Source organism: Calypte anna, chromosome 2, assembly GCF_003957555.1.
Source record: "Calypte anna isolate BGI_N300 chromosome 2, bCalAnn1_v1.p, whole genome shotgun sequence".
In the NCBI taxonomy this organism is placed as follows: domain Eukaryota; kingdom Metazoa; phylum Chordata; class Aves; order Apodiformes; family Trochilidae; genus Calypte; species Calypte anna.
In genome coordinates this window covers 6,162,116-6,234,204 of record NC_044245.1, presented here as the reverse complement: position 1 = coordinate 6,234,204, position 72,089 = coordinate 6,162,116, and the positions used below count along the sequence as shown (strand labels likewise).

The window sequence follows — 72,089 nt, the reverse complement described above, 5'->3', positions numbered from 1 at the left end:
AATCTATCTGCAACTAATGGGTCTTGAAAGAATTTGTCCATGGGCAAGTTTTTCCACAACTTCTTATTACATACATTTTTCCATTTTTTCCGAAGCCTGTAGAAATAGCAAAAACCATCCCATAACTCAGCCCTTCCAAGACCCCTCCAAAACTACTGAAGCTGGATGAAATCACTCTGCAAATGTCATGAATATTGAGAGAAACTCCTTGCTTCTAACATAGATACCTTACTCAGTTACCTAACCTGTATACACTTAAACATGAACCTGACATCAGCAAGACTACTTAAATATTCCATACTAATACTGGAGTTGGATTAAAAATAATGAAGTGCATCTTGCAGGTATCTTTTAAACAATAGCTTGGATGCAGAGAATTTTTAGTACCTTAGGAACCTGGCAAGTTTTAAAAAGAATCTATAACCTGTTGGTAGGGGTCTCAGCATTGCAGTAGAGAGCCTCTTTGGCAGAAGTTTAGTGAAACAGGAAAGTTCAATTCAAGCTGAAAGCTGAAATAAATAACATGGTAAAGAATAGACTGATTTTTTCCAAGACACAAAAGAAAATCTTATCATTTAAAAAGTCAATTAAAAAAAAAAAGGGGGGGGGAAAGGGAAAACTCCAGGCTTAGCAGAATTTTTAATTTTTCTCCATGTTTTGGCATAGAGTTACTATTTGATGTGTGCTATCTCTGTATTCAAAAAGTTCTTGAAATACTATGATAAAAATAAAACCTAAGCCACACTTGCCATGCAGAATCGTGATTAAAATGGGCTTTGTTCATGACAAAGAATAGGGAGGCATGGTTTTTTACCATGAAAGATAAGGCATCTTTTGACATCAATGAAAATTTTTCACATGAAAGATTTGCAAGGTGACCTCCTCACAGGAGGCCAAGCTGCACCTCCTCCAAGGTGGGTGTATTTGAAGAGAAGGAATTTTTGTGGTTCATTTGCCATCTTTCCTGGGATGAACCAGGACCGATAAGAAGCCTAAAAAAGGAGAGTTAAAAATGGCAATCATGATAGCTGGGTTCTGCAGGCATTATGACACAAAATCAGTGTGTCTACTCTGCCCCCAGCCTGCTGAGGGACTACAATGGTGGGATAACTTGGCAAATGTTTCCTTGTTCTTCTCCCAGGATAAAATCTGGGATCTCACTGCAAATGGGTAACCCAGAGCTGATCCACTAATGCCACCCCAGAAAGAAGGGGAAATAAATAAGGAAATAAGGAAATGTTATTAATCTAAGGAAAAGAAGGTACATTTGTAAGGGTGACCATGTCACCTGCAACTAAACTTCAGTCAGACACTGTCTGTAGAGAAAGGAGCAAAGGGATCCTCAGCAAAAAAACTTTCTGAACTACCTGGATCTCTTCAGTGACACAAAAACCACAAGAAGGAGAGAGGGGTTAGGGACATTCCAGTTCTGAAAAAGTTTTCTTTTACTCATTATTAGTAACTCTAATTACTTTGAAAGAAGAGCAATGAGATAAATCCTGCAGAGCCAGAAGTGTGACCTGATTTCCTTCCTGATTTAGAAACTGTCACTTTGCAATAAAAACCCAAAGAGACAGAGACAGGTCAAAGTGGGCCCATTAATTTCATTTGCAGAGTAAATAATAAACCAAGATCAACAGAAATATAACTGGGGTTTTCTTTTGATTTGATTTAAAGGATGAATAGACACATGTATATTTGAAGTATTTGCAGTCATATGTGTCACCATGGAAGACATATTCACTATAAGCAAACAGTAGTATACCCAACTAACTTTATGCCTCCTCCAGGTTAGATGGTAAAAGTGAGAAGCAATGACAAAATTTCAAATACGAATTGCTTTATACTATGATTAAGGCTCTACCTCAAGAGAGCATACAAACACAAAGCAGAAAAGTCAAGCGCATACTTAAAAGCGATGCTGCTTCTGTGATACCTGAGTGTTATTTAACAGAACAGAGAAATTACTTGTTGTCACCTTTTAACTATCAGAGCTATAATTTTCCAAAGTAATTCTTGAAGATGACTGAAGACACCTCACAAAGTAGTAATTTTCAGAAAGAACTGAGCACCCTCTGAAAACAACAGGTCTCTTCTATGGTTTTCAAAATGAGCTTCCAAAAACTAGAAGCATCTAAGGCAATAACTGATAATAACCTGTTCCCTCTGAAGAGTCTGACCAGGATTTCCAAATGATCACCAATACTCTGTAATATTCTACTCAAAATGTTCTTTACTCACATACATAGTCTGAGTACTCCTTCAAGATACCAAAAAAGTAAGAGAAGAGAGCAGAGAGGAGAAGAGAGCAGAGATCAATCCCTGTCTAATATCACAAGTAGGATCTTTTAAAGAAATTAGAACTAGCTACATTTCATAAACCTCTCATGCCCATCAAGATGTAATTTCCTATCAGTACATTTCAAAGTATAATCTTAACAACACTTTTAAACCAAGAACACAGCAACTACTCAACGTTTTTGTAGTCTGTGAAAGTCCTGGGAGATGTTAGCTGGTGCCACAGGTACTAGTCCACCACAGCCAGAACAGAGACCAGTTTCTGATTCAAGCCAGGGATATAATGCTTTCAACCCTGTTGAAGCTTTAAAATCTGTACCCATAAGCTGTCATTCAGAGTCAGGAAGCTGCATACATGCATGCACCCTTCACAGTCAAGGCATTCAGGCTACGTACCCAGTGATGCAACTGAATACTTTCACGAGCTCTGACAAATGGTTGAGGACACAGAACAGTATCAGCTCTCTACCCTATTGTACAGTTTTTGCATGCTTTAAATCTGCAGGACTCCTCAAAGCCTAAACTACTTCTCCATGCAACCACAGGCATCAGAATGTGACTCTTCTGTATGACCCTCTGACTGTCTCAGACAGAAGTACAAAGCTGTACTATGAATGGATTCAGAATGAGTGTCAGGAACTGAGAAAACACACGTTGCAACATCAAACTCCAATCACGTACAAGTGAAGTAACATACTCATCTATGGTTATTTCTGGCAATACTGTGATCTGCTTCATACCAAAGGTTACATAAACTCCACTACTGAAGGCTGAGACCTTTTGACACATTAATCTAAAAATATCACAACTTGTGGGACAGGTTTCCATCACTGAAACGCTGAGACACATGCCCCCCCAAAAGACAAGTTTTTTTTTATTAAGGACCCTCTATTTCTGAAGCTCTCGGTCAACTGTATCTACTATTTGAAAAGGTTATAAAATAAAACAAAACAAACAAAAACAACAAATAAAATAATAAAAAAACCCAACAAATTACCAAAATCAGAGGGCATCACTCCAGCCTCCAATCCCACCTACATCATTCCCATCCCATCCTCTCAACTCCTCTCAACTTTTTTTCAGAACAAGATAGCTCATTAGAAGCAATGCACTCAAACCAACAGCAATGACACTCTGAAAAACGCCACTTTCTTGGTCCATTAGAATAGAAGAGTTTCAGTCCTCAGTGTCTCAAAGCTCTGACCTTTCCAATTCTCTGCCACCAAAAGCTTATAGGATCCGCTGGATCCATCTGCAGCTCCACCTGGCCTGCTTTCCCACGCCAAAAGGACGGATCAAATACACGTGTCTGAAAACACATCCCTGCTTTCTCTTTGTATCACCCAGGAGGAAGCCCTCCACTGGTTTTGAAAGAGAGGAAGCCTCCAAGACCACTTCTTCCAAGCCCTGAAATCACGGGAAATCACAGCAAAATGAACTTCAGCACCTTGGACAGGACACGGGGATGGAAAATGGCCGAAATCACCTCATCCGCCCCGAAAACATTGTGCCTGGACATGACCCTCTAGGACACATCTGCGGGCCTGTTTATTTTTAGTATTGACAAATCCTCTTTGAATCGCCGCGTTTATTCCACCAGCCGCCCTGTTTTTCGGGAAGAGCTGCTCGCCAACCTGGCAGTGGGAGAAATCGGGGCCACCAGCTCCAGATCCGAGTCTGATGGATCAGTGACTGCCCCAGTTGCGACTGGAAAGGCTGGGCTCAAGCCCTCAGAAAGCAGAGTTTATCCTTTCCAGGCAAAACAAGACCTGTTGCCCTAAGATGTGCGTGGCTCCCACGTCTCTCTGCTTTCTAGAAGCACATCCCCACCTCCTCACCCAAATCTCCAGGAAAAATAAAAAAAAAAGATCTGATTTATTCCCGTTGCAGCCACACTTTGATTGCCTAAGTTTGGCTTTAATTCATCTTTCATTTTCTCTTACAGTGCTCCCAGGATGTCACTGCTCCCCTCGGGGCTGCCTCAAGAAAATCATGATCACCTTGTTAGAGTGCAGAACAGCTCTCCCCACTTTTCTTTCATTTGCAGAAGTCGAGGTTTTCATTTGTGCCAGTAAAAACTCCAAATGTTTTTAAGCAGAGGTATTCTACAAATAGCTTTGAGGTGAGTGGTGCCATTAAGAAAGATACTTACAATATGTCAATTCTCACAACAAGTAATAACAGTAATATCCTCACAATAAAGGAGAAGGATACATTTTCCCTTCCACAACAGAAATATCCCTTCTAGTTCATTTTTTTCCCCTCCAAAACATGCCACTGAATTTCCACTCCAACACATCTGACGCCACATAACATTAACAGAATAATTTGCAGAGTATTTTCTGTGTTATTTCTTTCCAGCACTTCTGGGTGTGGAAGCAAGATGGAAACAAAACCAATTCCCTGACAGAGTTACCCTTCAACAACAAAACATCTATTTATCTACATCCCCTGCTTTCACACCCCATCTCAAGCTTTGCTGAGCCAACTTCTCTCTCCTCCAGCCCCGGGTACCCTCTCCGCCACCCTGCCCGGACGGGACAGCCGCCTCGCCGGTCCCTCCGCTGCCCCTGCCTGGAGGGGAAACTTTGGAGAAGGAAAAATCCCAGCGCTACCGATTCCTTCTCCACGATCCGCTTGGAACCGGAGGTCTGGGGTTTTTTCTTTCTTTTCTTTTTTCTTTTGCTTTTTAAAAAATTTTTCTTTTTCCTTTTATTATTTTATTAACAAGCAAACAAAACCAAAATAAATTAAAAAATAAAAAAAAAAAAAAAAAAAGGAGAAAACTTACATTGGTTTATTTAATTTTTCTTGCTAAACCAAGAGTCCCAGAGCCACTTCATTGTATCCACAGAGTTTTAGTCCCCGAGCGGTTGGGTCCCGCGGGAAGGGCCCGGCTGCCGGCCGCGGAGGGCTCATGGCTCGGAGCCGCCGCGCCGGCTCTGCCGCTGCCGCGGGAGCGAAGCCCCGCACGGGCGGGGAGGAGGGGGACAGGAGGAGGGTGGGAGGGTGGGGGGGTGGGAGGGGTGATGGGGGAAGGCACCGCCCGCCCCGCCCCGCCGGGCCCGCAGTGCCCTCTGCCGGCTGCGGGGAGGGGGCTGGGAGGGAAGGGAAGGATGGGGAGAGAAAAAGGATAAGGAAGAGGAAGGGATGGGGAGGAAGAAAAGGGGTTAAGGAAGAGGGAGGGCTGGGGAGAGAGAGAGGAGAGAGAAGGAGAGATGGGGGAAAAAAATCGAGAAGAGAGAGGGTGGGAGGGGGAAGAGAGAGGGGAGTCAGAGAGGTGGGAAAGAAAGGGGGCTAGTGGGGGGGATAAGGTGGAATGGCGTGAGAGAATAGATATAGAGAGAAGAGGGAGGGAGGGAGGGAGGGAGTGATGGAGACATAGGAAAGGAGGGATGGGGATGAAAGAAAGGAGGGATGGGGACAGGTACAGAATAGAGACAGAAAGGATGAATTTGAAGGCAGGATGGGGGAATGATAGGCAAGCTTGGGGAAGAAATTATGGGGAAAGAATGGAGTGGGGAGGAAGGGGGGATGAGGAGAGCTGGGAAGAAGAGAGGAATAGGGAAGGGAAGGATAGAAAAGAGGGCAGGAGAAGGGACGAGTGAGGGCTAGGGAGGAACATTGGGAAAAGATGGCAGAAAGGTGGGAGAGGGAATAAGTAAGGATGGAGCTGCAGTGGAAGGTGGGGCTGGCTTGGAAAGAAGGTTTGACAGGGATAAGGGGGCATGGAGGAGAGGTGAAGTGCTGGACAGTGGGGCAAGGCAAGGTTCTCCCAGCACACAGGGGAAGGGGGCAGATGGAGACAGTGCCAAAGATGGACCCTCTGTTCACCCCATGGGCAACCAAACCCAACAGCTCCTGCAGCCAGCTGCCTGAACCCCTCAGGCCTTAAGGAACAGATAGATACCTGGGTCACACTCACAGGTAGCATCTCCAGTGAGCAAAAGCAGCACATTTTACCTAAAATAAGGTGCCCAGCAAAACTGAGAGGGTCACAGATGGATGCTCATAGGGGGCGGGAGAGGGGTGGTAAGATTTTGCTGGCAATATTGAAGTATTTTGGGTTGTAAAACTGGAAGAAACTTCTGAAGAAAAGTAAAAAGACCTCAAAACACTGTGCAGGGTGAAATAGGGCAGATGGGAATTGCATTATGTGCTTAGCAATGGGCTCTGAAGTGGCTGTTACCACTCCAGAAAAAGTCAGGAGCTTTAATAAACACTCCTGTGAAAGCAGCTCAATGTTTGGTAGTGATCAAAGACAGCAAGTGTTGGAAAAGGAGAAGACCATGTAGGAAAAAAATTGAGGGGGTTATAAACCAGCTCAAGAACCAGCAGCACTTCTCCAGGAAGGTGGAAGGAGAGAAGATCTTAATTCAAGAGCAAGTTCACACAAAGAAATTAATAAGTGGGGGATTCAGAGTATAGAAAGACTCAGAACTGGAAAAGCAGTGAATGAAGAAGTGTCATAGGGCAGGGTCTGCTCTGAGGAGGAGGAGAGTGGGAGCTGAAAAGAAGGGATAGAGATCAGAGACTGGAAATGAAAGCCTACAAATGAAGGGTGATGGAGGGAAATGAACACTAGGAAAGGCAGAAGAGGCTGGACATGAGCTCCCTGGTGAGAAAACAGCCTCTGAATTCCCAGAGCACTGCAGAGGCAGAGAATGAAGTGCAAGGTAGGAGACAAAAATCAGAGTCATAGAACTGTTTGGGTTGTAAGGGACCTTAAAGATCACCTCGTTCCAACCCCCCTGTATAGGCAGGGAGACCTCCCACTAAACCAGGCTCCTCCAAGCCCCAACCAGCCTGGCCTTGAACATTTCCACGGATGGGGCAGCCACAACTTCCCTGTGCAACTTGTGCCATCCTCACAGTAGAGAAAGACAAATTCTCAGGTATTTAATCACTCAACATAAAGCTGAACGGTGCCTGTGCAAAGCAAGGGGGGTTGTTCTCATGAGGACCAAAACTGGGAGAAGACAGGGATGTCTTCAGCATCAGAAAGGGAAACTGAGTCCTTCCCAGCTTAACTCTTGCTGAACCCTGCCTGCTGTGCCAGCACATCTGTACTTTACAAGAGCAACAGTCATGTCTCTACATCACTTCTGAAAATGGTCTTCCTTCCCCCACATCATACAAACAGCTAAAAAAATACTATCATAAGGGGGATGGTGTTGTGCAGAGAGAGAACAGGTGAACATCCTGCTTATTCCTAAGGAGGAGGAGTTAATTAGTAGACTGCCTTGGCTGCTGCATAGTGCTCTCTGTGCTGATGACAGGAGATGATGTATGTTTTGGGGCTGATTGACATGTGGATGCATTCAAGGGAATTTCTGGGTTGCTAAAGCCTCACCTGTGCTTTCATAGACCAGAGGCTGCCTCTGCAGGTTGATGCTACTGAGACATTGCTAGAGGTTTAACACAAATTTTGGGAATTTCATGTGGAAGGGGCTTCTAGAGCTAAAAGTAAATACTGCTTTCCATCCAGTTCTTCCTCCACTCACAGTCTGTGAACAAAGATCCTCATCTCTGCCCTCCCTCCTTCCTTCCTTAGTAATCTCAGCAGCAATAGTCTCAGGGTTGATTATAGAAATGAAACAGGAGCGAACAGGGGAGAAAGCAGGTCCCAGTGTCACAGATTTAGTGTCTGAGCTATTGGAAAAGCCAGAAGTTTTTCACTTATGTCACATCCCTTGTCTCTCTTTTCCAGTCTGTAACACGTAAGACCACTCTAAATTTTCAGCTCTATTGTTTGCTTACAAAGGGAGGAAATGCTAAAAATTGAGAATTTATTGGTAATGGCAGCAAATCCTGATTCCTGTGACAATGAAATCAGCTCAGTCTGAACCCACCTTTCAGAAAACACAAAACAATCTTTACAAAGGAAACAGGTAGGAAAAAGTACAGGAGAGGAAGCTACCTGTCAAATTTATTCATGCCAGGAGCAGGACAGATTGTTCCTTCCTTTCCTACCCCATAGTTCAACAAGCAGCCCAGGAAACTGTCCCTTCCTCCAGTTTTCAGCTGAAATATCTACATATTATCTGGGTTCCTGCTGCTAAATTTCCTCCCTTTGAGCATCACTTCAGAAGATTCAGAAATGTAACCCAGGAGCCTGTGCTGAAGGCAATGCTTCAGAGGTTGGGTTTGGGTTCTGTGCAGCACCAAACTCACACAGCAAGTGGGGAGCATCCTCAGAAGAGGAGCAACTCGTTGTGTAAGTCCTAATCAAAAAGCCTTGCCAGTATCTTCCTCTCTGTAAGAGACATGCAGGTAATACTGGCTTCTGAATGTCTGAAAAAGTTCAGGTGAGTCAGCTGAAAGCAAATAAAAGTGCATGTCAGATGGAAGTAAGTACCAGCAGCATAGATCTCCTCCTATGCAGGAGATCAGTTGTTGTCATCTTTCCATCCATTTCTTCCCCACACCCCAAGAAAAACAAAACAAAACCTTTTCTACACAAAGCAATCACTGCTTTCTTTAAAGGATTATAGACAGCAGTGCTGGTTGCAAAGAGCCATTTATTCTTCAAAAATGTTTATAAAGCCTTTCTTTCATCCCATATCCCTATGTATTTCTTGCTCTTTTTTTTAAGGAACCAAAGAAGTAGAAAAGAGCACAGTTGTTGAAACTGTGAGAGTTTGGAGAAGTTTAAACTAAAACAGGGTCTTTGCTTTTATTTGGTTTTGTTTTGCTTTGATTTGTTTTCCTTGAGTAAATCCCTTGCTGCTTTAGAAATAAATTTCTTGCAAAGCTTTATACAATACTTTTCTTTAATATTTGAAGGGTTTTTCCTTGCCCTCTCACTCTGCAGAGTACTTTTGATTTCCACAGCCCCCAGCTTTCTGCAAAACCTTTTACTACCTGGGCTGAGTGTTGTGAGAAGCTCCTTTAGCTTGAGGTGTCATAAAGTTGTCACATGCAGAACTCAGTTTAGCCAATACTTCCCTCTACCGGAGGAAATAAAATACTGCCATTTGTTATAATTCCCTCTGCAATAAAGGGAGACAGCAGAACAAGAAGGGTTTTCCTGTCTAAAGATGATGGGAGATTCCAGGTGCGTGGGATGCAGAACAGGCTTCACATTCAGCACATCAACACATTGCTGGTTAACTGACCAAAAGGGATTTGGCCATCCTAGATTGATCCAACTTCAATGAGGATCCCCCAGAAGCTCCTGTCCTGGTTTCCTCCCAACCCCCCCGCCAGCAAATGGAGGAAATCTGCAGGGCTGGGTCCCCACCACATCCCCACCCCTGTGCTATGGAAAGCATAAGGTCAGGCCACTGTTTGCACCAGAACTGAACCAACCACTGGGTCACATCAGGGATGGAGATGAACTTTTTAGCAGGGTCTGTAGAGATAGGACAAGGGGTGATGGTTATAAACTAGAAGAGAGGAGATTCAGACTACACCAAAGGGAGGAATTTTTTATGGTGAGGATGGCAAAGCACTGGCACAGGCTGCCCAGAGAGGTGAATAATACCCCATCCCTGGAATCATTCAAGGTCAGGCTAGAAGGAGCTCTGAGCAACCTAATCTAGCTAAAGATGACCCTGCTCACTGCAGGGGGAGTGGACTAGATGTCCTTTAAAGATCTCTTCCAAACCAAAACCATTCTGTGACTCTGTGGTGCTAAAGCTTCATTGTAAAACATTGTCTGAGATCTGGGCTTGTTCCTTCAGCAAATCAGAACCCTGATTTCTTCTCACCCCCCACTGCATTTTTGAATAAGCAAAGAGACCCTGACATGAACCCAGCTGCTCTGTCAGGATACATCTGTATCGGTCCTCAGCTTCCATTTTTTAATTAAGTGTATCATCCTCATGAAGCATCTCTCATCAAGCATCCATGGGGAAATTCTGTAACGCCTGGCTAAATTGCTACATTTGTTCAAACCGACTCACAGATATAATCCTAAAGTGAACTAATCTAATTTAATGGGGGAAAGAAAAAATTTTACAGACAGGCAGTCAACAAATGTGTTCAAGTGTGAAGAAAGTGTTCAGTGCTCTTATAGACACATAACAGCTCACATCATTAAAATAAAATTCATTATAGCTCCCTGAAATGGCTCCTCACCCCCACAGCCCCCCCAAAAAATGAGTCCACTTATGTCACACCAGAATATAGCTGTGCTTTCATTTAGAAGGGAACAAAGGTTGTGCTGTGCAGGGCTAAATAATGTCCCATTACCTTGCTGTCTGTGGACAGCATGAATATTTGGTGATTAGAGTGCAAAGGGATGCAACTTTGCTAAGTGAGGAGAGGGTTTAGATGGGTGCAGTGATTTGCAGCGCCAGAAAAGCAGAGCCTGATCTTCCAGCAAAGCTCTCTCCTCCTCTTGTGTTCCCTGCATTGCAACAAACCTCAGGAGAGACTGATTTCTAACACCCAGAAGGCTGAAAATTTTCTTTCACCTGAAATTTCTTTTGCTAACTCACCCCCCAAAATTACCTAAACTCTCCTTTCATTGAAGGAGCCGTCACACACCGAGTCTTTGCAAAACAATGGAGAAATATAAATACTTTCTCCCCCTCTTTTTTGTGTCAAAAGCACCAACTCATGACACCAAAGGCTGCAGCCTCTCTGGAAGTAAACATTGCCAGTGACTTTGAGGAGCAGCAAAGCTTAATCCATGCGGGGAACCAAGAGTGCTCCTAGAAGTGACTGGACTCTGGATTCCCTGGGGAGATATTTTAAGAGTGTGGTATCTAAACTTTGCCAGGCTACATGGGAATTTTGGGTGTCATCTCCATAAGGAAAGGGCTTCAAAGCAGACCAAAGAGAAGTTAACCATTTCTGGAAAAATTTCCATGTAGAATCTAAAGAATTTAGAAATACCATGTGCCTTATAAATGCTGCAAGATCGACCACACATTATGGAAAATTCACATTTTATTTGTGACAGTGCTTCCCTTTCCTTGCACAGGTACTCAGAGCAAATCCTTGCCTTACTTCTGCCTCCAGACCCAGCCTTGTGCATTGTACAGAGGCTCTTCAAGATATCTCACTGCTGTTTTCAAGCTAAAATTGATACTGACTTGTTCTTTGCATTTCATTGTTTTGAAGACACACAAAAAAATCAAATAATACAACTCTCTAAGAGAGTCAGAGAAGTTGATTGCTTGGTTCTGGTCAAACACTACCTGCAAGCCTGCAGTTAGAATTGTGCTTTTGGTTGCACCATGGAGGCACAGCTAGCAAGAACACCAGAACTACAGAGAAACAAAGTGTTAAAGCAGTTTTCTGCATTTAGTATAACAATCCTTCTTTTCTTCATTAGAGTCCACCATGACCTCCCTCCCCCCATTTTAATACTCATTAAAATCAAACCTTTTTCCAGTGCATTTACTTAATTTTACATTAATCATGAACCATTTCCCCCTTTTTTTTTTTTTAAACATAATTTGAATTTTCTAATTATTTTAATGCCTATTAATGCTTGGGGTAGAAAGACCCAGTACAGCTAAGCAACAAAGACCATGATGTTTTCCAGCATGGAAATAACCCTGTGGACTTCCTTAGGGCTGCTTGGGCCTATTGATGCTCACATAAGCCAGATCTTTGGCAAATTGTTGTTACACGTGGTTAAGCAACTCAGAATTTGTGATAAAAATTTCACAAATCTGAGGGAAATTAAACTGACCCATCCTTCTTTTCTTGTAGGGTTTCCTGTGAGGTTTCTATATCATCTGTATCCTTCAGTGCCCTTTCTCTGGTGTTCCTCACTTATGTTTTCATCCTCATCCTCACCCAAACCAAAAGGCTGCAGAGTTTTGACTTCCCATGTTAATTTGCTTGCAAAAGTCTCCAGTCCACCAGATGACTTGCCCCTGTACTCAGCACTGGTGAGGCCACACCTCAAGTACTGTGTCCAGTTCTGGGCCCCCCAGTTCAGGAAGGAGATTGAGGTCCTGGAGCGGGTCCAAAGGAGGGCAACCAGGCTGGTGAAGGGCTCGAGCACAGACCCTATGAGGAGAGGCTGAGAGAGCTGGGGCTGTTCAGCCTGGAGAAGAGGAGGCTCAGGGGAGACCTCATCGCTGTCTACAACTCCCTGAAAGGAGGTTGTAACCGGGTGGACGTTGGTCTCTTTTGCCAGACGACTTTCAACAAGACAAGAGGGCAGGGTCTTAAGTTGTGCCAGGGGAAATTTAGGTTAGATATTAGAAAGAATTTCTTTACGGAGAGAATGATCCGGCATTGGAATGGGCTGCCCAGGGAAGTAGTGGATTCTCCGTCCCTGGAGCTATTTAAAAAGAGACTGGATGTGGCACTCAGTGCCATAGTCTAGCAACCGCAACGGTGGTAAAAGGGTTGGACTTGATGATCTCTGAGGTCCCTTCCAACCCAGCCAATTCTATGATTCTATGACTTCTTCCTGCTCCCTTTTTCCTAGCATACCTCCTCTCCATCCATCTCCAATTCAACCCCACTGCTATAGCAGAGATGTGACAATGGAATCTTTCCCTCTGACAAGAAGGTAGGACTCCATTCAGAAGCTGTCATTAGTATTTTTTAAGCATCCTTAAGGTGAGAATTTGAAGGAGCTCCAGGTGGACACGGGGCTTGCCTTCAAACTGTTTCAATCTAAAATTCTTATTCTGATACTGCATGTACATGGGCTACTTGCCCAAGCCCTGTTGCCTTCAGGGATTGCTCACATGAGTGCAGGTATTACCTTCCTAGTGGGATGAAGGTACAAGGAGGATAGATAATCAGGAAAAGCCTGAGTGGAAGGCTAGAAGTCAAAAAGAATTCAGTGACAAACAGGCTCTCACGAACTGGTGGTTCTCTTGGGCTGGCCCATGCCCTGCTTGAGGAATACAAAAGGTACCAACAAGACCAAAGGCCAGGACACACTTTCATCTGAAAATTTCCACTCTGCACCTTTGAGAAAACACTGCACAACCAGAAATAACTACCAGATATACCCACCAGCTGCCTTTTCCTTGAGTGAACATCCAAGCTCTAGCCCTCACACATCTCTCTGGGCTTTCTCCTCCTTTCCTTTGCCTGTTTATTTGCAAGCACAGTCTACAAGCATCTCACCCCTCCCCTGCTTACACTTCCAACTTGAAACTTCCATCAGGTCCCACCACAGATTTCCCCCTAATCTTTCTTTCCCTAGCAAACCATTCCTAGGCCAAACCAGATGTGAGACAGAGTTAAAGCCTCTACATTAGACCCCTCCAGAATAAATCACCTGTAACCCTAATGCAATAAACCAGCATCCCACTCACAGCAAGGAGAAAGGGCAGGAGGACAGCATTCAACCAGGATCTGGCTGCTACTGCAACAGGTCCAGTTACCTGCTGGGATAAACTACAATAAAGTCTTTGTCCCCTCCAAGCATTTGAAAATTTTCCCTGTTAAAAATTAAAAAAAAAAATAAATTAAAAATCAAGGAATATTTTGAATCCTTCTGGTTTGCCTCTTTGGAGATGATTTTAAGCAAAGCTGTAATTGCTCACAGCTCTCAGCTTTTCATAGTTCCTCCTTAATGCAATATCCTACCTCTGACAAATGGATCCTCTAAGAACCATCCTGCCCTTGGCTGAAAATCCAGCATTAAAGCACGTCAACCTGCACACCACACCAAGCAACTGCATTTTGCTTTCCAAACTCTCCCTTTCTGACTGCAGGGTCAGCCCCTTGCTAGATATTGCATGCTTGTCTCAGCATCAAGCAAAGCTCAATTTTTTTGTCTCCACAGAACTTAAGTGCTCCATCAAAGAGGGTTGGTTTCGTGTTGGTTTTTTGTTTTGCTTTGGTTTTTTTTGTTTTTTTAAATTTATACTTTCATCCATTTTCAAGCATTGGTTTGGGGGTGAATTTAAATGGGACACGACTGGGGCTTCTGCCAGGTATTTTGAAGGGAATTGCTATCCTCAAAATAAACACAACCACCCACAAAAAATAACACAAAATCCTAACAATTGCCTTTGATCTCCAGAAGACTTGTATGGGTTCAAGAGTGGCCTCTCTTTGTGGGCATCTGACAGAAAGGATGGATGCTCAGAAGCACTCCCCACCACCTGAGTCCTTTCATATTTGCTTTTTTCTAATGGATTTTCACTTCTTGGGTTGTTTTTTTTTTTCTGTATTCATGTTTGCATCAAAATAGAAGGGGGAAAAAAAAAGCCACACAAAAGCTGATTTAAACAGGTGGCTTGAAGCAAAGGACAAGGTGAAGCTTAAACATACATATAAGGTAAGTACCCACGTCTCATCTGAGTGCCAGTTTGCTCCATTTTTCTTGCAAGGAGGGGTCACCAGGTCACCATTTTGGTATTTTTGTACAACACACTGACACAAGTAACTTCATCATGCCAGCCCCTCCCCAGGAACATCCTACCCACTCCACAGTCTTAATTCCCATCCCAAGTTTAGTACCTCACACACAAGCAAGTGAAGCAATGAAACCCAGCCTGAATAAGAGCATCATTTACTTCCAAAAAAAAAAAAAAAAACAAACCCCAAACAAATGGAACTCTCCATTTCCCCATGCTACAAGTGTCTGGGCTCCACTCATACCCCAGCAGGACTTCTGAGAAATATAGCACAGATATCCTGAACAGCAAGGAAAGGGTATTTGCTCTATCTCACCCAGCCCACCAGCATCTGTGGAGCACCATACATTTTAGGTTTCCATCAGGTGTCCTGTTCCCTGCCTAGAGAATCTGAAAAACTCACTTACAGAAGATTTGCCTGTGTAGAAACCCAGAAGTCTGACACTGTATGGTCAAAAGTGATGGGAGGTGCAGCGTGAAGCAAAGAGAAACATCCTCACCACCTCACCACCAGTGGTACCAGCCATGCATGGAGCTGCATTTTGCAACAGGGCTCAAATAGCTCTTTCTGTGGCCTGCTGTAGTTTCAGTCATCTTGACAGTTTCAGTCTTGCACAGGGCTTTTGCATGAGACTTGGTTTTGCCTGTGTGGACATCTTTACCTCTGGAGTGAGCCAATTATTCATTTCAGAATAAATCTGAAGTCACACAGGGAGGAGAAACTTTAAAATATTCACCTTGAATCCCGTGTTCTATTTTGGGACCCTAACTACAAGAAAGACATTGAATTGCTGAAGTTGTCCAAAGGGCAACAGAGTGGAAAATGGGCTCGACTTGCACTAGGGAAAGTTTAGATTGGATATTTGCAAAAAAAATGTTACTCAAAGAATTGTCAAGATTTGGAACAGGCCTCTGAGGGAAGTGGTGGAGTCACCATCTACAGATATGTAGATGTGGAACTTCAGAACATGCTTTAGTGAGTATGGTAGTGTTTGGTTGATGGTTGGACTTGATGATCTTAAATGGTCTTTTCCAGCCTTAATGAGTCTCTGATTTTATTCCTTGAACCTTATTGAGGTAGAAGACCTGCCAAGAATATGAGCCCAGGTAAGAACTACATCACACACATTACCGAGAGATGAAATCTGGACCTCACTACCCCAGGGACTCCTTAAACCAGCAGCAGTTCATGTCACTAAGTGCCAAACCAGAACAAGGGTTTGGATCCACTTGAGATCTTCCCCAATTTCTGAAAGGTAGGGGGAGAAATTGTGTGAGAATGTATTTGAAGATGACCAAACAGGATGATCTAAAATTTAACTAAACGAATTCACCTGATGCCAGGAAAGAGGTTTCCTTTGAAAATTCAGGGTTGATTTAAAGGGACAAAATAAAAATCACACCAAACATTTTTATGTTACTAATCTTATCCTGGCCCTGGTTGAGTTTCACTTTATATATATGTGGAAACACACATAATTTGTATTCCTCCCTTTAGTTTAAATTAAAACAGGCTAAAGCTGACCAAGAGCAGTAAGCCAAGCCCAGCTGCTTTTCCTGACTATGCTGCCTGAATCCTGTTTTCCAGGCTGGCTCTGCCTGGCCCTTCTCATGGCCCAGGGTCCCTTCCTCTCACCAGGGAGTCTGACAGCAGAATAAAACATCAAAACATCTCATGGGTCACCTCCTTGAGATCCCCTAACCCAGAGAAACTCACACCTTACCCAAACTCATCCAAATCTTCCTCCAGCTCAAACCTCTTATTCCACTTGTCCCAAAACAGCAGCAGTTCTTCCACCCCTTACCTTTACAGAGCTGAGACACTACTTCCAGGACCCCACCTCTATCCCAAGCAATCAATTCCTCCCTTATTTTCTCTCCCTAATCTTTTATACCTTGCAGCTGGCTCCTGTTGGCTGAATGGGTTAACCCTTTTCCTGCCACATCCAATAAAGTTTCTTCCTGCACTGCCAGCTGCCCAGGAGAGGGAACATTGGTTGGGTACTTTTATGGATATAATGATCAAGGTAGGCAGCAGCTCTGGCATTGGTTGGTCAGATATAGGAAAAGACTGAAAAGAGCCAAAAGATTATTTGGTTGATGAGAAAAGTGCCTCTGGGAGACATCTTAAGAGGTCATTCCACTCAACATTAAAATGATAAATAGAGAGGTGATAGTGAATGAATGCCTTCACTGAATGAAAGTAACAGGTACTAAGGAAGTTTTTAATGTAGCATTAAAGGTATATCAAGAACCAGTATTTTGGACCTGAAGTCAAGCCCATTTAAATTAAAAGGCAGGCTTGTGATTTTAAGTGTAAGGCTAATTAACTGTGAAACAAGTTACCAAGGGGAAACATTCCCTGTAATGTCTTTAGATCAGGGGCTGTAGCCCTGGCTGGACAACTGATTTCAGACAAATACAGTCCAACATTCACCTGCAAGGTATATGGCAGTGTTAATTCTGTGTTTCCAGTTCCTCCTGGGGCAACATGACATTGTTATAGCATTGCAGTGTTCTGCTGATTCCATCACCTGGTAGCAAATGTCCCCATTTGGCCCCAGCAGAGGACTAAAAGCTCTGCCTGGTTGCATCTTGTTCTTACTCCAGTGCCTGTGGTCACTCAGAAGGATTTCCTGCTCGCCCCACATGCTTCTGACTCCTCCTGACTTTAACTCACTGAATTATTCAAGGTGATGCCATTTTTGTGCACATATTAAGGATAAAAATATTGCCAAATCCAACTGATTGGTGCTGGAGCTCTCTCACCAGAAGGTCTCTCCCAGCATGAACAGAACCACTTTCGCCTCTGCAAATACCACAGCTCTTTGTTGTCTCCAATCCAACCACAGGTACTCATCTGACAGAGCTCTCTCAGAATACCATCAGATAAGAGCTGTCATATTCTTCTTTCTTAGTAAATAGATTTCAAACCTATTTTATGTTCCACTTTCCTTCAATTCTTTCATTATTTCCCCTTCAGAATGTGTTCCACAGCCCTGCAACCTGCTCAGCTCAGATGAGTAAGTCTCTGATTTATTGAATTGCTTGTTACTTCATTTTGAAATACAATTATTACATTTGAGTTGGGTTTTGTGTGATTTTTTTTTCCCTCCAACTACTTTTCCTGGTCTGACAGATTCTCACAAAATTCTTTCTGACATATCTGAGGTTTCATGTGCCAGTTCTCAACAATGTTTTTTGAAGTGGGGTTATTATCATAGAACAGACCTTAAAGATCATTCAGTTCCAGCCCCCCTGCATGGACAGGGACACCATTCACTAGACCAGGTTGCTCAAGGCCCCATCCAACCTAGTCTTGAACATTTCCAGCACCTTGAGCAACCTGTTCCAGTGTCTCATCACCCTCAAATTAACAAATTCTTTCCTAATGTCTAACCTAAATCTCTGCTCTTCCAGTTTTAAACCATTTTTCCTTTTCCTCTCACTAAACACCCATGTAAAAATCACAACCCCAGTATTATTGTAGGCCCCTGAATCCATTGCTTTAATTTCCCTCTGTGTGGCTGTACTGATATTTCCATTAAAATACTCCTTGTTAGCCAAGGAAAGTGTAAACCCATATTGAATATTGTTGCCACTGAAAATGAAGGAGACTATTTGCCTATCTTTACCATATATATAAATTTTATTATTTTCAACCCTAAAACTGTCCAGAACCTCATCCCTGCCCCTTTTTAAGCCTATCATACATCTTCCTGATTTGTTTTTTTTCTTATATAGTCAATGAGTTAAGTACTCTTTCAGTTTTAATCTCATGGTCTAAATCTTTTACAACGGATCCTCTCTCTTATTTAATTTTTAGACCTTTAAATCATAGCTGTCTTTTAGCAGACCCCTTTATCTCACTCCCCATAGGCTCTGTGCTTGCTGCCAATAATCTTTTTTTTAAAATGGTTATTTAGTTGTGATAAAGGTCCCAACTTTTTTTGCACTTTGAATTATGTCATTTTGATCTAAAACCACTAGGAGGAAGCATTCAACAAGTTTCACTGCCAAATACAGTTCCCAGCCTCAATTTTATGAAATTCTGTCGGTGTTCCATGTACTCCCAAATCCATAGGAATGATGCATGAAGCTCATGATTGCTTCTCAATGGACTCTGCAGACCCTGGGAAGCAGAGGGAGATGCAGTCAACACCTAACCTGTGCTGGTTCACAAGCTGGGCAAGTGGTTTAAAAATTATATTATTGCCCTCATAGTTTTCTTTGTTGGTATTATTTTCTAGGGTGAAGAAACAGGGACTCATGGGTTCCAGCAGCACAGAGCTCCTGAATTCCCTGGTATAAAGCAGATTCACTACGTGACTTTTTAAAAATCTGATAAAGCATCAGTGAAAACTAACTAAAGATGTCCTGATGTCTAGGAGAAGGTAAGGGATTACCACAGAGGAAGATTAAATTAAAAAGCATTATAAATATTATTTATTTGCAAATAGTGTTCAGACAGTGTAAACCCAAAACAGTCACGATATTATGGTGTAATTTACCATTCATAGTAAAAGAGAATTTGTGTCCAAAGAGCTCACAAATCAAAGGAATGAAAAAGAGAAGAGGAAAGTGACAGGCATCTAACTGCCCCTGTAGAGAAGGGATGTTCAAAAAAGTAGGTGACTTGCTGCAGGTTGCAAGCAGAGTGTACAGGAGGTCCCATTCAGACAAAAAAAAAAGGTTTTATTTCTGTCTGAAATCAGTGTTGAGGAGAAAACTCATTCAAGCCTTGCCAAAACCTGCCAACCCCAACAGTGCCAACACAGCTACAATCTTGTGTCTAAGAAAAATTAAAAAGCATCTTACACTGACTTGCATCCCATGTGTTTTAAGTTTAAATAAGAAATTAAAATGTCAAGAGTTATCTATGACTGTGACTAGTGGATTAGAAGAGATAACACAACAGTCCTTAAACAGGAAAGTGCATAAGGTGAAAATATCCTCAGACCACATGTGCAAAGGACAAAATACACTTGTTTTTCTGAGAAGAAGCCCAAGCTAGTAAGGACATGAAAATGTATTGAAGATCAGGAAAGTCCATGTGCACACACAGTTTCATGAGAAGCACATTTCATTATTATGTTTAGTCTTTTGTAAACTCCAGACCCCAATGCTAATTGTCTGTATTACTCGTACTTGGTTTTCTTCTAACCTTTGCAGGACAGAAAAAAAATGGTTGTCCCATGAGAGAAGCACAGACAGAAGGGAAAAGTCTCCTATTACTAATGGGTCATATCTACCTTAGGCCAAGGCCTCAATCCATGGCCATGATGCTCACCACCATCACTCAAGGGCAGCTCTGCTGGGGACCATGCGGTGCTTCCCAGTCTGGGTTTCCAATGTCTAATTGAGTGGTTGAAGTGATGCTCCCAGTTTCCCCCCACTGGAAATGTTTAGTTGTGTCTCTCCTCTACCACACTGGCAGGAATGAAGCTGAGCATGAAACTTAACCATTTTGTGAAGTCTGAGGAAAAGAGATAACAAACACAATTTATTATGGAGTGACTGACATACACACAGCAGGACGCTCCTCTTCCAGAGGAAAGCAGGTTAAAAAAATAATCCTCCCAGACAAAATATAAAGCAAGGTTTTACTCAGCTCACTACAGCTTCTTCAATATTAAGTTGTATTTATTATTTTATCAAGCAGCAGTAACATAACTACAATATCATACATGCCATGACTTATTCTGTAAATCAATCCCATTGGGAAAAGTCCACTACACTGTGGTATATCTGTGTATCATGCAGTGGGCAGTTTGTGGGGTACATCAATCCCCAAACTTTAGAAAAAAAAAATAAAATCAGCAACCATGTACCTAAGAGGTTTATAATGAGAGTATCAACAACAAATGGACTAAGGGTGAATTTTAGACCTCTCTTCTGCAATTTATTTAACACTGATATTCTTTGCCTGTTCTCCAGTAGATCTGTTGCTGCTTGGGCTTTTCTCTGCTTCTTGGGCCAAGGGTAACATCAGCAGATATTACCTACAGCAGCACTCAGGTACTGTGGGACCTCATAGCTTTTGTCTCTGCATATGCAAAACTATTGAACAAAGCTGAACACAGCAGAGCCAAAGGCCACGAGGTAGCAGCTACTAATGATTGTACCCAACTATGGTTTGCTGACCATGATCAATAGGCTGGGTTTAGTAGGGAGGCTGCCTCAGCTGACATGCATGTACAGTATCAGCTTTTGTGAACATTTTAAAATATTCTTAACAACATTGTCACTGATGCACTATTTCATGTCTGGAGGTTGTTGATTGCCTGTATTTTTTCTGTTCTCAACCACAAGATTGCCACTACTGGCTTTTGCCATATTGTCGTACGATGGAGAAAAGGATTCTGAGGACAAAGTTTCAGACTTGTCGGGACTCCTACCGTAGTTTTCACTCATCATAGATGCAATAAGTCCTTCTCTTTCTGGAGGGGTACCTCCAAGATTGTCATCACTGCAAGTTCTGTGATGCTGCAGGTAAGAAGCCTGCTTTATGGAGCGCAGGAATAAATGATTCCTGTAGGCACGCTGGATGACAGTAGCAGAAGCTTCCTCTTGTCTGTGTCTGAGAGTAGAGGAGATTGGCTCATAGGAATGACTGGATGGATTTGCAGCCATGAACTTCTCTTCCATTTGTACTTTAAGAGTATCCATCACCTCAGAATCTCCTAATACTCTTTTGGTAAAAGCAAACAAGATATCCAAGCAGTGGATCCTATCTCCGCTGACCATAGGCAGGTCCATTGCTATGAGTTCAATTTTGTTTGGTTTTGGTACACGTAAAGGTTCAGCCAGAGCATCTGCAAAGTCTGAAAGTGCAGAGAAAGTTATAAACTGAGTTGCTTCAGGATCAAACTTCTCCCAAATTTCATAGAAGATGTCAAAGTCATCGTCCCCTAAAGGCTCTGTACTTTCCTCAGTAGCAGCATTGAAGTTCTCCAGAATAACAGCTATATACATGTTGACAACAATGAGAAATGATATAATGATGTAACTTACAAAATAAATAATGCCTATGGCAGGTTTACCACATTCTCCTATAGTACCATTTACATTTGGATCACAGTATGGTGGTCCAGTGTTTAAAATAGGACTGAGAAGACCATCCCAGCCCGCTGACGTGGTGATTTGGAAGAGACAGAGCATGCTGTTAGGAAAGGTTTGGAAGTTGAACATGTCATCAATGCCACCTTCCATCTTCACATAGGCAAAGCTATGCATGCCAAAAATGGCATAAATGAACATGACCAGAAAAAGCAGGAGGCCAATATTGAACAGAGCAGGCAGGGACATCATTAATGCAAAAAGCAGAGTTCGAATTCCTTTGGCAGCCCGGATGAGTCTCAGTATTCGTCCAATCCGAGCCAGGCGAATGACCCTGAAGAGTGTAGGTGGTAAGAAATGTTCAAATGCTTTACCAATGCCAGAAATCAGTAAGGCTGAAATGGAACGGATAAGAACTTGTTAGATTATCACACTTCTACTTAACAAGTAGCAAGATGAAATGATAATCATAGAACCATAGAATCATAGAATTGGCTGGGTTGGAAGGGACCTCTGAGATCATCAAGTCCAACCCTTGATCCACTACTGCTGCAGTTACTAGACTATGGCACTGAGTGCCACATCCAGTCTCTTTTTAAATATCTCCAGGGATGGAGAATCCACTACTTCCCTGGGCAGCCCATTCCAATGTCTGATCACTCTCTCCATAAAGAAATTCTTTCTAATATCCAACCTAAACCTCCCCTGGCACAACTTGAGACTGTGCCCTCTTGTCTTGCTGAGAGTTGCCTGGGAGTTGCCTGACCAACCCCCCCCTGGCTCCAACCTCCTTTCAGGGAGTTGTAGAGTGATGAGGTCTCCCTTGAGCCTCCTCTTCTCCAGGCTGAACAGCCCCAGCTCCCTCAGCCTCTCCTCATAGGATCTGTGCTCGAGTCATTTCACCAGCCCAGTTGCCTCCTTTGGACCTGCTCCAGGACCTCAATCTCCTTCCTGAACTGAAGGGCCCAGAACTGGACACAGTACTTGAGATGTGGCCTCACCAACACTGAGTACAGGAGCAGAATCACTTCCTTGGACCTGCTGGCCACACTGTTCCTGATAAATAATATAATATAATAGCTGTATAGCTGAAAAATACCAGTGTGTGTAGCATAACTACCTAGCAGAAAAACCTTTATTAGAAGTTAGAGTTTAAAAATAGCTGTAGAATTCAGCAATTATGAACTGCATTCTTCAACCATCAGCAGATAGTATCCATGGCACCAAGGATGGCAAATACCTTCCTACACAACGTCAACTATCCCTATCAGTCAGCACTTGTTGACTGATGGTTTGGCTGCATGAATACTTCAGTGATCTATTTACCTTCTAAATTTGACTTCGAATACTGACTCAACAAAGCTAAACAGAGAAAAGATACAATTATAATAGTAAGGCCATCATGTAGATAATATAGTAAAGATCTGTATAAGCAAAACCAGAGATGAACAAAGAAGTTGTGCGTGCCACCCTGCAGTGACTGTTAGTTCATCCTGGGACATAGCTGCACGTAGCTGTTATTTTAGCTTTAGTTTGCATAAGAAAAAGATTAAGATTCTAGTAGCACTAGGGGAGATCTGGTTTTTCTGGATTTAAATGTTTTGGACACAGCTTTCTGGACTTCCATCCAGGAACTTAATTTCTCAAAGAAGAGCTATAATATTATTGGCACCTGGAATATAACTCATGCTAAAGAAACAAGATATTTTTCTTCCCCTAATTGCCTTCTGATGTTTCAGTAATGCTGGTCCTAGGAATAAAGTAACAGGACAGATCTTTACTCCACTCCTTCTTTGCAGTTTCTTCAAGTAAAAGCAAATACATTTATAATGTTCTTTTCTTATTTTCAATCAGCTATGCCTGAGTTTCCAGAACCTGCATTCTACAGATTATAATCTAGTTTTAGTCTTCATGCTCTTTCCATATTTCAGTTCTCCCTTCTGAAAAGCAGACAACAAAACCCAGTAATTTTTATCTCAAAGATTTCTAACTGAGCACTAGATCTTTAACAGTGGAAATTATCAGATAACATGGTAGTGGTATGATAAGTGATTAATTCTGTCTTTCATACTAGGAAAAAACAACCTAAAGAACCATTATGGAGAATTTTTCAATATAGAATTAATTTTTTAAAAGTTATCAAAACAAAGTAATAGACAATCTTATTTCACAGTGTTGTAATATAGTCTTGGTGGATTTTTATTTTCTTTTTTAGGTCACATAGTTCTTTCTCCTTAGCACCTCCCATTCTTATTATTTGCATTTCAACTTCCGTTTGCAGTTGGTGAATTTTAACTATATTTTTCTGAAAAGAATAAGAACAGATTTAGTAAAAAGCTTGCCAAACCAATTCAACTTACCCACAAGTGACATGATCACAACAACTAAATCAAATATATTCCAGGCATTTGAGAAATAGTACTGCCTCAGAGCCAACAATTTCAGTACACACTCTGTAGTAAAGACAGCAACAAAGAGTATATTGATTTTGGAAAGGATGTTTATCTTCATATCACTTTGCTCATGGGTTTCCACCATCATGGAGATCATGTTAAGACAGATGAGAACCATGATGACAATATCAAAGGCTTGGCATGTCACAATGTCAAAAAGGATCCCTTGGTATCTGTTCTAGAGGAGAAAAATACATCCTGCATCAGTTATGAAAGCAGCATATACTCATTTGTATGTTTCCAACAGCTGCAATTTGCATGTGAAGGCAGAGAAATTTTAAGAAAGGCAGAATTGAAGTGACATTAGAAATCCCTTCCCATCCTCAAGTTTAATCAGTTCCAAGGTGAACGTAAAACCCAACAATATTTATGCAGAGAACTTAATAAATATTTAACCTGTAAAATCTTTGGTGTGGAGCTGACTGCAGAGACACTGAGTATCAATATAAAGACAGTATAAATAATTAATGTGCAATATTTAAACATATGCACTTTTTGGTGTGTTAAACTTCACTTTTGTAATGCATTTTCCTTTTGAAGAATTTAGTCTTACCAGGGGTCTTCGAATGGGTTTTTGAGGTTTCTTGGATCCTAACTTTTTCATTGCATTGTAATATTTTTTCTGTTCCTCTGTCATAAAGATATCTTCCCCACCTAGGTATATAAAGAAACGTCACTATTACTTGGTGAGCAAGCAGCATTCTTCTTGGTACAAAGTCTAAAATGCTGGAAAATTACATTTCTTCCCGTTTCACATCTGGCAGATAATAGCATTTTTCATAATCCGTAACTGTCCCCAAAAACCAGAGGAGCACAAACCGTATGTTAATAAAGCAGAAGTCCTGGTAGTAAACAAAAAAAGCTCTGAAAGCATAAAAACAAAGGACCTACTGAAAATCTGGATAGGAACAACTCCTTCCCTGAATTCTTACATCCCATTCTTGTTGAATATCCAAAATACTCAGAGTACCAGACCACTTTCTAAATAACAAATCTCCCATTAGGCTCCATTCTCAAAAAGGAGGAAGATCTTAAGGGGCTGCAGAGATGTTATTGTCTTCAAAATATTGGGAAAGAGCTGGGTTAGAGGGTAAAAGAAAGGAGGAAGAAACCCACCCTGGGTGGGTTCTTCTACGTGAAGACTTCTGCTAACGTGATACTAATGCTCTTTTTAATGTCAATAGACATTTTAAATTCTGCATAGAGCAAAGATACCATTCTCTGAAGACAGCTTTGTTGTAGGTGTCTGGGAGCAGAACCAATATACTTATCTTTTTCTTTTGTTGGTTGAAGTTGTCAATAATAACACCAACAAATAGATTCAGGGTAAAGAAAGATCCAAAGATTATAAAATTCACAAAGTAGAGATACATAAAGAGACTGTGCTCCATTCGTGGCTGCTCATTTTTCTGTGAGGAGAAACAACATGAAAAAAATCACCAGTAAGAACATGAGCCCAATTCAAAATAATTTTTATACTGCAGATTATCTCACAAAATGCTTTTGGGAGACTCATGAACGTAACATTCTTATGGTGACCAATAGATGCAACAAAATTCTATGACCTTCTAAGTACACAATTGCCCAGATGCTGACTGCTGTCTCTTGAAATTAAACATGGACGTTATAAAATGATACACCAAGTACAACACCTGAGAGATAACTAATCAGAAAATATGGCTCACTATGACACTATGGCAACTAACTACTTTTATTTCTTGGACAATATTTTTTAGGAATTTTCCAGTTATGTTATTGCAGAACAGGGTAATTTAATTCATATTCTATTGAATATATTTGTACTGAAAACCTGGTAAAGTAAAAATCAGTCTTTGACTAACAGTGAATGAAGTTTACTTTTATTTTAAACTACTTCTATTTCACAAAAGTTGACTGTTGTGGCTGTTTCTTTCTTTCCCAACCTGAATTAATATTCTGCCATTTGCAATTGATTGAGAGCCAACTGAAGTCAATAAAAACAGTTACTGAACTGGTCATTCTTGATTTTCATAAGCTTCAGTTCAGCTCCTTCCAATAAAAACAGGAGATGTAAATTACTCTGTACTTGAAAAAAAAAAAGCAAACTATTCAGTTCCGAGCTCTTAATTTATTTTAATTTAATCTTAATTTAATCTTAATTTAATTCCAAGATCTTGCCTTTAAGAACATTGGACTAGATATTTTTTTATTTTTCTGCTCAGCAAAATCCTACTTCTATGGCTTCTATGGATAAAAAGAAACCAAAAAACACACAACAAAAAACCTAGAATGTGAAGAATAATTTTTCAAATTGAAACACAACCCCAGCTCATTTTTAGTTACAGTTACTTTTAAAATAATTTGCTTCCTTTGGTGTCATGATCAAATTAATATATCCTCCTCTTCTTTTGAAATTAGTTACCTCCAAAGATGTATCACTTTGCATAAGACTGGATGACTTCTGATAAGACAGCAAACACTACTGTTAATACAAACAGTAGGTAAAAGAGTACCAGTGATGACTGAAAATATGTTCAATGAAGCATTTACAGATGAAATTATTATATTGGTTGGTAAAAATAATTACTGGAAAGATTTAGTACATACAGCTGAAACAAAAGTGCAAAAATTGCAGTGCCTTTGTAGAGAGCAAAAGAATTAACAACAACAAAAAAAAGTGTTTGAATACAGTGACTGACCTCTCGTGAATCTACTGCTGCATACATGATTTCCATCCACCCCTTAAATGTTGCCTAGAAGGAGAAATTATAGAAAACATGCTGAGCTTTCAGGGTAAGTCTCCACATCATCTGCAATATCTGAATGACACTGACTGGAGTAAGAGCCTTTGATGTGGATGCACATACACAGCACCAAGCCCTGACTTCAGAGAAACCTTGCCCTACAGTATGTGTGGCATTCTCAGCCTTACCAAGATGTGAAAGCTTCCTAGGTGGGAGAAAAGATGTTGTCTTAGGATGCTGACAGGGCAAATCTTCACTTAAGTTCTATTAAAGGCCCCACAACCCTCATAGCTGAAAAAATCTGTATTACACAGCATTAGTTCAGTATTTGCCCCAGATTTCCTTCTGATGTTGATTCCACGTCTCAAGCTCCTGAACATGCTGGAGGGTCTTTTCACCTCTTTCATCAGATGCTTACTTTTCCACCTGGAATTTCATGGCAGGATCTACCCTATCCCCCAGTTTTCACTTGTGTGCATAAAGAGAGAAGAGGAGGCTATCTGATACTGCTCTTTTCCATCACCTACAGGGATGAATTAGAAGTTGGCTGGAGGTCAGGGCTGTCTGACATGGTGCTGGCTGGTCAGGACAAGTAGCACTTACCACCTGAAGAAGAGCCAGGTAGCCTGATCCAACATTATCAAAGTTGACTTTAAGATTCACCCAGTATATTTTCCCTGTGTTGTTATACACTTCACAGTCATTTGTGTTATTGATCATATTACTTATTTCTGAATCTTCTTCTGTCATATTGACACATTTCCCAAACTTTCCAGCAAAGAGGTTCACTCCCATGATGCTAAAGATGAGCCAGAAGATGAGGCAGACGAGCAGAACATTCATGATGGAAGGGATGGCTCCCAAGAGAGCATTGACAACCACCTTAGACAAAATGAGAGAGGAAAAATACAATAAAGATGGGCTCAAGTATTTGCTCAGTGCAATAAGCAGTCATCTGGTCACCTGAAACAGAAACCCAATGTTTTCCATTGCAATGCTAGTCACAGGTGGGATGGGTACCTCAGAGATTCAAAGATCCATAGTACACTTTTGGCTTCCAAAGGAATAGATGATTCCATAGGAATAGGGTTGTTGAGAGCCATTACCACATAAGGAAGCTGCAGTGTGAGCCCATCCTCTTTTGATGACCTTCTCTTAGTTTTGGAGTGGGAGGTTTGCGTGTTTTAAACATTTATAATATCAAATTTCTGAAATATTCATCCTTAAGCACCAGTGCAGATGACTCTATTATTAAGACTGTGGAGAGGAATTTTTAGAAGGATCAGTAATAACTCTCCATGAGTGTTTTGCTAGATCTATTCTTTTTGAAGGACTTAAGTGCATAAGACAACAGATTGCATCACAAACTGAGGTAGTTTATGAAATGATAGTAGGAAATGATGAGCATACTCTTTGATGTATAATTGAGTTTCAGTGAGGAGAATGAATGCAGCAGCCAGGTGGCAAAAAACCTGGTGGACCAGCACAAAAATTAAAAAGTTTTCTGAAGGTCTTTGGAGACCATGTCACACACATTCTGCATAACCAGACAAAATATGGTACTTTTTGTAAAGCAATGCAGTAAAAACTTGCAGAGGGAGGGTGATTCTTTCCTCTGAATTAGTTCACCATCAGACTTCAGAACTGAAAATTGCATTCAAAATTCTAATTTTTATTTTTGTCTACCTCAGTACGAGCACAAGAATGACAGAAAAGCAAGGGAACAAAGTTCTGCCTAGTCTGGTTTTAGCTTCCCTGGCATTTAGTATTGATCCCACAAGGAAAGTCTACAACAAGCAGCCCAGCACAAAGGAGTGCAGCAAAGGTATCTTTTAAAAATTTGTTTTATAGGTCCCAAACTGAAACTGGGGCAGACTTGTGGACTTCATATAGACACAGTCATGACTTACAAACCTGTTACATGCCTGTTAATACTGACAGGCTTTAATCTCTATTCTGTCTTACCCTCATCCCCTCAAATCGTGACAATGCTCTTAAGGGTCTCAAAGCTCGAAGAGTCCTCAGAGATTTCATGGAACTAACTGTGCTGCCCAAGAGATTTATTAAAGATACCTGAATGGGAAGACAAAAGAAAATATTAGAAATGTCCTGGTGTCTGTTTCCTTTATTCCCATTAAAAAAAAAAAAATCTGTCACCAAATATCCCTATATTTTCAGTGCCTAGAGTGTAATATCCTGAAACCTTCATTAAAGGAGGGTAGGGGATTGGTTTAGCTTCACATCCAGAAAACAGACATTGATTCTGGTACTTAACTCATTTCAGGGATGTTAAAATGCCAAAGGCAGAACTTACATTTACAATTAGGAAGTCCAGCCAGCACCAGGCATTGGTGAAATACTTCTTGAAACCATAAGCCATCCATTTCAGGAGCATCTCCAGAACAAAGATGAAAGTGAACAATTTGTCGAGAAATGCCAACATATTTCGAATCTTTATTCTCTTATTTATATGGATGTCTTCAAATGCCTGAAACCATAATACACAGATAAATGGCAAAAGTCAGAGAGGAATTTTATAAAACGGAAGTTTAGCATCATTATCATAGAAAGTTAAGAGTTGGAAGGGACCTTGAAAGATCATCTAGTCCAACACCCCTGCCAGAGCAGGGTCACCTACAGGAGGTCACACAGGAACACTTCCATGTGGGTTTTGAATGTCTTCAGGGAAGGAGACTCCACAACATCCCTGGGCAGCCTGTGCCAGTGCTCTGTCACCCTCACATTGAAAAAATTCTTCCTTATATTAACACAGAGCCACCTACACTCCACTTTATAACCACTGCCCCTTGTCCTATTGTTGGTCACCCCCAAGAAAAGCTTGGCTCTGTCCTCCTGGCACTTGTCCCTTACATATTTATAAATATTAATGAGGTCACCCCTCATTCTCCTCTTCTCCAAGCTCCTCCTTCCAGCCTTTCCTCAGAAGGGAGATTTTCCACTCTCTTCATCATCTTGGTTGCTTTGTGCTGGACTCTTTCAAGCAGTTCCTGCTCCTTCTGGAGCTGAGGGGCCAGAACTGGACACAATAATCCAGATACAGCCTCACCAGGACAGAGAAGAGGAGTAGCAGAACATCTCTTGACCTACTAACCACCCCCCTTCTTGGCCACAAGGGCCAAGTACTATTTTTCCAAGTACTATTTTTTCCAAGTTTTAAGGGAAGTATGTTTGGTTTAATGACATTAAAAATAAATACATTTTACAACTGTAAAATAACTTCTGAAGAAAACCAGAAAAATCCAGTACAAAGCCAGAATAGAAACAGCTTCTGAGAATTATATGTTTTAAGCCTTGTAACTCTCTTAATAATATGAATAATAAATTTGCAGTAACTGGAATAGTGAATAAATTACTACTGTATGATACCTCTTCTATTTTCTCCTGATGAGTTCAAAGATATTAACCATTTTCTGCTAAAAAAAGCTTCTCTGGATATAAACTAAAGCAAAAATGCTTCTAAGGAAATTTTGTGACATTAATAAAAAAAAATAAAACAAAATTTTTTGACACTAACCAGGGCTCCACTGCTTAGAAGAATCATGAATATAATAAAGGTTTCAAACCAGGAGTGTTCAACAATCTGGAAGCAGGTTTTTCTCAGATTCCACCATGTTTCTTCTCCAAACTTTTTGGCAGTACCCACATAACAATGAAAATATTTAACACAACCTGGAAGTGAGAAAGAGCAATGAATGTACATGTGAATGATCAATGGAAGAACATGTATGTGAAGCATTTCTCAAGAAACTTCTTGAAGCAGAGGAAAGTCCACGATCACATCAACTGCATCATTGGTTGCTTTGTTGGGTTTTTTCATGGGTTAAAACAAAAAAACAAAACAAACAAATAAAAAAAAGGAGAGAAAATACCTAATTTTGCTTGACTCGTAACTCCTATTTATATATATTTAAAGAAGGTGGAACCACTTTGGACAACTTTCTATTATTTCATGATATTTCTGAGGCACTGGGCATGTTCTCTCTGACCTGCTGTTTGGGCACACAAAACTGGAACTCGTGGGAAGAACAGTGATGCTACAAAAGCCCTATTCAGTTTCTGCACACTGTCTGGAAAGCAGAGATGAGATACTCCAGGAAAAAAAGGTTAAGAGACAAAGAAGATAAACATCTGTCTTCAATATTACATCATATTGCTGCTACAGGCCTGCCTTGCAAGGTCTGTTCATTCATTCATTCATTTGGTTCTGAATGGTTTGGGCTAGAAGGAACTTTAAAGATCACCGGGGTCCAACCCCACTGCCTGGGCAGGGAAATCTTTCACTAGACCAGGTTGCTCAAAATATATACCTTGCAAGAAAATGTCCTGTTCTGAGCTCCATAAAAAGAGACATCATTCAAGACATCTCACTAACAATGACACAAGAGCCACCTAATGTCTCCTGACCACTCCATTACAAAATCCTACATTGGATTACTTGCTAATTCTGCCAACATTTGTCTTACCTTTTCCTTCCTGTGTGCTCTAGAGTAATTAATGTTTTCATCAACATGAAAAATATCAGTCAGAAGGCTTCTGTCGTTATGAAAGATAATTTATACACGTCACATATTTATATCATATCTTATGCACATATAACCCATATATATATATATATACATAATAGGAAATAATGTGTGCAAAGAAAATCTGATCTTTTTTTTTTTCAATAATCCCTGTTACCCCAGTAATGTAATCCTGGGATTTGAGATGAGGCAGGGAATGACACTTGCACAAGATAAGGACTTTGATTTTTGTGTAGAAATTTGTGTTAGGTAAAGATTTGCTCCACATTCAGCTGAATAGGTGGTATCCCTCCCCATGGCAGGGGGGTTGGAACTAGGTGATCTTTAAGGTCCTTTCCAAACCTGACAATTCCATGATTCTATGGTTTGGCCATAGCAGGCACCCACCAGCCTAGGACTAAAGAGGGCAAAACCAGACATTTCACATTTCTTCTCTGTTGCAGGGAAGGAAATAAGTCAATCTTTATTTCTTTTGCTCTCAGTAGTTTTGAAACATCCCTCTAGCTCAGAAATCTAACATCTTTATTATTAATGCAATATTTGTGGGTTATTTTTCTGGAGAAAGCAAACTGCAATGTAGGCACGGTGAATCTCTCAGGATTTATGGTGTATAACATAATAGAAAACATATATATTATTACTACCCAGAGAATACTTTGTATCGAGGTACAGCAGATCCCCAGGTTTGAATAATTCCTGCATGTTTCACTGCTATTGATTCAATCCTAAAGCTGTAGAAATGAGAAAATTCATTGACCCAAAAAGGCCAAAGAACAAGAAGGATGGCTTTCCAGGACAGGGCAATGAGGGGATGGGAGTAGCTACAGCCAGTTTTGATTTATCTGTGTTCTCATTATATAAAATATCCAGGAATCTATAGTTAAATGGGAAGGTGATGATGAGAAAAAAGCTCTGCCTTTGGGGCTGATGGAGGAAAGAGAGCTCTGGGACCTGCCACTGGGCTCCATGTATCCTGGGCTGGAGAAGACCCTCCTGGTCCTCTTGTGGCACAGGGAAGTTTGAATGGGTGGAAAACAACTGAATCAAAGAAAACCCAGGGAACGGGTGGAAATGGTGGTGGTCAGCTAAGCTGACTGGGTGAGCAAAGGAGAAGTTGGAGTACCAGGAAGAAGTCTGCCACAGTTGTCATTCATTTAATATAATACACTTGGAAGAAATGAGCCTATAAACTGAATTAATGCAGTTTGGATGCTGAGAACACTGATTGCCCCTGGCTGTCAGTAGTGACAGCAACAAATCTCAGGTGCTGTGTCTTTGCATCTTATGGAACCCACTCATTGTCACACTTTTTTGGGGCTGTAGGAAGAATTTCTAAAAGTAGTTACTACATCCTGTAAGAAATTGCAAAGCTAAATGTTGTCCAATGATTAGAGAAAGGTTCCCCACATTATTTAGCTTCATCCCATCAGTTTCTCTCTGCTTATTTCACTTCTTGGTTTGTTACAGAGATGGTTCATGAAACAGGAATAGACATTTATACTGTTGTACAGTATTAACAAATCTGATGTGCCAAGTGCCTTTTTCCACATAGCAGCTGTCAGGTAAGACCTGATGGCATACACTTCTCTTCTGCTAACTCCTGCAAGTAACTTTGATACTGCCAATAGAGTGCAATTAATCTCATTTCACTATAATAATATCTTCTTTTGGGGTTGGCACTACAACGTAGCCCAAGGTCTAGTTAGAAGCAATTCTGTTGACTTTCAAGAAAAAGGGATTTCAGCATTCAGGTACCACAAACTGACTAGAGAGGGACAATGATCCAATTCATCTAATTTCCAGGCAAAGAAATCTGCCTGAAAATAATCTCACCCTGCTGACTCAGCAGCAATAGAGAAATGAGTCAGGTTTTGACTCCTCTAGATTCCCAGTAGTGAAAGCATGAGAGCCTTACCTTCTGGGAAGCATTTTTCTGGAGTCTTTAAATCTTCAGCAAACTCTGGAATCTTCCTCAAAAGATCTTCAGGATTTGTCAGATCCACTGTGCTGCCTTCAGAAGCGCTGACACAGTCAAACTACCAAGCAAAATAAGATCAGGTATTGATTCTTTCTACATTCAGTTCCAAATTAATAAGTTCATCCTATGATAATAATGTTCAAAATTAATCTGTTCAAATTAATGTTCAAAATTAAATAATGTTCAAAATTAAAACTTGGCCACATATTAATATTTCAAGTAGTGTTGGTAATGTAACAAACTTTGTGATTTTAAAAGCATATGAGTTTAGAAATACCAATAACTGCACCTAAACAGAGACAAAGCTATAGAATTACAACGTCTATGTGAATAAGATTTACCTGCCTAATAAGCTGGTAGACAGTAGTTATATTTCTTATCAGCACATATAGTCATTAAAGAGGGATAAAACACTTAAGTTAAAACCATGAAACCAGAGAAGGATGTATTGAAGCTGGTATTGGAACACAAACAGAATACTCGTGACAGTGCGTATGAAGTAAAAATTGGAATAATCTGCTTGTTCTCCATTTACAAGGCTTTTCTCTCTTATACCTTTTTATATTTGTATCAATTACATTTTGCTTTTTTGCTATCTTGTTACATCATACCTAATGTTGATGAGTCAGTAGTTTGGTACAAGTTACTACTATGCTTTTGTAATGTTTGTGTATAGCTGTTTGTCACATTTTTAAAATATTCTTTGTTCAGGATTACTCTGATACCTCATAATGAAAATCTAATTCAAAGCATCTTGAAACTGAGATACTTATAACACAGACAGACGTGCTGGAATTACCCACTTAGACACATCTCTCTCTTTTAGTAACTTGTTTTTTCCTTTTCTTCATGAACTCTGATTTCAATAGATGGAAAGTAGCTGAGAGTATTTTATAAATTATTAATTGAATCAAATTATTTTGCAGTTTTTCTGTTTCTAAACACACTTTCTCCACATATATATGTCTCAAAAATCAATACCTAGAAAACCAGCACGACTTCAATGTCATTCACAGAACTCGGGCTCCAACCAGCCCAGCTACTGCAAGCTCATAACTCCTGCTGCCACTAAACTCCACCCCAGCAAATTATTGAATAGAATTTTATATATGCCTGACCAGTATTGGAAAAATCAATGACAAAAAAAAAAAAATGTTACCTCCTTGTGCTCTGGTGATGAAGGTTCAACCTTCCTATCCTTTCCTAGGTAAAGAACACTGAATTCTTCAGAGGAAAATCCTGATCCCTTACTCCAGCTGCCTGAATTTTTCCCTCTTTCTCCCCTTTGCCTCAAGTGATTTCCATCCTGAAAATAATCTGTGGGTTAGTGGGGAATTCTTTTCCCTTTTTAGGGGATTGACATGTTGGAAGGGAAAGAAAGATATACTGTGCACTTCTTTTAAAGTAGGACTCTCCAGGCAAGAGTCATAAGACATGAGAAGTTTGAATCTCTAATTTTATTTAAGGATAGAGAAAGGAGAAAGTTTCCAAATAACACACAGCAAACTAAGAAATTATTGGGTTAGTGAACTAGACAAAAATTAAATGAGATTTTCTACATAGGAATTCAGACTCCTTAACTTAAAGGGGGAATTTTGAGACCAGCACAGCAACCTTCCATGGCTAAAACTGAACTGAAAATTTGGAGAAAAAAGTGAAACAGGATAAGATATGCTATCATACAGGAAACACAGCCTTAACAGAGCTGTCCCTACTTTGTTCTCATAACTATTAAATACTAGACACAACAAGGGTAGATATAGAGAAGGGACCAGGGCTAAAATCTGTGTATTATCAGTCATGATTATGCTTAGCAGAATACACATTTTTTACCTCACATGTACATAATACCAAAACAGTTGTGGGGGTTTGTTTTGTTTTGTTTTGTTTTGTTTTTTAATAAATAATCTTTACATCATATACCCCAGGCTCACAAAGGACTGCCACAATTACCTCCAGACAGGCTCTGAGCTATGGAATTACCTGTGTGTAACACAACATGTAAAGCAAGAATTTCTGCAGCAAACCCAACAATTTGTTCTCTTTAAGTCCATGAAACACCCTGGAATTTTAAAAAAGGCTCCAAGTGATAACTTACCCTCATTTTAAACAACCATACTTTTGGTTCCAGTTCAAAATTTAGTAACATTCTGGAAATGGATCAACAGATGCAACCTTGTTGCTTGAGCCAGTCTCCTACATACATCCCTCAATTTAGATGCACTCTAGTAATAAATAAATTTATTACCTCTTTGCTGTATTCTGCATCTGTAGATGTGCTCATCTTATCTTCATCTTCAAAACCCTCACTTGTGTTCTCCTCCTCAGCAATAGGGACACAAACAAATGTATTGGGATTGGCAATAAACTCTTCAGGACCTGACCATTTGTCCTCATCTTTCTCAGTCCATTCATTATTGCACTTCTCTTTGCAGTTTTTTGTTTCTTCTTGCTTGAACCCACGTGGGTTCTGGGCAGTAAATTTTATTTTTTTCCCATGTGCTTTCTTGATATGCCTCAGCTTTTTACAACAGGTGTCCCGCATGACACTCCTCACAAAGTGAAATCCCTTGTGGATCCGAGCAAAGGCGATTCGAAGATTGTTCATCTCTCTGTCATCCTCTGCTGTCTGCAGACTGTCAGTACTGAAGGAATTCAGCAATAGTGCAATGAAAAGGTTGAGAACCTGGATGCCATTGAAATAATAACAAAAATTCAAAATTAGGAAAACAATATTCAGAAATCTAAATTCTAGCTGTGAAGGAGGCAGATATTACCGAAGTTCAGTCTTACTGAGCAAACCAAAAGGGGGTAGTGATGAAATGGCTCTGACTGGTAACGCAATTGTTGATGAAGAAACTTATCTCTCAAAAAATCTAATGTTCCCATGACCCTCTTCTCCAAATAGACAAAAGTTGTTTTAAATTAGTAGCTAAAACAGATCTGTGCTTGTCAACTGCACTATTCAGCCAAAACAACTTTAAACTTTTCAAAGGTTATAGTAGAAACAAAGGCTGTGGTCATGATGTGTCAATCTAATAATGCCTATTCTTTCTTCAGACTAAAATTCCATCAGGCCTCTGTGGAGCTACTTCCAAAATCCTGTGTTAGGTCAGCTTCAGACACAGCAAATAGATCAAATCTGCAACACTGTCACAAAAATCAAAATCAAGAGAATCTCAAAGCAAGGAAGGTTTCCTCCTTGATTTTGAGTACATTTAAACATAATAATTTAAAAACACCATATTCTTTTTTTTTTTTTTTTTTTTAAGGGAATGGGGAACTGTAATTTTTTCCTAATGTTTCAGTTTGGGACAGGATTTATGTATCTTAATTTTTATCACGTCAGAACCGGGCAAGTAGAACCCTAGAGTTATCCAGGGCCCACAGTCAGTGGAGAAAACTAGACCTTCAGAGACCAATTCATCTCATCTGTCTTAGTTATTGACCTTGGGTTGGAATAAATCCCACTCTCAAATGCTTCTCAATTTCCTTTGTTAATAAGAAAGCCTAAACAAGGAGCATAGGCAGAGCACTTAATTGTTTGACAGCATTATGTGATATGAATATCACTCAGAGCATTTCATCACTGAAATCAATCATTGCAGTGCAGAATATTTCCGTGTAAAACTTGAAACCTGGAGATCTGGGAATCAGCCACAGAAGAGATATTTCCCATAAAGGGCTGCCTGGACTTTTTTTTTTTTTTTTTCAGCTGTTTCTTACAATAAGGGAAGATTAGTAAGTCCATGATAATAAGAGTAACATGGAAAGCAAAGCTACTAGGATTTTTATGATCTGGGAATGATGAAAGGACATAGCAGAACCAGGAAGGCTCCTTATGCCCCAACACAGGTGTGCAAGGCTGTGTAGGGTGACAGCAGGATCCAGCTTCTTGGGTGTAACTGTACATAAGATAATTAAAGAAAATCTTTATTCTTGTGGTAGGAGTGCAGTTTTTCCCATTCACTGATACAGAATTCAACATCTGTATGAGATATTTTAAAAAAATAATAAAATACAAAAATATATTTGCAGAATGACTTGAGCATTTAGCTCCAATAATTTCAGGAGTTAAGCCATAAGCCCTAGTGATTATTTACATCCAAATCCCAAGACATGAAGAAACAGAGTTGCCTGTATTATATTTACTGCAAAGATATTCCTCGCCACATTCCCACATGAAAAGGTCAAGGGATGCTGTGTGCAAAGGACACAAAATATGAAAATATGGAAGGTGGCTCAAAGGGGAAAGGCAAAAAGAGGCTTTTGCAGACCATGGCATACACAGGGAATTTTTCCACCTGTTTAGGGAAACTGCTTTTTGTTGAACAAATAGCTATCAAGGAGATTTGACCATAGACAGGATGAAGAGACGAAGAGATTGGACTACTCACCACTAGATTTCCTAACACCATGACCAGCAGAAAGACAAGAAAGCAGAGTGGTTGTTCAGCAACCACCATACAGTCCCACATGGTTTCAATCCATTCCCCACACAGAATTCGGAAAACAACGAGGAATGAGTGGAAGAAGTCCATCATGTGCCAGCGTGGCTGGCCTGCTTTGTTTATTTTAAATCTGTTGTCCCAGTACTTTCTCCCAAAAAGCTGCATCCCTATTATAGCAAAAATGAAAACGATGATTGCCAGGACAAGGGTCAGGTTGCTCAGTGCTCCCAAGGAGTTACCAATGATTTTGATCAGAGTGTTTAAAGTTGGCCAGGACTTTGCCAGTTTGAAGACCCTCAACTGTATAGAAACATAAAATATAGTGTTAGATGTAGCAATAAGTCACCCTTGGACCATTCAAATATTGGAAAAAACCCAAAAACTAAAAAACCCAAAAAACCACTATTTTGCAGTCATTATGAACTATTCCAGAAATGTAATTTTTGTGGCACTGTGACATTAAGATAATTTTTAAAGTACTTACAGGTTCATTTAATTTTTATTTATTTTTTAACTGGGTAACATAGCAAATATAAACTAACATAAACCACCTTGTAAAGAAGAGTCCCTGGTAAGCATTTGGCCCACACAGCCAAGTGTCCATACAATGCATGTGATGTAATCCAAAGGGCCAAAGCTGGGAGACCAGCTGCTGAATTCCAATAAAAGGAGCCTATCTTTGAGTAAAGCAACCTAAATCGGTCTACAGTATATGACATGAGCACTTAAACATCATTTTAAAGTATATTCTATTTTAAAGTATTGTTTCTTTCTATATTTGTACTTTTTTTTATTGCTTATTCCTATATTTAATGCTTTTTTCCTGTGCTAGTTTTTAATTTTTGACACCAGTTTTATTACTTGTCTACTCTGGAATATATTTTCCTCTAAATATTATTAACGTGTACTATTAAAAAAGGAGATCAGGAGTGTGTTTCTTATTCCTAGTGCCAACGGGAGGGAAAAAAATATTCTTAAAAAATTATAATTTTCTGCATCATCACTGCGGAAAACAGAAGTACTCCCTGCACTATTAGCAACATGTTTTATACAACTGAGTAAGCATGAGACATTACCAGTCTGAAGGACCGTAAAACTGACAGAGTTCCACCTTTCCTCCTTTCCTTCTTGCTTTTTTGCTTGGGAAAAGTCAGTTCAATTAAACTCAAGGTGACAATTATACTGTCAAAAATATTCCAGGGCTGCTGAAAATAATAATAAGGATCTAGAGCGATGATTTTTAAGACCATTTCTGCAGTGAAGATACCTGTAAAGACCTGTGACAAAGAAATAGTATCATCAGCCTATCTTTTACTTATCTATAGATCATGTTTCTACAAACAAGATTCATGGATAGGCCAACAAATCTCATTTTTTATGAGCTTCCAGTGCACTTTGAATTAAAATGGAAGGATTGTTTTCTGCCTTGTCAGGGGTGTGTATCAATAAAATCTGGGAATTGTCTGTAACAGAAATGTAAAGATTAGCAAATTCTGCACTTTAACGTTCTCCAATTACTCTTTATGCCTCAAGTGAAAGCACCCATCAATAAAACCCTTGGCACAAAATGTTAGCTGAGAATTTCCTTACCAAGTTGCCTACATTAAGCACGCATTTAAAAGTATCTGACATATTATTGTGCTCCAGTGCCATGAACAAAGTGTTCATCACAATGCAAATGGTGATGGTGAGGTCAACAAAAGGATCCTTTATGAAAGCAGCCACTTTTTTCTTGATTCTCAACCAAAGTGGACAACAGTCCCAAATTAGATACTTGAAAGCAAAATCACTCAGGCACCGCGGGCATCTCCGCTGAGATTCTTCAAGTTCTAAATGGAAAAGAAAACCCCACTGTAATTAAATTGTTATTACTGAATAAGAGGGTGAAATAACTACTTCAAGTATTCAAAAGACCAAAGAAAAAGAGACATCACACCTCACACAGAGCCTCGAGGCCTCCTTGTACTTTCTACCGTTCATGTAGTCAGCAAATAAACATGGAGATAAAACTCAGAGAACATTAGATTCAAAATTCATTCATGAGAATTTACTTCCAAAAGTCCTTGGATCAGGTTTTGTCTTGGACTCAACCCTGTACTACAATCATCTGACTAAATACAGATGTTCAGCAGAGGATACACCACAGCCTCTCACACTCTTGTAGGTCGATATGGCAGCTAAAGCACTTTTCACCTTATGCTCATGTAGATGTCCAGGACACTGGCTGGATCACACCCATCATCTTTTTGTGTCCTTGGCTCTCAAACGAATCTAGAGAATTAGTGACAGTCACAGGAACTCTGGTTTTAAGGGAAATGAATCCAAACTTCAGGGCCTGAGAGATGGCCTTAGGCCACTGTCTGCTGGAAAGGACAGGTTTACCATTTCCTACCTGGTGAAAGTTGCCACACCACTCAACATCTAGAAGTAAAATATGGGACAGAAGCTCTTCTGGCTTTTTCATTTACATTGTATTGCTCAAATTTAAATCTCATACCCTTTCTTGCTTCACCACCAATACTGGTGAGTTCTCCAACATACATTTGACCCCACTAAAGTTCTGTGTAAATTAATTGATGGATCTTACTCAAAGCTAAGTACAAGCACAGTAGGAATTATTAATAATCTGGTTTTCAGGGATCTGGATCTGACTCATATCCTTTTCTTCATTGCACTTGTACTTGTTTCTTCCCATTTTTTAGTGTTAATTTCTTCTCCAGCCTCAAGTCTCAGATTCTACCCTACACTATTTATTCCAGTGTGATCATCTTGACCCTAACCCACTCCAACTCTAGCACTTGTCTTCTGCTCTTCTAGATCACATGTATTCACATGGCTAGATCACATGAGTAAAGTGTGGATCCAGGACTGCTATTCACGTCCCAGCAAAGACCCTTTCTTACTCTCTTTCTGATGGATGTCTGGGCTTTCAGTTTAAGCCACAGCCACCTGGGTCAGAGCTGAAAACGTGCCACATGCCTGGAGCTTTGGTGAATTACACTACAAAGCAAGGCTCTGCTGAATGTGTTGCAACTGTGATCCTCCCAAGAAAACTGAATAAAGAATTAAGAAAAGGGTCCTCCCTGCCACAGTGGTACCTCCCTGCTAAATCCCATATTTGTGGTAACAAAACAAAATCAGATTTTCATCATCCTGAGCAACTTGAGCCAATTTTTTTCAGTAAGATCTGGACAAAATTATCAGTCATCAAAATAAATGTCAATGATAAAAAAACCTGGAAAATTCACATGAAAAGTGAGTAAAAATGAGTTAAATATCAAGCTGAGTATTCAAAACCCAGGAACTTCCACAAATTATTTCACTTGCATAACCTTATTGCTGGATACAGCCTATGTCTCTGCAAGTGAGGTATCAAGGTCACAGCATCACAAGGAAAAAAACATCCTAGTGTTGAACATCAGATGCTGAAGAAACTCCTTCCAACCATTCTTACTCCAATCTGATTTGTAGTCTGTCCTACAAAATGAGATCTTAAAATAGGCAAAGGATTCATTTCAGTGCCTAAACACTCTGTGATAATGTTTTTTTGGGTTTTTTTTTCTCTCTCTCTCTTTTTTTTTTTTTTTTAAAGGAGCCAAATTAACAATGCAGCTTCTAACTACACACCTAAAAATCTCTGTTAACCTTTAAGACATGTATTGACATTTTGGTCTTTCATGCTGGCATTATCTTACTATTGAAATAAGGATAATGAGGAGCCACTTACCCTCCAAGACACTGGTAATTATGCTGACTGCACTTGCTGCCCTTTGTCTCTGAAGTGCCTTGTTAAAATACTCCACTGATAGACGAGGAGGCAAAGGCATCATGCTACTCTCATCATTTACAGCTGGCTGCTTGGAGTGGTAAACATGATTAGGGAGATACCAAAGGAATAAAATTAAGCAGGATGTGATGATGGGTAACCATGAAAGTTAATAGGAACAATGACACGCAGCCAAATAAATGTACCTTTTTACAAGATGTAATAGATGTTGAAAACAAAGGCCCTACTCTTCAATAATAATGCTGCAGGAAATGGATTCTGCAAGCAACAGGGCAAGCATGAACCTTGGAAATAAGTGTATGAAGGGAAATAGGCCAAGGAAATATTCCAGAGACTAATGAATAATGAGAAAGATGAGGGATAAACTGGTAGAAAAGAGTCTCTACCTTCTTGGGGAACTTTCAGACAAAACTTCTGTATGATGCCAAAGGTGCTGTGAAGCAGAAAGGAATTACAGGTACTGGTGAAAATTACCTCCCTAGACAAAGCATGGAATAAAAAGATTCTCTGATGTCTTATAATTCCAGCAGTAGGAACCTTCAAAAGTAGGTTAGCACAAGTGGTGCATAGCAGAAAAACAGGGCTTGTCATTGAATCCTAAAATCACAGAATGGTTTGGGATGGAAGGGACCTTAAAGACCATCTACTTCAAACTCCCCCACCATGGGCAGGGACACTTCCCCCTAAACCAGCTTGCTACAAGCCCCATCCAACCCGGCCTTGAACACTTCCAGGGATGGAGCATCCACAGCTTCTCTGGGCAACTTGTCCCTGTATAACAGGAAAGTTGAAAAATCTGCTCTACTGCTTGGCAGTTCATCAGAGTATTAAAAACCACTATCTAACTCCCCACATCAGTATACTTCATTTCACAACTTTCTGCCATTTCAATGCAACTCCTAACACAAGAAGACCCTTCCAATTACGGAGAAACTATAACATAAAATCTAAACTTAAAATAATATCATTTTCTTACCAGATCACCCTTTTCTGGGTCTCCCAGCACTGTTGGAAGCATCACTCCTTCAGAAAACACCAGATCTAGACTGTTCACCCTGAAGCTTCTTCCTTCCATCATCAAAACCTCCCCATTGCACTCATCCATTTCTGACCTCTTGCTGCTTTGCACACAGGTTGGGGTTGTGGGGTGAGAGCTGTGGCTCGTTTGACTTGGCATACTGAAACATCTTCCCTTCTGCCTGCCTGGCAGTGACTGACACTGGGTTTCATGTTCCTCAACAACGAAGGTCTTGTTGTCACCAAAATCCATGCTGGAATGAGCTTCTAAAGCAGGGGTTTGGAAATTGAGAACACTCCCATGGCTAAGTCTGCGTTTCATCTTATTTGTGTTGAGACTGCACCCCAGGCTGAGAAAAGACTAAAAGCCCAGGAAAAGGAATAAAGAAAGAATGGCACAATATAATAGAGAAGATTTTAGCAAGCAAAAAATGTTTAGTTTCATAACATTTCTAGTTGACCACTGCAAGTCCAAAACTCTTTTTTAAGTTTTTCATAAAAGTTTATGCTTAGATTTTATAAGTCAGATAATAAAGTCCTATCAGATGCAAAATCTATTTTTGTGATACTCTTTATATTTTAAGGATGGAATTTTTAACAGAACAATGGCACAGAAGTTAAATTCTGATAGACATTCACTTTTCTCTATTGGTTAATGTTTTAGAAAATATTTTAACTATTACTGTAACTTTCCTTCTAACCTTCACTTATTTCCAGTTCAAATTAATTCTTACATATATTTCTTCCTCATTCCAAAAGGTTGTTTGTACAAAGGACATAATATGTAGAGTGATCAGTGTGTGTAATGGGATTTTAGTTAGAGCCTTAAATTAAAGGAGAGCTTTTATATTAAAACTGGAAAAGTTGTAAAGATCTCAGACAACAGATTACCACCTTTTGTTGAATGTCTGTGGACTGTGAGCTGGGAAATTGTTCTTCATTATCTCCTATTCCCAAGGACTTATTTCTCTTTTTCCTATTGCTTCTTTCTTTGATTTCTTTGGTAGACAGAGATGCTGCTTCAAATGAGCTAACTGATAGGATATCAACTCCTTTCAGAGCCAATGACTGAAAAAACAAAAACATGGTTGTTTTTTTCTTCTCTTTACTTTGGATATAAGCAGAAAAAAATAATTCTCTTCTCTCTATTATTTCCTTGCAACAATTTGTGGTTTACAAAACCAGCTAAAAACCCCCAATGTATGATAACACTAAAAGCAAGAGAGAAGTTCCTCAGCATATGGAGCACTAAACAATTTGCTGTTTGTTTGCAGTATGTTACATGATCACATGTATTGGGGCTGCCAGGAGCAAAATAATCACATTATAGCTCCTATTACTCCATATGGCACATTTGCTTACAATAAAAATACTCAGTTTGAAAATAATGTTATAGAATACAACCCTCTTTCCAAATAAATGGTCAAAATGTATTAAAATTCTGTCTTTTCATCAGGAATTCTTGTGACTCTTTAGCTGTGTCTGACTTTCCTTCCCATAGTAAATTTAGCACAGTATTTTCAAAACACAGTATTATTTTGTTCCAGGTACTTCTAAGCCATTTAAAATACCAAGAAGCTTTCTACTCAGCTACAATAGGTTTAGCTCATATGTAAATGCAGTTGATAAATGGAATTACTGCATATTTTTCTACTCAGCAGGCCACAATAACAAAATGGAAGAAAAATTTTAACACAACTAAATTTTCTTTTCAAAACTGCTACCTGATCAAATTTTACATTTCCCAGATTTTAAAATACAATTTTTTCTTACAGTAACAGCAACCTTTAATGCTCATTATACACACACACAAAAAAAAAATCTAATAAGTTATCATTTGGTCCCATTCCCATGAGTGACTATGTAGACCAGGGCTGTTGTGTTGTCTTATGTGACTGACAACAGAGCACTGAAATTTATGCTTACAAGGGAAGAATTTACATACCTCCTGCTCCCTCTGTAATAATTCCATGGCTTCCCGGAATTTCCTTTCCTTTGCCTCTGTTTCAGCAATGGTGGCCTTGTTCTGGTCTTCGTATGCCATTGTTACTACAGCCAGAATCAAGTTGACTAAATAAAATGAGCCCAGAAAGATGACCAGTGTGAAGAAGAGCATATACATCTTCCCAGAAGCTCTGAGGGTCTGCAAGCAACACACCCCAGAGATAAAAATTACCATATAAAACACCAAATAGGCTTTCAACACATCTCTGAAATTCTTTAGAAGTCCTCCACTTCCTAGAGACAATGTTGTAGGAATCTTAAATGGAAATCCATCTTCCTTGGCCCTTCTTTCCCCTCTTCCAGTACTATCATGTATGAATCATTGATCTTGTACTGAGGACAAATGAGGAGGCATTGTTTAATTATTGAAAGACAATACAGGACACCCTTTTAGTAATTTATTTTAGGTCCCTAAACAAGCAGGGTGATAGGACTATTGCTGAGAAGCACTTCAGCATCCCCTCTCAAAGAGTCACAGCTTGATGGAAGGGAGAAGGGGGGATGTGGGCTCAATAACTTGCAGGTATTCCTTTTACTTGAGGTTTCTTGTTCTTTTTTTACATATTTGACTATTGCACTACCTGGAAGACCAGTTCTAAATTATGCACAAAGTTGATACCTGCTGGTAGAGACGTTCCCAGTAGTCCTGGGTCATCAGGCGAAACAAGGAAAGAAAAGCCCAGCCAAATGTATCAAAACTAGTGAAACCATAATCAGGATTTGGCCCAGTTTTCCAGCATGTATAGCCTGGAGGACAGGTCCTAGGAGTAGTAATAAAAAGGGGAGCTCTTTTAACAATGCAGATTGGAAAGAGAACTTCAGCTTGTGTGAGAGTTGAATTATTATTCAGCTCTGCGTTTCATTGGATTGCAAACCAGTTTTCTAATCCAGGTAGCACTGGCTGGAGAACAAGGTGGTAAAAGCAGCACCAACAACCCAACAGCAAAGGAAGACAAGACCTGCCCTCCAAAATCCACATCTTCTTTTCCTAGTGTAACACTCTTGAAACTTTACAGAGAGGAGGGTGCCTGTCCTGTGCTATATCTGAGAACCTCCATGTCTTCAGTTCTCTCAAATAATGATGAGGAAGAGAAAGGCATCACTTCTGGAAGGGTGTAAGGAAACTGAGACTTGAATAAACCAACTGCAGGCTCATGCTTCATTCTCTTTAAGTATTAAATGGACAGTTTACTGTTTCTTGTTGTGTAGGGGGATGGTCACCTCCAGCAACATTGTTATGTTCCTGTTTCTGTATTAAAGAAAAACCTGGAATTTCTGTATTCATCACTTATGTCTGAGTCTCTGCTGCAGGACTGCAGCAGAGAAAACTCCTAAACAAGTAATATTCTGAAGTGCACTTACCCAGCCTCAGGACCACAGAGCAAAATATCTGAGGTACCCTTTTTCTTAGCAAAGTGTTCTATAAAAAAGAGGGAAAAAAAAATTAAAACCAAAGCACTTTCTAGCCTTCATCTTCTATACCTTATTATCAGTAGTGATGAGCAATCAGTGCCCTGTAAGTGTATGTGCACGTACATACAGATTGCTGTGTAGCAAATATGGAATGAGCACTAAAGTAAGAGAACTGATTCCCCATGTACACAGTGACTGCACCACACTGAAAGAGGCCCTGACTGTTTGGCTGTGTGGATACACATCATTCCATGTCACTGCCCTGCCAAACCAGACACCAATCCCATGTGGACTTCAGCACCTCTCCATACATAACTCTTGCTCTGTCTGAGCTTGCTGATGGAGATTTTCTACTGTGATGAAGCTTCATACATACTCCTGGCACAGATATCATTTACTTTTAGTGGGTTTTTTAATGCATGCTGAGGCTTTTCCTTTCTGACTTGCATCTTACAATTGCTGTTCCACTGAAAAGGCTTTGTTATGCTTTCAGATCTCTGCTGTATCCTTCCATCACCAACCTCGACACATATATGAAAGATGTATATTATATAGAACAGATAGAGAATGTATATCACATGTATCAGATACACATATTGGCAAGAGCAAAGTAACTTCGACTTTTAAATTAATTCCTTGACTTTTAAATTAATTCCTCTGTTTGAAGTTGAGGAGTACTTCAGTGGGCAGCAAAAAGAAGATGCACGGACTCTTCATCATCTACTAAAAGGTGAACTTTGGGGAATTACAGCAGAAGGCGAGCTAATGAATGTTTCAGTTACTGTCTAATCATTCTGGGAAAGAGAGTTGGACATTACTGGAAATTTGGGAGTGCTGTTTCTTCTAACAAAGGGAAGAGGTGAACTCCTGGGTGCCTGCAAGCTGCTCTGGCAATCATCAGGTAGTCACTCATGAAGATATCAAAAAATCAATATAATTTACAGCAGCAGTGAGACACACATGCATGGGTGTCTATACCATCATCTCAAAAAGAATTAAGGAGAAAGTTTACCTGTATAGTTAACAAAAATTTCATAGGATTCCCATGCTTTGTTAAGGAACAAAGATACATTAAAGGACTCTGTAGTGTTCCTGATGCACTTGTATCTTAGATTGCCCTTAAAAAGCTGGAGGCCTATGAGGGCAAAGACACACAGGCAGAAAACAGTCAGGATCATCACATCAGCAAGTTTCTTAACAGACTGGATAAGTGCCCCTACAATGATCTTGAGTCCTGGAAAGACAATACACAAAGGAAAAATGGGATGAAAAAACCTGAGATTCATATATCACACTTGATTAAAATTTAAAAAATGTCTAACAAGCAATGTGCCAAAGCTACTGGGTAAGATGTGGCAAATATATTTGTAATTCAATTAGAGTTTGGATGAGAAAGTAATTTATATGAGAACAATGTTTTTTCCCTTATTTGATTGATCCTACAATTTCCAGATGTTCCTTTAACCACTGTGAAATATTTAGACAAGGATGAAGAACCAGAGACAGTTTAGCTTTTCTTATCCAAAAAAAGAGCAAACTGAAGAATTCAAATGAATTTTCCAACCTTGGTAACCTGTGAAAAAACTGGAAATAAGATTGACCATGATAAAAAAGATGAGAAAAAGACAGAGACAACCTGCTGGTTCTTAATTTACCTTTCTTCATGAGAAAGAACCCACTTATTTTATAATTAAGGGAAAAGTGGAAAGGACATTATTTTCCCAGGTATGATCAATAGTAAACTCAGTTCAGCCACCAGAGGTGTTTCTGTTGAACTATAACATGGAGCAGCTAGAAGAACATTATGTAAAACTAACATTATATAGTGTAAAAAAATAATCTTTAAAATCAAAAGGAAATTAAATACAAGATTGTTTCTAAGATTTGACTTATTCTGGTTGGGCTTGGTGAAGTGAGACACTACTTGTGTCTACAAATTCAGCAGTGCTGGCAATCAGTGAGAGACACAGCAAAAAATAATTTAAAAAAAAAAAAAAAGAGAGAGAGAAAGGGAAAAGCCAACATTTTGTTTGGAGCAAAGAATCAATTACAAGTAGCAGATAATATGCAGCAAATAGGCTGTCTTACCTGGGACTACTGAAATGGTTTTTAAAGCTCTCAGAACCCTGAAAGTCCGAAGGACGGAAACGCTCCCCAGATCACTGAATGCTCCCACGTACCTGTAAGGTCAGAACATGGCAGATGAAGTGATTGAAGGAGTAAACAGGACAACTATTATACAGTGCTCATTCTTAACTGTCAAACCTTTTGAAGATATTTTAAATACAAACTACATACCAAGGATGTTTCTGAAAACTTGACCATGGAAACCCATTTCTTGGCTATTAGTTTTGCTGGAGGTAGCTCTTGACTTTTGCACATCTGCTTTTTTGTCAGCATTTTAAAATACCATGCATTTAAAATATAAACAAAGCCAACACTCAAAATTCTTCATTTCAGGCTGAAATGCTGGCTGAACTGGTTTGAGCTCCTCATGTAGCTGGGTGTAACCAGTGTAAAAGCTTTCTAAGTACTGCAAAGTAAAACTAAAACTGATTTTTAGAGATAAAGAGGTCCAATTTAATCCACTATCCTCATATATACACACCTCTCTACTGTCAAACTTACACTTTCATTCATTGGATCAGTCTGTCAGTATTTGACAGTCCAGCTACTAAATTTCACAGATTAAAATGCATCCACTCAGGTATTTTCTCTGCAGAGTTCATCTCACTCTGCTCAGCTCTGTTCCCCTCTTGAAAGGCTTTTAAGTTGTTGCATTTTAGTAAGTGATAAAACAAGGGGAAGAGCCAATGTCCTAGATAGTTACAGATGTAGATAGGACCCACAGGGTGGGTTTTACTGTACTACAGAAAGCTTTTTGCACCACAACGACAAGAACTTCAAGTAATCAATATTTTATATGTTCCCACTTACGCCATAACAATAACACTGAAATCCAGCCAGTTCCAGGGGTCTCGAAGGAATGTGAATTCATTTAGACAGAATCCTCTTGCCAATATTTTTATTAAAGATTCAAAAGTGTAAATGCCAGTGAAAGTATATCTAAGGATGGGAGAAAAGGTGCCAAAGGAAAATAGAAATATTAGCAATTAAGAGAAGAGACACAGTCAGACTGTTAACTGTCTCAGCCAAAGAACCAAGGCAATGCTGCAGAGAAGTAATGGAAATACTTCTGTTGATTTCAGTGAATTCTATCAGTGTCTGACTCCCACATTGGAGTTTGAGACAGTAGTTGACTGCAATCTAAACATGACTATTAACGTGCACACCTGTGGCATGGGGTTTTTCTGTATTCAGCATTTTTCTTTGAAGTCTTTCATGTGATTCCCCACAATTTGAGAAAGGCAGAACTCCTAGCTGCTTGCTAAAATAAAGATCAGAAGTTGTATCTTTTTCTCTGGTTTGAATTGGCCAAGTGAACATGTGATTTGCTGTGCACTATTGAATTCGGGCACACAGCATCCATTTCTGTGTAGAATGTTTAAAACACTTAGAGAAATACAAGAGTACAGCATTTTCAGTTGGAGATGGCAATTATTCATATTAATGGAAAATTATCAATAAAAGCTCTTCTGGACTTACTGAGTGCACTTATCACTTCAACAAGGCAGTGATCTCCCTACAGAATTCAAAAGGCATTCATTTGGTAGTCAGCAAATGCACTAAGAAATTATATGGATGTAGTGCTCCTCTTTTCGTTTGGAAAGAAGTATTCTGAAACTATTATTGAAATGCATTGGAACCAAAGACTTGATGCCAACAGCAGATATAATTCTTGTCTAATCTTTTATGCTCTCATAGGTAGTGACATATCTCAGCACATTCTGGAGATGTGGATATTAAATACCATGCAGGGCTGGTTCCTGAGGATTTGCCATTCTCACCTGTTTAAGTGTCATGTAACATGAGAGAGTAAAAAACAATTTTAGGCCTGTTTTTAAAACTAAGTATTTTGGAATCCTCTCCTTCGTGTTAGGAATGGGAATTATCATGGTTTGTATGCTAAACATTTTTATGCCAGACTGAAAAAGTGAAAGCTGAAATGATTTTTCAAAAGCAAAAACCCCAAACCATAATTCTGGAATTTTCCATCTTAAGTGCAATTATAAAGACATAGATTCATTGTGATTTAACATTTCAGCTGTTGGCAGCATGAAGCATAAGAGCTTTACTTTCTAACAGTGTCCTGCAGGCCAGGAGCCTCAGACAGAACACTTTGCTAGGGCAAAACTCAGCATTTCAGTGTTATTAAAAAGAATTTTAAAAGACAGCAGCTCTTCATGTACTTCATCAGCATCAGCAGTGATGGGCAATATCTCTGGATTAAGATTAAATAATTACAGAATAACTTCAGAAAGTTGGATAGCAAACTGGAGCAGTGGGGCAGGCATGGAGCTAGTTCAACAGCAGAACTTAATCTACACTTTCTCTCATAAGACCTCACTTATTGTGGGTATTGAATTTAAAGATGAAAATACTACCTCAAAGTCCCAACACAAGCAACTTCCTTTCTAAATCTCCCATAAAGTATCTTCACTGAAGGCTGCAAGCCAAGTCCCAATAGTTCAATATAACAATTAAATTAAAAAACATACATACCCACAGATACTTACTCAACATATTTGTTCCATGAAGTCTTAGAGGTTTCACTCATAGCCATGAATACACAATTAGTTATAATAGTGCAAATGATAAATGAGGTGAACAATGTAAGTCATGGGAGTGAAGGCAAAGAATAGGACATTGATTCAGAAATATAACTAGATATTCTATTGGTTGTAGATGTAGTATCTAGTTTTGAGTTTGAAGAACACAAAAGAGCATCACACGTGTATTTGATGAGTTTGAGTCTCAGTAGATGACAAAACACTAATGTTGTTGATGCCATCTGGGCTTCTCTACAGGCTAGAGATCTGCTGCTCTAAGCATTTCAGATTTGGGAAAAGAATTGTCAAGTATTCAAAGTTTAGCAGGAAGGATTAAATTCTAGTTTAATTTTTATAGTATAAAAGCTAAAAGCTTGCCCAAGGTGACACAGGCAAAGCCCAAACCTGACTTTAAATTGGCAGAGAGAGCTCTTCTGATGGGGCAGAGTGAAATCTGCCAGGATACTTGCAGAGGACACAAAATTTCCCTGCTTAGCCAGCTCCTGGGGCTGCCCTCTGATCCCTGCTGACTACAGAGGATGAGTGGGAACATGGGCAACCACCTCATGTGTAAACACAGAAGCTTCAGGACCTGGCTCTGGAGCTGATTCTCACACCTTATGTCCTACCACAAGTTGAGGCAATGCAGGAGGTAAATGTGTATGGCAAAGACATCCAACCTTTCCATCATCCATCCTCTTTGTCCCCATGAAAAAACCTCCTGGCTTTGGCTCTAGCAATGCTAAAACTGCCACAAAGCTGGGAGCTGGACCACTGGTGTTGAAATGCCAGCATCAGTCCTGGCTGCCTGGGGTAAGCCTCAGGTGGGAGGCATCATGACTCCAGGGATCTCTACAGGATGCTACAGTGACAACTTCAGACCATTGCAGCTAACTCAGCATCACACAGCCAGGAGATATCCAGAAACCTAAGAATCACAGAAGGCCACTGCAGACTCTGCACTGGGCCCAATTCACCCCTAATTCAACCCCAGGTGAGATTTTCATTGCTCTGGTCTCATTTGCAGAAAATTTCCCCTTTCATGTACCAAAGGTAAATTTTTTTCATCTGATTTCCTGAGGAAACTAGAATTTTATTTTTCTTTTTATGTGTTTTCAGAAGTGTGCCTCCCTATCTCAGCTGTTCTTGCTTAAAACTGTCCAGTGGCTGATCAACTTTGGCACGTGGGATGAATTTAATTCTCACATTTTGGGTAAACAGAATATAACAAAAAGGATAGAGACCTTACCAGTTCTCTCTCTGAGGAAGGTTTCAGGATGAGATACATGTTTACAAGAAAACAGATAATAAGTCCTCCTCAAAAAACCAAAAAATTACATAAATTACACCTCAATACCTCCTGTAGTCACATCACTAGTTATTTGTAAGTACCACAAGAGCACCAAAACAATAAAAATTTCTAAGGTAATTGATAATTAGAAGTCACCTGGAGTCAGGTAAATACCACATTAATTCCACAGTCAAAACTACAAAAGCACTGGATTTAAGGGTTTTCATAATGAAAGAGAGCAAATGGAATCAATGAAAGGATATGAATGTATGTAGATTTTAATTGCTGATCTTCGGATTGGATGGAAAGGACTGAGGATCCACAAGGCAGATGTAGCAGTAAATCTGAAGATTGTTTTCTGTTTGTTTATCACTATGAAAATCTTGAAAGAAAGAAAGATGAATTAAAGCTTTCAGGAAAGTGAAGAGCATATATTTGTATTTTATCCTGTTGTATCAGTCATGAGCAAGAGTTTTATGTTAACTTTAGCCTGTTTGCTTAAATGGGAAGACTCTGAATTTCCGTTTTCAAACTCAAGACTTGCAAAGAGTCCCACACAGAACTAATCTTGCTTATGAGTATCCTCTTAAAATGAACTGGACCTCTCATTGAGTCAAGATACACAGAAGTGGTAAAAGAACTGCAGCCTTTATCATTATTTGCTATTGTTGATAACACTCCTCTGGCCCTAAGACTGTAGATATTAATTCAACATATTAACCACTTCTCAACTAACAAACTCAGTTTCGATTGGTTAGTTCCCAATTTCTCTGTTCTGCATTAAAATCATATTCTTCAATATTTCATGGCCAGAATATGGAGCTTGCATAAGTAGGCTTTAAGGATTCATCAGCAAATGATTTTAAATAATTTTTACACTTGAATGATTTTTTTTTTTCATGTAAGTGGAGCATAAACATTGAGAGGGACACGTTGCTTCAAACCATCAAATAACAAAATTTACAAAATTATTGTAATTTCTTGTGGATCCGCCTCAAAACCTTTACTTCCTTTATCCATTTTATTTGTTCTGCTTCCATTCTGATTCAAATGTTAATGAAGCTCATATTATTTAATTCCTATAATTCAAAATTAAGCTTTTTGTAAGAAGATTACAGCATGTCATTCAACTGTGCCAACTGCCTGCATTAGTACCACACAGAAACTGACGGTGGCTTTTCCAAAGGGATGGAAGCCAAACTATTTGATAGATGATTCACATAAACACTTCTTAGCAGCACAATAACACAAATTAAAACCCAAGAATCTCAGTTGGCTCTAACCTTACGATCTTCATAGTATGGGTCGAGATCCTCCAGTGGTTCCCCAATGAGCTCGGAAGGAGGATTTCCATAGAGAGCTGGTAATTTCTGGAAAGCTTTGAGATCAAGCTGAGGACGTGGTTTCTCCTCAGGTTTATGGTCTGTAGTATTTTTTTGATGATTTTTCTTGGCAGCAATTTTCTTTTCGATGGCAGCCAGGGATTCCTGAGTGAACTTACGGAAGTTGTTGGTACCAGGGAGTAAGAACTCAGCCATTTTTCATTCTTTTCCTGTCACTAATTCTGTACAAATAACAGAAGCAAGTAGAAAGGGAGCCAAGTAACTCCAAATGCAGGTAAATTATGAAGTTAAACAACTGACTGCTCATGTATGGCTAATAACAAACTTCCTGAGCCATCAGCTTCTGAAAAGGAAAATAAACAAAAAAGATAAGATTAGTACCTTTTTCAGTAATTTATTTTAAATTATGTGTGTCTGACGGGATGTGAGCAGACCTCTATAATCCGAAGACTATTCAGAGAACCTCATTTAAGACTAAATACTAATACTAAATACTCCTGAGCTGTTCAGAAAGAAACCTGAGGCACTGGTTTAAGCCAGGATTTGGAAATGGAGCAGTAAAATCCATTACACTGTAACAACATCAAACAAATACATGCAACAGAAGGACCAAGTACTAGTGAAGATGACAATACTTGGGTGGATAACTCATCCTGGTGGTGTCAGCAGAGAAACAAGAAGTGTCCAAGCATCAGAAGATAAGAAGGAGAACCACAGAGTCAATACTGACTGACATGGTGCACAAAAATGCATGATTTGACAAGCATGAAGCACAAAGTTTATATTTTATGCTCACAAAACTCAACACAAGTGAGGCTATACTAGAAAAATGCTTTTAATTTTTTGATGGAGAATTTCAGTTAGGTATTAGGTAGGATCCATGTAGCTAAATGCTACCTGAGCCCATACTCTGGATGTACAATGAATGCAAACCTCAACACTCTGAACAGCTTCAAAGCAAGCCCAAGAAGCACACATGTATTCAATGTATTCACAGTGAAAAAAACCTGAATGGTACACGGAGTAAGATCCTCCTGACCTGCACCCTTGTGCTAAACTCAATCAAAAGCTCTGTAAGGAGAGTTCTCCAACATACTTTCCTTGATTATGATTTCTAGGAAGCCACTGTTGATCAAGTACAGAGTCATGGAGCTGTTGTGCCAGTGCAGTCCCACCTGCAGACTGTGAAATGATCCCCTCTGGTCAAGGACTTTACCTAGGATGGATCCCTGCTGAGTCTGTGTGGAAGATCACATTAGAAGAACACAGGAAGCTTATCTTGGATAGTTTAAGGTGCTGAACAAGTGCCACATGAGCTGTTCTTACACCTCTCCTTTCCAGGGATTATATGTGACATCCCAGTAAAACACAAAGTCTGATTTAAGAGTTGGGGTTTTTTTTACTAAACAATAATTAAAAAAAAAATAAAAATAAAAATAAATATATGTATATGCATATATACATATATATAATAAATAATATAAAATAATAAAAAATAATTTTACCACCTGTATGCTGACTCCCTGTATCCTCCCCTGCCCTGCAGCACTATTTCATTGCTTCCCAGGTACAACATGATCCCAGTGGTCCTTACATTGCTAAACTATAGGAAACCCTTGCTGTGAGGAAAAACAGCTGGAGGCCAGTGACAAACTAACAGAAATCTCTCCATTTTTGCACTCTGCCTGCCTCTCCCATTAAATGAGCACACGAAATTAGAAATATGAAAAGCAACCCTTGCTTCCAGCACAACATTTCTGGAAGTAGGACATTCAGACAAAAATACTATTTTATGTTTCTCAAGATCAAGCCAACAGCCCAGAAGCTGTGCATAGTATTACAGCAAAAATGAAAACTTTAACATCCACTGCCAGGTTTCAAGTTTTCAGCTAGCCAAAGGAGTTGTTTTGCTGATGCTCAGAGTAATTTAGATATTGTGGTATCAGTGATGAGAGCTGTGAATGATGCATGAAATGACACCATTTTCTGCACAACGCATGGAAAGAATGCAACTATTACATTTTTCTACTTTGTGCCAAATCATCCAAATATGACCCAATCCCTCTACACAACACTTCCACAAAGATCTACCTGATCTCAAAAGCTCACCATAAAAATTACGGGTTTGTTGCAACTTTCTTTGTGGTTTTCACCTCTCTCTTCCATGAAACTGTCTTTCAAATTCCAGAAAAGGAACTCTGATCATCACATTGTTCTCCCCAGCACTATTAGAAGGCAGAGCAGTATGGAGAAAGACAACAAAAGGAGATCTGGACTGGACCCCCCTTGCCATCTAGTCTTTTCAGACAGGAGCCCAGGTGTGGCTGGATCCAGTCCTCCTCCCAGGCCTGGATTTCCCTTCGAGGGAATGGTTTCCCTTTGAGGGTAACCAATGACAGCCCCCCCAGACTGTCTGAATCCCCCTTGATCAGGTTAAGGTGAAAACCTCACACAATTTCCATTTCTCTACAAACAAAATAAAAAAATATTGCTGCAACAGTTAAAGGTAATTTTTGAGCAATTCATAAGAAAAACAAACCAACCCCAAGTACATATGTGTGTGTATATATGTATATATATATACATGTGTAAATTAATAATATATATATATATGTGTGTGTGTAAAGGAATAAGAGCAGATTTTCAGGCTGTGTAATCACAAAGGCTGATTATCTAGCTGTCAAAAAACTGTAATAAATGTAGCTTAATGCTGTGTAACCTGGGAAAAACTTGTGGTTACTTAATAATTTTAGGAAAAAGAAAGATAAAGCAAGAGAGTACAAGAAGTTAAGAGACATATCATGGAAAACCACCAGTCCTTGATTCAGCATTGGGCCAGCCAATGGGAGAGGGTTGGTGTCACTGAATCTCCCAAATCCCCCCAGATTCCCAGATTCCCAAACCCCCCAGTTCAGGCCCTCATTTTGTAGACCTGTTTTGCTTCCTAATTATGGCTGGGACATCAGATTGAACAACCAGAGCAGCCCTCCCACCACTTCTCTCTCCAATCCTTATCTCTAATGTTAGCAGGCCCTAGGCCACATGGAAACCCTCTCTGTCTTCTTCCTCTCCAGAAATACCTTTGAAAATCCTAATGAGGATTTTTTCAGAGCTTTGCCAAGGTGACTTGGTGCCCCCTTCCTGCAAAGCAGTCTAAGAGGGTTCGAGCGTGCAGTGGAGAGGGTTCCTCCATCCCATCCCTGACAAGGGGGAAACAGGAGGAATCTTGAGGGCATGCAGAGTCTGCAGGTCCTTTTTCCAGAGCTGGAGACCAGGCTCAGATGTCTTTACTGGTGGCTTTGTAAATTGCTCCAGAAATGCAACTGATTTTTTTTTTCATTGCTTATAAAATTAAAAACTTAGCATGGGATAAAACCCATGCTTTCAATGTGGGGCTTACAATTCTCAGCACTAGGCTAAGAAGGTAGCAAACAGTCTGAAGATTCACAGAATTCTTTACAAAAGCCTGATCAAGGCTGTTAACATTGACCCAGAATGACCCTTTGGGAGGGGGACTGATCTCACCTTGTTGCGGGAAGAGCCCTTCTTGCTCCTAGGGCTGATCCTGAGGCCTCGGGGTTTAGCCCATTCCTGGACGATGTCCTAGGGCTGTTCCTGAGGCTCCGGGATCTACCCCTTCTTGCCTGCTCCTGGGGCTCCTCGAGCTGTGGGCTTCTCCATCTTCACTGAAGAGTGAGAGCTCTGTCTGTGGGTGTCAGCTGCTCTCTTATTGGCCCCGTGCTCCTGCACATGCTCAGGAGGGAGGCCAGACACAGGTGAACCCACACCCACTCATCAATAACTCAGGGCACCTGGTCCTGTCTCACTACATTTCCCCCTTTTTTTTTTTTTTTTTTTTTTTTACACAGACATTTACATAGACATTTACATTTACATCTTTTTTACATTTACATCTTTTTTACATTTACATCTTTTTTACATTTACATCTTTTAAACATTTACATCTTTAAGGGGAATTAAATATCACACAATTTACATATATTTTTAGGGAGAATTCTCAACCCTTACACATATTTTGGGGAGAATTCTCAACCTTCTTTCTTTCAACCTTCTTTCTTTAAGGGGAATTAAGCATACCCATATGTCAGCCCCTTTCTGGCAAAGTCTCTGCAAGTTGTCCGAGCACTCTTCACAAAGTCTCTGCAAATTGTCCCAGGCACTTGCCCTCTGTTCCGGGGTTTCTTTCCTCATGGGCCTCGGGATTTAACCCTTCCTCATGGGATTTCCCTCTGCTCAAGGGCTTAGCCTAGGCATATTTCACAAAGTCTCTGCAAGTTGCACCAGGCACTTTTCACAGAGTCTCTGCAAGTTGTTCTTCTAGTTATTATTCTCCCTCCTGTATCTGCTCTTCTGGCTTGGTTTCCCTCTGTTCCAGGGTTTCTTTCCTCATGGGCCTCAGGATTTAACCCTTCCTCATGGGATTTTCCCCTCTGCTCTGGGGTTTCCTGTCCAGAGAGCTTGTTGATCATACCTTACAGGGAGAATGTTCTTGCAGTTTCTGTGCCAGCTAGGTTTTCTGCAGGCTGCCCGCATTCTCCACCAGATGTTGCGGGAAGAGCCCTTCTTGCTCCTAGGGCTGATCCTGAGGCCTCGGGGTTTAGCCCATTCCTGGACGATGTCCTAGGGCTGTTCCTGAGGCTCCGGGATCTACCCCTTCTTGCCTGCTCCTGGGGCTCCTCGAGCTGTGGGCTTCTCCATCTTCACTGAAGAGTGAGAGCTCTGTCTGTGGGTGTCAGCTGCTCTCTTATTGGCCCCGTGCTCCTGCACATGCTCAGGAGGGAGGCCAGACACAGGTGAACCCACACCCACTCATCAATAACTCAGGGCACCTGGTCCTGTCTCACTACATCACCTCACTGCAGATGTCACAGACACGTCCCCACTACCTCTCCAGTTGCCTGCTGAGACACCAATTCACATTTCTTGCAGGATGAAATTAATCACAGCTCTGAGTGCAGTTGACTACAACTGATGACCTGAAATGCCTCAAGTGAGACAAGAAGTTCAGCTTTTTGCATCCATTAGATCTACCTTTCTTGTTGCCTCAACTAATGAACAAATGCTGAATTTCCAAAGATTAGTAATTCTACAGTCCGTGGCAGGACTGAGCAAACATCATTAGACACCAGCAGACTGTGAACATGAACAAATTCTAGGATTGTCCTATATCCCATTGCTTCCTTAATGACTACTTACAGGACAAGGCTTCTTAGCAATTAGTGAAGCTTTAAGGCACATTTTCTTTTGAATCGTAAGGGCAGACTAATTTTCAGCTACTTTGCCATCATAAATAATTTAAATCCATGCAGAGAACAGTTTTTGTAAGTGCTTGAGCAGCCAATTGGCAAGGTGACAAATGGCCAGTCTCAAGCACTGAGGAAGTTCAGAAACACTGTGGCAGCACAGGAACCTGAGAGAAAAGCTGAAAAGCTTTTAATGACCATAGAGTGGTCCATTCCTGTAGGAGCTGGGATGAGTTACATGCAATTAGTGGAGTTATAGGCATAAGTCCATAAACTTTGACTGGTAGTTTTGGTGTGCCCAAGGAAATAGCCAAGCCATGGAAACAAAAATGTTGATCATCATGAAGTGCAGAAGTGTTCAGATGTGGTCAGAACAAGACTGTGAGCACCACCAGCAAGTCCAGCAGTGACAGTGGAGTTTGAACTGAGTGATCACCAACAAGGGATTCCCTCCCATCCCTGTAACTAAGGATAGCAGAGGCAAGCAGAGGACAAAGACAGACTGCTGTGAAAGTCCAGGATCCAACACCAGGACACAGGAGCATCTCCAACCTCTGAGTAACCCAGGGAGTGGAGAAGACCCCAAGGGCCCTCCCAGCCCAGCACTATGCACAGAACGTCTGGAGCTGTGGTACAGGAGTCAAGTAACTCATGAAACTGGAGATATCTGTGATTAAAGGGTGTAGTTTTCCCAGTCCAAGAACACTGCACACTATGGTCATATATGGTGACAACTGCATAGAGACCTGAGATAAAAATCTCCTTCCTATGCTGTTACCAAGATGATCCTATTGCTTAACACAGATGATAGGGCAATATAGCTCTGGTGTGAAGTGTTAAAAAACAAGGGAAGAAAGAGGTTAGGCCTCTCCTAACTTGAATACCAAGTGTGCTTCAAAACCCTGAGTGAAATGGAATAATCTTGAGTTCAAAGTGCCACCCCAAGAAATACCAGCTGGTCTGGGGGCATATTAAAAGCAGCATGGCCAGAAAGTGGGAGGTTCATCATCTTCAGCCCTTTGAGGTGGGGAAGATGAGCAGAAAATAAGAAGGATGATAAATATATTAATTTTACCAAGCTTGTCAAGCTGGGCCTTGCCAAAGGGACAACAGTGGAAGGAAGGAGTGTGTGCTTCAGGTTGCTTCAGCAGCCAGGAGCAGGACAAGTTGTGGTTTTTAACTGAATAATTTCTATGCTGTTGTCCTGAATCATCTGCAGATTTTATGACTATACAAACTTTGCAGCAAGCAGGGAATTTGAATTTTCTTCACCCTTAAGGAATCAGAATGAAACTCTCAGTACCTCAAATTTGGAAGAGGCAAAGGACACCCATGAGAGAGCTGCTTCAATTCCATTCAGCTGAATCTACTAAATGGTAACTCCAGCTTTTGCCTTTGAAATTTAGGGCTCTAAAGGTCAGACTGCCAGTGGCAGATGTTTTTTTTCTTGCCACATCCAAGAAGCATTTCAAATGCAGTTAATGCGATTAATGGTTCTATAAACTTTTATCTCATAGTTATTATAGCTTGGTGGCAACAAACAAAAGCCATTAGAAACTCAGTGAAATACATGGGTGAGTGTTTGGACTGTCAGAAAGTACTAAATGTATCACATTAAAGTATCACTGATTTGCCATTTTTTAGTTCTGAAGATTGGTTTAATCATGTACATTTGATACAGAAAGGTCTCTGCACCTGAGTATATGCTTTGGAAGACAGAAGTGTAGATACAATATAAAAGAAATCATTTTCCCCACTATCATAATAAAAGTATAATAGTTCATGAAACAAGATCTGGAAAAAAAATCTGTCAATAAAATAGTGAGAAAACATTTAACATATAAGCTAAAAAACTTTTAGCTAAAAAGTTATTTTTAGCTAAAAAAACTTATTTTGAATATACAACCCATATTTTAACTTTGATTGCCAGAAGTTTGATGACTTACAAGTTGTATGTAATTTTCAAATTATATTGTCATTCATCTGCAAGTTTTCTACACAGAAATATTTTTCTAAGTAAATGATGAAGTATCGAATCAGAAACCAGTTCTGAAAAACTCATTTCCATTAGATATATCATTTAATTATGTCATTCATTAATGACAGGCATTCTGAGATTCCTCCTCCATGATTAACTTCCCCATTTGCCCTTTTCATCCCATAGAAAGAAATCCTGCTTTCAAACAACTTTTCTCTATTTATAAGGAAAAAAAAACCCAACCTCTGGCCAAGTCAATTATATAGCAAATAAAAATGTAATTATACAAACAATTAAAACCTATGAAACATGACAGGGAGAGTACCAGTACCATGGCAAGAACCTCCTGAGCAACTCTTTCTGTTAAGTGCCTGTACTGGTTCCCTCCACAGTTTATCATCCTTACCATGTTAATAAGACCCCTTCATACAATGCACAGCTTTTTTTCCACCCAAAATAATTTCCCTAGAAGTTTACCTGTTCTCTCTGTGATGAACTGAACACACTAAACCACTCCCAACAGATAAAAGCTGTCACGGCTGCTTCAGATGTAAACCTGAAACATTTAATCTCTCCTGGTTCATCAGAAATCTGCTTCTCTGAGTTTCAAGAGATTGTGTGTTCTTTCCTATTGCCAGGTCACCACCAAACAGCCAAATTTGTGATCTCTTCGTGACTGATTCATTAGATTTACTTTCACACCAACCTTCACTTATTAATCTGCCCCACAATATCTTAAAGCATCCACCAAACATACACAAGCATATCCCACAGATGAAACAGATTTAATTTACCTTTTGCTTAAAAAAATTAATTTAAAACAAGGTCCATTCTTCTTAAGTCTCAGAAATAAATGTTAGTCTGAATAAGAAAAATATTACGAAACAGAAGCCTATATGAGAAAAATGATTTAAATATAAAGATTAGTGAAATCTCTCTGTCCTTACTTTGAAATTAAAATTGTAACTAAAAAATGAACACTTATTTTAAAATATATATCTCTGCCACTTTTATGCACAGAAGACAAGCTTTATTATATACCTATTCACTCTTTTATGGATTATTCTTGATCTAGTGAATTCATACCCTATTTAACTTGTATCAGCAAAATAACAAGTCAAAAAACAGTGCAAAACCCTGTACACTGAAGGAATAGTCAGCCCTTACCACTTACATTTTCTTTTACATATCACACACCCACAAAAAAATAAAACCCAAAACACAACCCTTTTCTGCTCAGCTTCTTTAATGTTTTTCAGGCAAATAAAAGGTCACTGAATCCTACAGAAGACCCTACCACAAACCACCTTTCTGTAAGAAGAGAAAGTGCAGCAAACCACAGGACTTACATTATTTTCCATCCCTTCTAAGTCAAAGTTCAGGGAGTCACTTCTCTCTATTCAAAAGAATCGTATCTCAGCCAAGTTATCTCCCAAGAAATAGTTGGAAAAGCCTCCTCCCTGCCTTTATCATCTCTGTTTCCCCTTTCAGCAATCCTGCACCACTCTGGCAACACTTTCTTCAGAGATTCTGTTATTTGTACACAGGGGGTGTTGAGGGAGGCGTCTCCTTCACCATCAGAGTAACTGATGAGATTTTACAAGGTCTCATGGGAGAGGCTGTAACCTCAGTAAGCAAAGCTGAGGAGTTTCCAAGATAGACTTTTCTTTGAGATATTGTTCCATCCCTGGATTTCTGAGTGCCTTTCATGGAAAATCAGGAGTGAAGCAGAAGGAAGTGGACAGAAAACATGGGGGCAACCAGTGTGGTTCTCAGCCTGTCTGAGCTATAACAGGTTTGGGTTTGTTTGGAAAAAGCATTGGGCTTCAGATTTTTTTTTAATATTTTGGTTTCAGTTCTCCACTCTAGCAAAGCCAGAAAATGTGTGATGTAGAATGTATAAATTATACTGAAACACTCTCACTGAAACTGGGTAGAAGCAGGAAACTGTTGACTTTTATCTCCCTGTGTCTTTGTGTGTATACATTTATGTCTCTCTGTGTGCTTATGCACAGAGAAATAAATAGAATGCCAGTGCATAGAGACAATTCAGATTAATTACATATATATGATATATGCAAGGAGTAGGTGAGAATCTTCAGAACTCACTCCTGAAACCTGCAACTCCTCCATGGCTGAAGCCACCATTGGACAGGAGAGAGAGGGCACCTGTGCAGCAGTCCCTATAAAACAGGGCTTGTTCTCTGGTCCTGGAGCTAAATGACAGAGTAAACTCCTGTCCATAAAACTAAATTTTCATATGCTTCAAGAGCAGGGAGGGAAAGCAGCAACATTCCTCTCTAAGGAGAGACCTGTGCAATTTTAGATGATCCTGGATATAAAAAGATTTCTTTTGCTCAGCATCCTCACTTCTCCCTTTGGTTTTTCTTAGGGACAAAGAGTTTGATCTCTCTCATAATGAGTCTGACCCAAAGGATCCTGAGTGCTGTATTTCTCAATTACCCAGTGGTCCCAGGCTGTTGAACTTTTAAAGACAGAAGGAAGATGCATTGTTTGCATTAAGCATTGGCCACACAAGAATAAAAATAAATCAGATGGCAAAGAGAGAAGTTGAGGCTGAGCTATTCATTACATTTGATATTTTACCTTTCAGAATGTGTATTTTCACCTAGTTAAAATGGAATGAAACAAAGGGAGGAAAGCCAACTGACCTCTGGATGGAATATGAGATGGGAGTTTTGCAGCATGAGAATGCATTAAAAACATAAGCACTGTTGTGACCCAGACTATTTGGTTGCTGAACCCTTCCCTATACTAACTACAATCAGGATCAATAAACCAATTTTTTACTCCATCTGTTTTTTGTCTCTAGCAGCTTTGACAGAAATGAAAGAGAAAAATTCAAGTAAAGTATTTTTTCAATATACTGAGGCACACACTATTTTATTTTTTTGTTGATTTTGGGTTGGTTACCAATCTTCTTTCATGGTATGCAAGACTCTGAGAAATGAAGGAAAGAGGTGGTGCTGGTACAATAGGTCCCTCATCTTAATTTTTTGGAGGAATATTGCCATCATTTGGCAAAGCTTTGGCTACTTAAGCTCCAAATTTAATGAGTTGTTTTGTAGGAAGTCAAACTATGTCTTGAATGCTTTGGCAAGAGGCTACATTTCATGGGGAGAAGCACATTTGTAATGATCAGGAAGACTACCTACAAATAAAGTGAGTACATCTGAGGACAGGTTAAAACCAGATATTTATTAATCTATCTGGTTTCACAATTATTACCACTATCACACTTTAAAGTAACATTACATACAAAAAGTGTCATATTCAGGTTAGTCACATGAATCTCAGATTTTGACACAAATTCAATTATCATTATCTCTTGTTCCCTCTAAGTTATGTGTCTGTTATAGTTCTGCTATAGCTTTAAAACCATCTGACTTTATGAAGCTTGAGGTGTTTGAAGCTACACTTAGGTATGCATGAGGACAGGTAAAGTTCATCTTCTTTGTATAAATATCTGCATTCACATGGTAGGAACAAACAAATAATAAAAGTATATTCTAAAAGATACTTAAGAAAGTGCAGGGATTCCCAAAAGAATTTCCAATATCTGAATGACATTGCAGTCTTAAAAACACTTTTAAGAGCAGTACTCTGAAGTGTCTTTAACAAGCTATGTATGTAGCTTTCATATCTATCTCTAGTGTTAATTTACTTGCAATTTACTCAAAGTTGTAGATGCAATGCAGCCTTGAAGCAGATAGTTTTGTCTTCCTATTACCTATTCTTTTCTTTGGGGGAAGGATCACCTCCGGTTTCTAGGGGCAAGAAGGAATTATTGTCATCTGTGGGTGAAGGAAGCAGGAATGTTATCTCATGTTTATCTCAGCCTTGCCCAGGTCCTTGTGCTAACCCTGAGATGGGCAAGTTACACATCAGCTCTGGCCCAGACTCATTCTCAGACAAGTTTAGCTCTCAAGAATTCAAAATATCCCAGGGTGTTTTTGAAGGGCACTTTTATTTTACAGGTTGCATTCAAGGTGATTCCTTGTGCATACTGAGTTATCCAAGTCTCTTGGCTTCTCATAGCAAGGAAATAACTAAATGATTTCTAGTATTCAAGCAGTTTCACCCCAATGATTGCTTGATTTAGCAGGTGTCTCATGTCATCTGTGCTCCAATGTGGCTTCGGGTCACAACTCCCTCTGTAGCCTCCAAAGGGTTGCAAATACATTAAAAATGCAAAAATGTTGACTTGCAGGAGCCAAACAAAATGCAAATTTAGTAGATGGTGAGAGAAGCAGCTATCTAGACTGCATTGACTGTGGTCACCAACTCTCCCCTGACAAAAACCAGGATTTAACAGTGTGTCCCACCTCCTGGTAAATGTGCCAGAAGAAAACAGATTCCCTGTTGGACATGGAAGAGCTAAAGACCCTTGGCAGAGATTTTTCTTTCCCTGTCCAAAATTAAACCCTCACTTCACCTTCTGTACTCACAGAAGACTCCTCTTCCATCACTAGGGAAAGTGAGGAACCTCTAATCTCAGCAATCTGAAGTCTGTGAGAGCATCTGAAGGGAATTAAACCTCGAGCATAAAGAAATATGAAAACGTAGAAATATAAATGCTTCCATTACAAAATCTCAGCCTTGCTAAATGGAGGAAAGGCAAAAAAGCATTCCCCATTTGTAAAGAAAGCTTATGGAAATAGTCTATTAAAAAAAATCTAGGTGTTTAGAGAGAAAATGTATACAGGTATCTAAAAAGCTAAGCAATATCTGCGTTTGCAAGTGATACAGAAAGGGCTTAATGCAAATGGGCAAATATTTGATGTTAATGGATATTTGAACTCAAGAAAAATTAATATTTAAAGACAATTGAAACATATTCATGTGATATATGTTTGCTATTAGAAAAGAATATTCATTAGAGTAGTTTAGTCTACAATAAATCTGAACAGTCAGCTCAAAGTGAGATTCAAATTGCCTTTCAGTTCTACCCTCCAAAGTATAACAATAACTTTGGATAGAGAATGGTTACTTGAAAATAGTACAAAATAATTTAATCTCTTAATTCTTTTAAAAATAACCAGCAACTTATTCCTGTGTGCTTCCTGATGATACTGTAATTGGCAAGTGTTCACATACATAATTCTTGAGATAAATTATGCTATTTTTTAGCAACATACAAAATAATGATTGGAGGAAGACTGTGAATAACATAGTCTACCTCCAATCATTATCTTGTATGTTGCTAAAAAATAGCATAATTTACCTCAACAATTATGTATATATGTATATATACATATACACATATGTGTGTATATATATATATACACATATATGTATGTGTATACACATATGTGTATATGTATATATATATGTGTATATATATCAGGTGCAGCAATCTGTCAGTATCTATCCAGCTTTTTGCATATTCATTGCTATAGCAACAAGGACACAATAGTGACTACAATGGCAGCTTTAATTGGGAGATTGCAGATGGATTCCACAAGTGCCATCTTATTTACATGTATTTCTGGAATCTCATACCCATCTCCAGATCTAGAAAAGATTAAATTCTGGCCCTTTCTGAGAAGTTAGATAGTGTTTGGAAATCTTGACTGGAAAACCTTTTGCATGTCACCATTCATCATTTCATCCTCTTCTTTTTCTGGAGACAATGTGGGTTTTCATTTTCTAACCCACCTTATTTTCCATTTCATAAAGATGCATCAATCAGAAACATTTCAACTGCACAATGATGAAAGGAGATAAAAACCATAGAGCTAGTTTTTCACCTAATGTGTAAAACTGACCTGAATTCTTCATCTGGGAAAGTGTCAGTGTTGTGATAGATTTTTTTTTTACTGTTTCTAATAGTATTGCATGTTCAAGTTATCTGGCAGATTTCCAATATGCAATACAAAACTATATGGTGATTCATCAGAAGAAACCTTACATACTCTGAGCAGCCTGCATACAAGTAAAATTATAAAGAATAGGTTTTCCAGTGTAGGTTTTGGGATTTCTAATGCCAGCCAACACAGACTGGAAAAGGTTAATTTTGCATCTGTGTATTCACTATTTCAGTGTAACAATTTCAGTTCATTTAGAACTGCATAACTGATCTGGTTTTAAACATATAAACTAAGGACCATATCACCCACCTCATGCTTTCACTTTCTTATTAGGAAATCAACATGATGAGACTTATATCCTAAAAAGTCCTTTGTTTTGGGATGTGCTGTTGATTTTATTCTATCAATGATATTATGGTGTGGAAAGTGACCTCCAAAATGCAGAACCCATAGGTAGCTCAGGAGCTTTCTTCATCTGTGCAATGTTCCTGTGACTTCACAAAACTAGAACTTGTTGGCTAATGGTGTTTTCTTAATAACACTTTTATAATACAATAGGGATTGACAGCTTCTGGTCAAGAGGGGAAACCCTCATAAATTGCTGTTTATGGGATGAGTATTAACATATGTGGGATTTGTAGCCCAGACTGAAACTGAGAAAATGGTGCTGCAGAGAGCTTTTAGTGATTTATGAGGGCCTTTTACTGCACAGGGATTCAAATAGCTTTTATAATGTATTACATTGCTGCTTTATTTTAAAAGAATAGCAGAAGCCATTCTCTGATTCACATAATAGTGATGCCTAAATGGTATAAAGTAGTTAATTGGCATCTTTATCAAAATAAGGACCTAGTATAAAGGAATCTCATTTCCTTTTATCAGAGAATGAAATTATGTTTTTAAAAAAATCATGGTGATATAAAATTCAGACTCTTTTCAATGGATAATTGGTATTACAGACTAACAGGAAATTGCTTTCTTTGTAAGTATGTATTAAAATCATTCTCTTACATACAGTAATCTTCATCTTTCTAAATGGTCCAATGCACATTTCAATCAGGAAAATTTGCTTATCATCTACTCAAATGGAAAAATATAGATTGCTTTTTTTTCTCTCTCCTCAGTAGTCTATCAAAATAATACTAAGAGAATTAGGGTAGTGAAGTAAATCAAGTTAGAAAATTAATATTCCTAATACTATTTCATCAAGCAGCATTAAGTAACCTGGAGATTTCCTCGGCTGTATTAGACATTGGATATTTACCTTTTGAGAAGTATTTTTCATCCATTACCTTTCTAATCTTTTTCTGAAGAAAAAAATCTGATTATCTTACATAAATCAGGGTCATCTTTAGTTAGTTGAACATGTTACACCCTAGAATGAAGATCCAGGCTGATAAGATTAAACTATTGGTCTTGAGGACAGGCCAATTTTAAGGACCTATACAGGGAGAACAAGTGGGTAAACTATTGGATATATAATGAGATAATTGACTAAAGCATCTGTTTGGAAGAAGGTGTTCATTTAGAGATCATATTATCTGTTAGATTAGAATACCAGGAAAAAATGAGGGTCAAATACTGTATAGAAAATGAGATCCTCTTCTGTTGTAAAAGAAAGTTTTACAGCAGTTTTATCCCAGCAGCTCATTCTGCCAGCTCTGCACCTTGAACTGAATCTTTTACTCTTTCCACCTTCCCTCTGGAACACAAGAGCTGGGCACTGCTCACTGTCTTCAACAGTTTTCTGCAAGAATTTTCACTTTTTCCTTTGTAATCGTGGTAACATAATTCTGCAGATATTACATGTTTCTGTGAAGTCTTTCTTTAGCTTCTCCACCTCTTATTTTGCATTTTCTGATTATGGTCTTGTTGACTCTTACAGTCTGATGTGGAAGAGAGCTGAGCACACAGTACTAATTTTGTTCTCTTTTTGTACATTTTCAGTTGATTTTAAAACTTTCTGTGTACCACGAGTGTAAGAAGAGGCAAAATTCACAACCAAGGCACCAGTTCTTAACCCCAAGGCATTTCCACCTGGTGTCTCAAGACATCTGATGAGCACTAATCCTGCTGATGTGAACTAAGGATGTTCATCCCAGGTGAGATGTCCACATCCTCTGATTGAGGGCCCAGACAGCTCCTCTTTTGCCTCCCATTAAATCCAAAAACAGCAACAGAAGTTATTTGGAAGGGAAGAGAACTTTTGGATACAAGGAGCCACACTAATCATGGTATAACTACAATGAGGATTTGCAAATTAAGAAATTGTTGCATTCTTTGAGCCAAAAAGTAATTTAATGTGATATCAAAACCTAATTAACTACCATTTTAAATACGCTTTCTTTCATTAAATCATTTTTAAAGCTACGCTCATGTGGAAATTAAGGTCTTTTAAATATCAAGTATCAAGAACTTTCTTTAAAGAGCAGGAGGAAATGACTAATACAAATAGACAGTGAAGTCATTTACACAAAGGAATCTTCCTCCTGCTTTTTAATGGACTAATGCATGCTGAATTGTGATGGGGCTAATTCGCTCAACACCTACTTAAGGAGAAGACACTGGGGTGCCTGATTCCCCCCCTCTCTTGGGTCTTAGAAGGCAATATATTGCCTACATGAAAGCCTCTGTGACACTTTGATAGATACCTGAGCTGCAGCCAATGCATAATTGGGCAATCCCAAGAGAAGTGTCTGAAGCTGCCTCTCAGAAGACAAGCTTTAAAGTCTCTCACATTCAACATACTGAATGGAAGAAATCAAGAATTTGTTTCATCACTCACCTCACCCTCATCTTTTAAACTTAAAGATTGGAGTTTGTGGAAATAGAAACATGTAATTGGAAGGTCAAAGGGATCTTCTGCTGTTGAAAGGTGTTACATTCTAAGCTTCTGCACTTTGTAACAACATTTTTGTGTCAAAATAATACAAAGGACAGAGAAAGTAATAATCTGAAATACCATTAATGTCTCACCTGTGTAAGCCATCCAAATAAATATTGCAACACATGAGCTCCATTTTGCACCAAAATTTAAAAAATCAAGCAACCTGACTCCTGCAGTTGGCACTTGTAACACATCAAGTGTATTTGCATATAGAAATGCACAAATTGGACAGATTTTTTTTAAAGTAAATGAAATGTCCAGTGCCTAAGATCACACTTCTGTGTATAAGCACTTTGATTCTTATTTACTTACAGGAATGTAAATGTTTTGTAGGTATCAGATATAAACCACAAACAGCACAAGATACTGAGAGGCTGCTTAATTCTCACACCTTAACCATAATTTTTTTATCATGCAGTTACTTGCAATGCATCAAATATAAAGAAATTAAAGTCAAAAAGAGAAAAAGTAGGGAAAAGGAAGGAGTGATTATATTTACCTATAAATTTCATATAGCATCTTTTTCAGTTACTGACCCTGGATTAGTTTCTTTCTTCAGTGAGGGAGGTTGACATGGAGGTTTCACATGCAGGTTTTTCTTCTTTTGCAAACAGAATCATCATTTCACAATGCCAGAAGTGATGCATCAGGTGGTAACTTTTTAAGTATCCAGTGTTTCTTAACCAAAATAAAAACAAGGCTTTGTGACAACCATTACTCTAGTACATTAAAAGTTTTTATTTGTGAGGTGTTTGGCCCATAAGCACACTAAGGCTTAAAATATAAAAAACAAAAAAAATGTTTAAGGGATAATATTAACAGCTTTGTTTGATTACATCCCCAAAATTTTAAAACTCCTGGGATTTCTGATAAGATGCCAGCATGTTCCCACTCTTACTGACAACACTGGGCAACTATAGGCCTGTCCTTGCTTATTAACTGTGTTACATACACCACATGCAATCCTACTGCTAAGTGCTGGGAAAGGACAGATGTTCTCACAAGATTTCTGGGGATTTACTTTTCTTCTTGGAGTCTCAGCACAGCCAGAGATTTTTCTCTTTGTTGTGATAAAGGAGTTGAGAATTTAACCTTATATTCAGTAGGCACCAGCAAAAGGCCAGAAGCATTGAAAACCCAGTAAATATCTTTATGCTTTTCAACATCATAGTAAAATGGAATCATAGAATCATAGAATTGGCTGGGTTGGAAGGGACCTCAGAGATCATCAAGTCCAACCCTTGATCCATTACTGCTGCAGTGCCCAGCCCATGGCACTGAGTGCCACATCCAGTCTCTTTTTAAATAACTCCAGGGATGGAGAATCCACTACTTCCCTGGGCAGCCCATTCCAATGGCTGATCACCCTCTCTGTAAAGAAATTCTTTCTCATCTCCAACCTAAACCTCCCCTGGCACAACTTGAGACCCTGCCCTCTTGTCTTGCTGAGAGTTGCCTGGGAAAAGAGACCAACTCCCCCCTGGCTCCAACCTCCTTTCAAGGAGTTGTAGAGAGTGATGAGGTCTCCCCTGAGCCGCCTCTTCTCCAGGCTGAACACCTCCAGCTCCCTCAGCCTCTCCTTACAGGATCTGTGCTCAAGTCCTTTCACCAGCCCAGTTGCCTCCTTTGGACCTGCTCCAGGACCTCAATCTCCTTCCTAAACTGAGGGGCCCAGAACTGGACACAGGACTCAAGCTGTGGCCTCACCAGCGCCGAGTACAGGGGCAGAATCACTTCCTTGGACCTGCTGGCCACGCTGTTCCTGATCCAGGCCAGGGTGCCATTGGCCTTCTTGGCTACCTGGGCACACTGTTGGCTCATGTTCAGTTTCCAAATAAGAGAATAAGAGAAAAACCTTCAGGAAGGGGAGAACAACATCTGGTTATGTAGAGAAGCAGGTTTACAGTATCAGCTTCAAAAAATCAGAAATGTTTTGTGAGGAAATAGCTTAGTACTCCATGGACATTTACAGTGATCCTTTTTATGAAATATGGGCCCTGTCTGAGCAGTGGACACAAAGCCAGTTTTGAACCATTACATTTTCTGATGAGAAATGGCTCCTTGGGCAGTGTGCACTGTCAAAATAGGAGTGAGACACAGATGTGGCACTTGGAAATGAAAGTCTCTGCCAATCAAGGCCATTGTTTTCTCCTTTACTGCAGCTGAATGTAGTATTCAAACTCACTAATCAGAATCATCAAACCAGGAATATGGACATGGATTTCACTTCTTATATATTATTCATAGCATGTAATGAAACATTATGAAGTTAATTTAATTGCACTACAATTAAAATACCTGTTTCTGTATACACAAATAAACATACAAAATTTATAAGCTTAAACGAGAGTGGTTATTGTTATTGTCACTGTCTCTGTAAGCATTAGATGAGTGAAGAGGTTCTAAATCTGTACTTTTTATTTTTGCCATTGCTGCAACTTTAACAAATAAAAAAGCTTTTCTCTAGATGTTTGCTTATTTATATTATTGACCCTGGATAACTGCAGAAAGAACGCCCATGCCTGGTTGGCAGAGTCCAATATTCTCTGACCAAATTCTTATATATTCCACACATGGAAGCTCTGATGGTTAATAACCAATTGTCCTGGTTTGGGCCAGGATAAAGGTGGTTTTCTGTTTCTGTACTTTTGCTTTTAGCTAAGTCCCTTGTAAGTAGTTGCATTTGCTGAAATTAACAGCAAGTTTCTCATGCAGTGTGTGTGCTTCTAGGATTGATAACACTTGATGTTTATAGTTACTGCTAGAGACTGGTGTGCAGAGCCAAGGACACTCAGCTCTGAGGAA

The 72,089-nt window shown here is 39.6% G+C and overlaps 1 protein-coding gene across 1 annotated transcript; it reads right to left on the bottom strand.

The window, feature by feature from the left end:
• Positions 1-20,846: 20,846 nt before the first annotated feature.
• Positions 20,847-53,519, bottom strand: LOC103536091 (sodium channel protein type 5 subunit alpha-like). Its single transcript, XM_030444566.1, has 27 exons — positions 53,265-53,519; positions 52,245-52,363; positions 50,658-50,753; positions 48,958-49,086; positions 48,109-48,200; positions 47,033-47,254; positions 45,970-46,027; positions 45,227-45,368; positions 44,549-44,746; positions 43,495-43,671; positions 42,563-42,964; positions 41,527-41,656; positions 39,390-39,628; positions 38,876-39,076; positions 37,746-38,099; positions 35,597-36,034; positions 34,508-34,654; positions 33,286-33,406; positions 30,362-30,516; positions 29,141-29,314; positions 28,792-28,899; positions 27,430-27,708; positions 26,782-26,835; positions 25,371-25,512; positions 24,657-24,757; positions 24,011-24,281; positions 20,847-22,045 (listed from the first exon to the last, which is right to left on the bottom strand). The coding sequence occupies exons 1-27, from the start codon at positions 53,517-53,519 to the stop codon at positions 20,847-20,849; spliced, it is 6,003 nt and encodes a 2,000-aa protein (XP_030300426.1).
• Positions 53,520-72,089: the final 18,570 nt, after the last annotated feature.

What these genes read in the sequence shown, in the direction of transcription:
- LOC103536091 (XM_030444566.1), bottom strand. Translation starts at nt 53,519, where the DNA reads ATGGCTGAGTTCTTACTCCCTGGTACCAACAACTTCCGTAAGTTCACT. An exon ending in AACCATTTCAGTAGTCCCAG is followed by an intron (nt 47,255 to 48,108) that starts GTAAGACAGCCT and finishes TTGTCTTTCCAG; the next exon opens with GACTCAAGATCATTGTAGGG. An exon ending in TGTGATCATGTCACTTGTGG is followed by an intron (nt 22,046 to 24,010) that starts GTAAGTTGAATT and finishes GTTCCATTTCAG; the next exon opens with CCTTACTGATTTCTGGCATT.